Here is a 71,362-nt window from a genome sequence, read left to right as displayed (position 1 = left end):
AAAAAAAGAAAATAAAAAAGAAAAAGAAGTTAATATAAAAATTACCAAGCAAAAATCTTGTAGTCGTGTGATAGAGACGTTGGTGTGTACTATCATGGAAGCCACAAGAGTGATAGTCTTAAAATTGTCTTTAGATCAAAGAATACTAGAATAGTGCTAACAACACTATTTTCTTAATATTTTTTTTAATATTTATTCTCTTATTTGCTTAAATTACGGTAGGTATATAAGTTGGACGTAAAATTCACGTAAAATGGTGAAACATACATTGATATCATTTGATAGAAGAATATGCACTAAAGTAAGTGTTTAAAAGCGAATGTTATTAGCATTTCTTTTGAGTTAAATTGAAATTTGAAAGAAAACAAAAAAAACATTCCATTATTAGGATTTACACGGATTCCATTATTAGGATTTACACGGTTATTTTTGTTGTGCACAATATTAGTTCTCGTTTAATATATAGAGCATTTTTTGTTCGAATATAAGGTTTTTTATTTATAAAATATTTTTTTTTATTGAAGGACCTAAAACAAAGGCTTTAAAGAGCCTTACTTTTGGACCTGTCATGTGCCGGCCGGTTCATGCGTTAATCGTTAATAAGTGTTAATGTTACACCAGACCACTCTATTTCTTAACCTCCAAATCAAAATGATATCCGATTTATTTATTTTTTTTTTGCAAAAGTGATATCCGATTTATTGTTAACTCAAATAAAAAAAAAATCATAAAGTTAATAGTAGATGTATTCTTGTTCAAAAAAATAGTAGATGTATTCAATAAAAGAGACAATGACTTTTTTTTTAGAGAAAGAGACGATGACTTTTGTCAAAAAAATAAAATGAAAGAGACATTGACATTTAGGTCTAAAGAAAAATTAGAATGATGTATCTCAAAAGAAAAATGCTATATTTAGCGAAAAAAAACATCACGAAAATATCAAGAATACACATTTTGTATAAATTGGCCATGTAAGTGATCACTCTTTCTCTTTTTTTAGTACATCAACACAATTGGCATTTGAATAAAACCTACTATAATTCTTAATAAATAATAATATACTCCAAATTATTGAAGAGGCTTTTCTCACTGTAATTGAGCCACGTATAGAGATGTAAAGTTGTATGGGTACATATGGTTGTAGAAACATTGAGTTGAGTGCATGTAAATGTGGTTAATGGTATATGGTATATATAGCTGGTGGGTGTGGTTTATTAGCTTTAACATGTGTTGAATTTGCAGGTCTGTGGAGCATTCGTGATGATGTCGTGAATTTTCTCTCGCAAGAAATAGCACGTCTCATCTCAAAATTCTTTGTGCCACTAAATTAGATTAAAGTTAACCATATGATCTTCACAGATGTCAAACCGCAATGATATGTGGAACAAAACTGGGTCCAACCAAGCTTGAACCGTTGAAGAATGCCAAATGTCATCAAAGAATCCTCTTGGCATACGCTACTAGGCCACGTATTGGAGGTTAATGTGAAGTGGATTGAATGAAATGACGTCTCCTTTTCCATCAAATCAAATCAAATAAACAAAAAGAAAAAAATGATAACGATAATCGCACTGGTAAAATAATAAACTAGAAGGATTTCATCAAAAAAAAAAAGTTAAATATACGTATATTTCTACAGAATGAGAATTTTTAGTTTTTAGTTTAATTTTAATAACTGTCTTCTAATATCCTTAAAAAAAAAAAAAAACCGTCGTCTAATATCCCTCTACAATATGATATTTGCATGTTAATATTTATTCATAATAACACTTTTCATTACTCTATGGTTAAATTGGTGGAATGAGATAAAAATGAATCGAATCAAATAAAGTTATGTTTCATTGTGTTTGGGATGGTAAAAAAATGATGGAGTGAAATGATATCAAGTGGAAAAATCATATCAAAAGAAAAATAATAGACATCTGAAAACTATTGTAATGGAAAATCGTCCCGCATGATATGATTAACATTTTAATATGCGGGGCATGTTTGACAAATATTCACCTTTAAGAGGTGGATTTCTAGCTCAAGAATATCTACATCCACAATCAAAATGGATGGCATATTGTTCATAAATATTCGAGTACGGGACTTGATAGAATAGTCGGAGGAATGATTGATTCAGAAATATAAAATGAGAGGAGATTAAAAATAATCCATCATATAATACCTCTCCAATCTTGCTATAATAGGGAATGGACAAAAGATGTGCATGCCCAATTTTTTCTCTCTTTTTTAGTTAAACTAGGGTTGAAGTTTAACTAAAACCTTTTCACCTATTTGTAGCTTGAAGTCACTCACTTTTTTTTATCTATGTGAGTGAGTTTCTTCTGAATTATATTTCATGTGAATCATTTGGGTTAGGTGTATATTTGAGTAATTTTGGTGGGTTCCTTCCATAGGCAACAACTTTGAATGGAGTCATGCATGCATATGCTTGTTTGAAAGGTCGTGTTATAACTTATACCAATACTTGGTCTAGGTCAAGGCTTTGTACGTAATTGTACCACTCCTTTGGATTATTGAATGTGAGCCTCTAAAATACATCTCTAAGAACTTGTTCAAGGTCTCTGATTGCTCATTATTCTGTGGGTGATAGGTCAATTTCATAGCCAGCGTTGTTCCTTGAAGTTGAAATAAATTCTCCCAAATTTTCCCCAGTAAAAACCATATGTCTCTATCTAAGACTATGATTTTTGGCATGTCTTGTAACCTCACCACATTCTTTATGAATGATTCTGCCACAGATTTACTTGTAAAGCCAGACTTCAACAGCACAAAATGTGCATATTTTTCCAACCTATCAATAATAAACACCTTGGTGGTTGTGAAACCAAAAGAAAGAGGTAGGCCAATTATGAAAATGAAATCCATGGTCACATTTTCCCATATTTGTGAAAGGATTGGCAACGGTTGTAGCAAGCATGTTGGAAGAGTATTATTTGTCTTAGCTTGTTAAATTATTTATGTCTTCTTTCATTGTTGTCCGGTTGAATTGATGATCTACCCTGCGAGTGTTTATGATATACCTGCATGCATGTCCTCCAATGGGAGAGTTATAATGGTACTTTCCAAAAACCACTTTTAACATGGGACAATATATCAATGAGGTATCATGAGTTTATTCTTCCATAATAGTAGTCCATCTTTCACAGTATAACTCGGACAAACAGAAGGGTGACGCTGCATTTGGTTATCAGTTCTTAATATTGTTTGTCTTGTTAGTTGGATTGCTCAAATCTTTTAAAAATCCTGTATGTGATTCAGACCACATTAGCATCTATCCTTTTGACAAAGTGTTTGCAGTTATGTTGTCTTTACCCGGTTTGTAGGCTCCTCAAAATTTTCAAATCAATTTTAACCCTGCATTTATGACCTAGCAAATAACCTAAACTTTGCCAAGGCCTCTATGATGGCAATCAATTTTCTAAAATATAGATACTTTTTCTGCATTATGGGTGCTAATTTCTGTAACAAGTAGGTTATAGGATGCCAATTATATATGGTGTAATACAACCCATACTCTTGTGCTTGATGCATCTGTCTCTTGGTGTAGGACAAGGTTGATGGAAGTTTCATAGGCCAAGATTGGTGCAGAAGTAGTTTGTTAAATCATCCTTTGTGGTGTTAATCCATCATTAATTAGAAGGCCAGTGAGCTATAAGAAAATAACAGCATGTGCCCCAAAAATACATATTTGTGTGCTAAAGATAGAAATTTGATATATGAAATTGTACATTTTACTTCTCTTTTTTTTTGGTTACAGTACATTTTACTTCTCTAAAAAGTTAAATATTTATTCTTTTAAGATATAATTTCTTTTCTAGATTTTCTTATCATAAATAATAACGGAATGCAAGTGCAAACAAGCATGTTGTCTGTTACGATTATTCCACCAAAAGAGGAATATTCAGTTACAAAATGAAACAGAAAATGCCTAATTTGGCGGAATTTTATCTCTTATCATCAAACTAAACGGATTACAAAAATATAGGGAAAGAGAAGTTCTAGTGTTATTATAACTAACCAGTAACAACTATTTAAGGGAATTTAAACTAAGATCGAAAGACCTAGTTATTAATCAAAATTACCATACATAGAATTGTATCAGAATTGAGTAAGATTAATGCGTGAAGAGAAGGTTGAGTAAAGAAGAGAAGGGAAAAGCAGCGACGATGACAGCTACAATGGCGGCTACAGTGCAAGGAAGTAAACGAAAGGGTATTGCAAAGAGTTGGATGGTAGTATTAGAGACAGGTGAATCACGTGTCGAGGATATCGACAAACACTCGATCATGAGACGAACAGGTTTACCTGCACGTGACCTTAGAGTCTTTGATACAAAGCTTTCTCAACCTTCTTCTATCTTAGGACGAGAAAAAGCCATTATTGTTAACTTAGAACACATTAGAGCGATTATCACTTCGAATGAAGTGCTTATGATCAATTCAATAGACACTTTCTTTATTCGCTTTCTTCAAGATCTTCAAAAGCGTGTTCTTCTTTCTAATAATATTCAAACGCCCAAGCGGCGGAGTGATGGCATTGATAGTCATTGTGAAGTCAAACCTTTGTTGGAGGAGCTGTTGCCGTTGGTGCAGAGTCCTACTCATTCTCCAAATAATGAATCCATTGGTGTAGCAGGTGCGACGACTCCTAAGCAGTTACCTTTTGAGTTCAAAGCTCTTGAGTCTTGTATTGAATCTGCTTGTACCTGCCTTGAATATGAGGTACGTAAATCGTGCAACATATAAAAATAATTAGTCAGAAGAATCTAGGTTTTACAATTTGTTGTGTTTAGTTATGGATCAACAACTTTTAATATTAAAACGGAAGATCACATTACTATTAGACATACATCAATGTTGTTGTAGATGAATATTTCATAATTGGAGATTCTGAGTCTTTTCCTATTAACAATTAAACAGTAGTAGAATTAGACATATTTTACATGAAGTTGGAGATTCTGAGGCTTTTCTTGTCTTGTCTTGTGTTGTGTTGTGTTTATATCAGACTCAAAGACTGGAAGAAGAGACTTACCCAGCTTTGGGTGAATTGACCTCTCGAATTAGTACTCTCAATCTTGAACGTGTAAGGCAGATCAAGACTCGTCTGGTTGCACTTTCCGGTCGTGTACAAAAGGTAAATAACACTATAGTCGTCAAACTCAAACATCGTGTAATCAATTCTAACTTATAAGTTAAAACCACTAAAAATGAAAATAAACCTTGCTTCTGATTTTCAAAAAGGTTTTTTTGTTTTGTTGCTAAGCCACCACATGCCAATACAGAGTTGGATTATTCACATCTAATAATTTATGCATGGATTACCTTTTGACATGTTTTTTTAGCAGGTTTCTTTTATGTTAAGTTATTAATCTAGCACACTTGTGCAAAATGTATTTGAGATTAGCAACTTAGCCTAACCGGATTTTGACCGATTTGGTGCCAAAGACCATTTTAGTTCCTACTAATCATTCATGCGTTTATGAGAATTGGAGTGTTGCTATTGCCAGCCATGAATAACAAGTCTACGTTGACATTTAACTTCAATCATAGTAGGCTGGTTTGTGCAAATTTAATTTAGAATAAAAGCTAGGAAGATATATATACATAGTTCCTTTTCTATTTATCACCTAGAATTTCAGATAGGAGCGTCATTTGTAGATTGTGAATCTAAAATGTGAAATCTCAACGAAATGCAAGAAACCTGGGTTTGTGAGTTCCTTTATTTTGAATTGCCTTGTTTTCATAAACAGTTTAATTAAGCGCTTATAGTATAAGCGCTTATCACAGAAGTGTCTATGTATAAAATAAAGTCAATTTCTTAGCTATTTGCTATTTTCATAAGCCACTCTAAAGAACTTATGAATAAGCTGAAAACAGCTTGTAGACATGTATAGGCTTTTACAAGTAGTCTCACTATATATGTATGAATATATCTTTTGCTACATAAAAGTGGAGTATATATGCTCATTACTTTTTGATTGTTTAATAATACTATATTGTTCTTCAAAAAATAAAAAAGGATTAATAATATTCTCGGATTTAACAGGTCGCAGATCAAATCGAAAATTTGTTGGATGATGATAATGACATGGCTGAAATGTACTTGACACAAAAGCTTGATGCTTGCTTATCAGACCAAACATCAGTAAAAGAAGCGTACAATGAAGTATTTGATGAAGATATAAACAAAAGGTGGAAACTGGTAGCTCTAGTCTATTAAATAAAAAGCTCTATTTTGAAACATAAGATTGCATTAAAACTTATGAACATTCTGCACATCAATTATATACTATTCTCACAATCTGTTCCTTTGCAGTGAAAAATCATATTTGGATACAGACAAATCCTATGATCCTAAGCCTGATGTTGAAGAATTGGAGATGCTTTTAGAAGCATATTTTGCACAGATAAATGGAATCTTGCAAAAATTGTCCACCGTACGTATATCATTTAAAATCTTTTATCTTATTTGAAACTAAAATGAATGGTTCCTTTGTTTTTGTATACTTGTTGAACATGTGTTATTTTACCTATTAACTGATACGTGCTTTTGTTACTTTGTTTAGCTGAGTGAGTATGTGGATAATACAGAGGACTACATCAACATAATGTTGGATGATAAGCAAAATCAGCTTCTACAAGCATCAATAATACTCAACACAATAAACTTCATAGTCAATTTGGGTATTGTTGTTGTTGGAGTCTTTGGCATGAATATTCATATTGATCTCTATGACGGACAACCTAGTCGTCAATTTTGGGCCACAACTGGTGGCACAGTCTTAGGTTGCGTGTTATTATTCCTTGTTTCTATTTGGTGGGGAAAAAGATATTTGCTCCCTCAATAGAGGGAATTAAATCACAACATATATATATATATATATATATATATATATATATATATATATATATATATATATATATATATAGAGGGCATATCAAGTGAGAGGACCTTTTAAAATGAGAGATGAGAGGGTGAATTAACAACCCTTAGATCAATCTTTATTGTGTTACTTAATTTTTAAAGCTGCACAGTATAATTTTTTCATTCCCCATATGCCTGCTTCAGTTTCTCTCGCCGTCTATTCATCTCCCTATGATATTTCAGTTTCTTTTTTTTTCTTTCAAATGTTATTTTTCAAGATCCAGTGCAAGGCAATTTTGATGTATCATGGCTGACTTAATCAAAAAAACAATCACACCTTAAGAATCAACACCAAAGAGATGTTGGGAAAATATGAATTGTTCTCATATAGTTCATCTTTTAACAGTAAATTAATTAAGTATGAATCATAGAAGCCGTTAAAAAAACACTGAAACATCAAATCCAAATTTGGGATATGGGTTATCATTAAATCAAACCTTGTAAAAGAGCTGTGATGATGATTCGGTAATCTACCTTCAGTTTATAGAAGAGAAAAAGAAAGAAGAACAAAAACTAATCTTTTTTAAATCTTCATGGATTTCATTTCTGCTGCACTTGCTTCATGTTCCTGACATTAATTAAAGAATGCAGAATTTTATTCATTGAATTTCATAATTTATCCCAAATTCATTTATTATTAGTAGTTTGATGGTTTGATACAAAATAGTTTTCTTCTGGAAATCACTTTCATACTCATAGCTAAAAAAGAAGAGGAATAGAGTTGATGAAACATGATGATTTGGGCTGGAATCGGAGAAGTCGATTTGGAAAAGAAAAAAACATAATTCTGAGAGAAGAAAGGAAGAGGGATGAAAGCGCTTACCCAGTTAACTACAAGAGAAGACAATCACGTGTGTGCAGCAGTGCAAGTATCACAAATAAATATCAGCCATTCGATTTGATCTAAGGGTTGTGATCTAACCCTCTCACTCTCATTTTAAATAGTGCTCTCATTTGATATGCCCTATATATATATATATATATATATATATATATATATATATATATATATATATATACACACACACACGATCATTTAGACTAATACCAATTCATGGTGTAATGATTAGTGGGAGATACTTGTTGCATTATTTGCTTTCTGATTTAACATAAACCTTGTTTAGTTAAGATTTAATACTTAGTTCTGTTGTTTCTTCTATCCACATGTGAATTATATACTATATATAGTTATACATTTCGTTTGGCTAACACAATTTTTCAGATGTGAATGATTTTTAGTTTTGCATGTTGTTTGAAAAATATTGTGTTGCACGTTGAATAAAGAGGATAATCAAAACATACTTTTTTGTGAAAAACTCCAAGGAACAAGATAAGTTTTGTTTCTAACTACCTTATCGTTTTCATCAAGTTTGTTTTAAAAAACCTTTACCGTTACAAGGTCTATCTTGCCTTTAAGTTTTCACTTTGTCGCGACTAGTATTCATATCCTTCTGATGATTTCTCATATGTTTTAAGTTTGTCTTTGGTTGTGCTTGAGTAGTTACCAAAACAGTTTCATATGCATCATCGAATGTTTTATCGTCAGTTTTTTTGAAACAGGAACAATTCGATCCTTACGTACCCAAATATTTTTGGGTCCTGATGGGTTAGTACTAGAAAATTATTTCCTCTCGATTATAATCCTTAGGAAATTAATATTTGACATGACTATTGATTTTGCAACTGGTGCAAAACTAGTATGAGAAGGATGATTAATTCTGGCCCAAGGATCATAATCAGGACCGTAACCAAGAACACATTTCATTTGGATTGTACCGCCATAATAAACTAGCCACCCTAGTTAGTAGTTACTTCCCTTCGATCAGATAATAAAGTAATTATAAAAATCTGATCATTTTTCATCTAAATTAATGAATTCCAAACATTTCTTCAAGAGATGAATTTTAGCTTGCAGTTCTTCATTTGCTTTTATTAATTTCAAATTATCTTCTTTAAGAATTAATGTTGTATTTGTTAGAACCAAAGCAATATTTGAGATTTTAACCTCTAATTAGTTTTGATGATCAAAATATTTTGATTGCCCACCAGTTAATCAAAACACCTTGGATCCGCAGATCGCTGCAAGATTTTATCTTCTAGGTTTGGTTATTTGAGATTGTTTGTAACTAGCATGCTCAAATAAACTCATCAAATAACAAACAATAATTAGTTGTTCTAACCATCTTATTCATGTAAACTGGTAGAGGGACTTGAGTTTGTGTAAAGAAGTAGGTGGGTCGGGGGATTGGTTTAACTCAATTATAATGAGAAAATTAGGAAATAGTAAGAATACTATATAGTTTCTATCATGATGTGTGGTTAGGCGATCGATTTTTTTGGTTGATTTAGAAGGCAAGAAATGATATAGTTTTCTTTTCAAAATCTCCAACGGTAGAGATGGTTGATGGGATAAAACACTTGTTGTGGAATTGGTTTTTGGGGGAAAAAGAAAGCTCTTCTTGATTAATTTTTTAATGACATTCAAACCTAGATTGCATTACTAGATAATTTTTGGAGGCATTAGGGAGTTTTAAGTGAGTAGAGTAGCACTTCTACTTCATATCATTGTGTGAAATATACTCTTGTACTTTTTTTTTTTTGGTACAATTACCTCTACTACTTATATCTTCCTACATTAAATGAAATTTATTTTTGCTGCCAAAAAATAAAAACAAATTGTGCACTCACTCGAATTATCTGGTCTCATACACAAACTTATACGTGTGAAAGTGGTAAAAATAGAGAGATGAATATAACATGTATTATATCAAGAGAACATTTATTTGATTATTTTATTTCTCAACTGAGGAGCAGATGAAAAAATATATTAGTTCCATGTAATACGTTTTTCCCAGGTGTTTTTAAACTCGTTAAAGAAATATACTCCATCTGGGCTAATTTCACGCATACATTTGGATGTACATGTTGTTTCATCCTTTGTGGAATCATAAATTACAAAATTATGTTGCACATTATTCCATTTAATGTCACACGAATAGAGAGTAGTTCCACCAGGGTTGGCTTGGAAAGACCATTCTACAGTTTGTCCACTGTGCAATGTTTTTTCTCCAATATCATTATTTGTTGATCTACAATGTAGAGTGAGAATGGTGTCAACTTTCAAATCATTTTCAACATGCACCGTTGTCGTCTTAACATTCATCTGACCTACTCCTAATCGGCAATGCACATGGCCAGCTGCCGTGATCACCAATATAACAACAATAATCAAGACATTCATCATCATATTTTTTACTTACCACCAACTCTAAACAAATTTAATCAAGTCTAATGCATTATCTTACACTCCAAAATCTCTATTTATAAGCCACAACCAAATGTATTGCAATAAAGATGGTCAAAAAGTTTCATCTCTTTGACGAATAAAGCTTCTTTTGTAGTCAAAGTTTTTTTTTGGGTAAGATAGTCAAAGATTTCATTGTTGAATACATCGTTTTTATTGTTATTAATAATAATATTTACTAAATATATCATATTAATAAGGTCATAAAATCATATTATAACATGCATGTATTAAAGATAAGTAATAGACAAAAGTGAAGTTGACTCGCTGATTAATGTTTTCATTTTTTATGAGTGTGAAAATAGGATGAATTTGTTAATCAACTTTTTTAAACTTGCCATTTTGGTTGGCTTGAGTTGGGGTTTTTAAGTACCACGATTTGCTGCAGTCAGCAAAACAACACAGTCACGTAGTCAAAGATTTCATTGTTGAATACATCGTTTTTATTGTTATTAATAATAATATTTACTAAATATATCATATTAATAAGGTCATAAAATCATATTATAAGCATGCATGTATTAAATATAAGTAATAGACAAAAGTGAAGTTGACTCGCTGATTAATGTTATCATTTTTTTAACCTCATTAACTTGATTATTTTTTTTAGGGGATTTTATTTTTATTTTCAACATCTATATACTATATATAAAGAAAACTACCCCTTTCAGCTCTTTTGGGTTGGATTTTTCTTTTCGAAAATGCCCTCAATTTTCGATTCAACATGTAACAAATATATAAGAATAAATTTAAATATCAAAATAAAAGTGTAACAAACAAAAATGTCTAATTTTTTTTCTTTATCATTTAAATATCTACACTTACTTTTTCATTATCCTAATTATACCCTTAAACAACAACTTTTTCTATAGTAAAGATTAGTGTCGGTGTCATTAAAAAAATAAGAATTTATATTATATTTTTTTTGTTATATTGTTTTTTTTAAAGATTTTTTTTGTTATATTGTTGGTTTCATTGAAATAGATAATCATGAGTAGTTTAATTTGTTATAATTTGAAAGCGAAAATCATTTATATTTTTACTTTTAATCAAAATTAAAATTTGATTAAAAAAAACACCGTTCATAATTTTTAAACGTTAGCATAATAAAAAGAGCGGAAAGATGGGCACGAGTGTCCGTCTTTCCGCTAGTACATATATAAAGAAAACTACCTCTTTCAGCACTTTTGAGTTGGATTTTTCTTTTCAAAAATACCCTCAATTTTCAATACAAATAAAAAATGTAACAAATAAATAAGAATAAATTTAAATATTAAAACAAATGTAACAAACACGATATGAATATCTTGTCAAAAAAAACACGATATGAATATATATTGTTTTGTTTTTTTCTTTTATTATTTAAAAAGTGTAACAAACTAGATGAGTATATTTATACTTACTTATTCATCATTCCAATTATACCCTTAAACAACTTTTTCTATAATAAAATTGTTGTTGGTGTCATTAAAAAAAGAACTTAGATTATATTTTTTTTGTTATATTGTATTATTGTCGGTGTCTTTGAAATAGATAATCATGGTTAGTTTGATTTTTTATAACTTGAAAGCAACAAACATTTATATTTTTTTTAGTTTTAATCAAAATCAAAATTTCATAAAAAAAACATCGTTCATAATTTTCAAACATTAGCGAAATAAAAAGAGCGGAAAGACAGGCACGTGAGTGCCCGTCATTTCGCTAGTTATAGTATAAAAAAATAAAAGATTTTGAACTGACTTTTTCATTATTCCAATTATACCCTCGAACAATTTTATTTATAATAATATTATATTTGTTAATGTCATTAAAAAAGATAAAGATTTATATTATATTTCATATATTATTGATGTCATTGAAAAATATAAAAATAGTTTGTTTGGTATGTTATACTTTGAAATTCTCAAACATCATTCTAATCTATATATTTTTTTAATTAAAATTAAAATTTCATAAAAAACATTATTCATAATTATAATTTACAAAATACAAACACTAGCGCAATAAAAAGAGTGGAAAGATGTGAGTGTCCGTATTTCTGCTAATCAAAATAAAACTTTATTGAATAAAGGTGAGAAAAGTACAAATATAACTTAATATGCATATCATACTTACTTTTTATACCAATATTCATGCATATTTTAATCAATAAAGTTAAATTAATAATTAAATTAACAATACATATATAATAATTTAAGTTATAAAAACTAACATCGAATAAAAATCCGATGAAAAAAATGTAGGAAAAGCAACAACAATGACAACCGCAAGCAACATGCAGTGAAAGCAGGTTGTGACAACAACTTTTTTTTAAGGGACTACAAAAGATTTTTAAACAACATAATTATTTACAAATTACACATGCATGCATGAATATAAAATAACACTAAATCTACAATGAAGCTCATGCTCGTATCTATTTTTTAACACATGCTCAAATTTATACTGACACATTTTTTTTACTAGCTAACACATGTTTTGAATACTAACACATACAAATTATCTAAAATTATTTTTTTTAAGGAAAATCATCTCAAATTAATTAATGAGAAGCACTACCCCATGATGTGAATTGACCAAAATTATTACCAGAATTGGAAAACCTGTAAGGAATTATTAGAGCGAGGGTTAGGTAGTAACATGTGAAGAGTTGAAGAAGGAGTAGAGGAAGAGAAAGATGGTGATGTTGTGGTTTGGCGAAAAGGATTCATGAGAAAAAGTTGCATGGAAGGGAAACTGAATCAGGTGTATTATAACAAATATTTAGCATTATTTTAATTTGTTTTGGTATAAATCATCGATTTTGATTGCGATTTTACGATTATCCATTTTGCTATCCTATATCATTTCTATAATAGTAGTTGAGTAAAATCCTTCAATTTTGATTGCGATTTTACTAGTCCCTTTCGATCTGAAGCAAAATCCCAATTTTGAGAACCATGTTCGTAGGAATGTCAAAGTAAACTTGAGAGCTACTCCCTCATCAACCACTTTACACATACTTATACATAACTTCGAACAATAATATTTTTTGGTATTTTGTAAATATAAAAAATTATAAAATTGATATTTTGTAAATATTCATCGAGACAAATCGAACACTATCTTATATATTAACATTTATATTTATAAAATTAGTTAAAAATATGGTTTAAAACAAGCACGTAAATAATAAATAATGTAAAATTGCAACATTTATTTAGAAACGTGTGAAGTAGCATATATGACCGGCTTAGTTAACCGATGAACAACTACGTTGGCTTGGCTCTTAAAAAACTCAACATGAGAGTTACAAGTAGACTCAATTAGATATTGACATTGGCGGATAATAGCATCATAATTCAGTATTGTCATATGTCAATGAATTAAAGTTGTCTGCTGCATATTTGGCATTTGTTTAGAAGATAACTCAATCAAAAACAAGCTCAATGATCCTTAGAGGAACACAACAAATGCATTTTCAGATACACATTGATAAGGCCGTTTTCTTTCTTTTAACTAAACACATCAAGAGGGTAAGACTTCCTCTCTTCTAATTCAAAATCAAGTTGCAGCTTATCAAAACTCTATACAACAAAGAAGAAAAAGGGATTCAACCACATACCTAAGGAAAAATAAAGCATATGCAAACACAATTAAATAGAGGAGTGTAGTCAAAGCTCCAACAACAAAATTAATTAGCTTGCCAATATAAACAAAATCCCCTGTAGTTGGAATGTTGCATAGAAATAACTGATATACAACTGCTATTATTGGTTCTACGTACAAGGAGCAGACCAAATTAAGAGTTGGTTTGTGATTATGATATTAAATAAGCAGTCGAGTATTTGTATCACTTTTACCCGTGATAGTGATGCTAATAGTTTAATATAGCAAACAATTATTAATTATTTAAGCACTTGTTTTTGATCTATCTCTTAAAGTGACTTTTCGGCAACTTGTTTGAAGTTGTTTTGGAACCACATTCACTAAAAATTTAAATGTTAAGAAAAACGATGTGCAGGGCGAAAACTCTCACTTCATTTTACACCAAACCGTCTCTAAGATTTTGAGTGTTTTGTGCAAACTATGAATGCATTGCGCAATCTTTGAATTTGGTGTCCTATATTTTGTGCCAGTGTGTGCATGTGCAAGTGTGTCTTGATTATTTAATACATAAAGAAACTAATCATTAATTGTTTTAATACAACTTCAACTCATTAATTGTTTTAATACAACTTCAACTGATATTGTGGAAGACAAGTTAAAGATCACTAATATTAAAACGTTGACACCAAATCAAATTTATAACAGAGTTATAACAAAAGTAATTACATATACCTACCAACTTCAAGTAATTGTTTCTACTTTTGATGCAATAAGTCATACTTTTACTATAATTACCTTATTAATTTAACATATCATTTCATATATTTCTCTTTCCGCAATAAATAACAAAGGATAATATTGGTAAAACAACATTTAATGATACATTGAACTTTGAAAGTGACAGTTAAATAAGAACAAAAATTTTCTCCAAAAGAGACACTTAAAAAGGAACGGAGGGAGTATTAGGAGCATCCCACAACCACTAATAATTTGTTCATATACTTTTTTACAGAATTATTTTAATATCGACAATAATTTTTTTATTAAACAGAATTATTTTAATATCGACAATAATTTTTTTATTAAGATAGACATATGTAGGTTATTCTATTAAATTTGATAGGGTTGATTTGCTAATCTAAGTCTAGCCTTTTTTTTTTATCCAATTAGTCTTTCTAAAGAGTATTTATATTAAGGGTTAAATATGTTTTTGTTCCCAATAAATATCTCAACTTTTTGCTTTAGTCCCTTTAAAAAAAAATTCTTCAACTTTTAGTCCCCAAAAATTTTTCATCTTCAGTTTTGATCCCTCCTTTAAAGAAAACTCATATGTAAAATTCTTATTTTTGAATAAAATTTATAATATTATAAGAATCTCTCCCAAAAAAATCAGAATTTTTTAACACAACATGAATTTAATAAGAATTTTTCTATTTTTGACAGTTAAAAATTCATATTTAATTTAAGTTTTGTTAAAAAAATCTATTATTTTTTTGGAAAGATTTTTACAATATTCTACACATTTCTACATAATTTCATTAAATAAATACAAAAATTAACTTCAAAATAGGGACCAAAAGTAGTGATTGAAGATTCTACAGGAACTAAAAGTTGAAGGAAAATTTTAAAGGGACTTAAAGAAAAGTTTGTATATTTATAGAGGTCAAAAACATATTTAACCCTTGTATTAATTATATAACTTTTTTTTTATTTTAAGACGCAAAAACACACATACTAAGGAATAAAAAAATGATGCCTATTTCAATTTGGGGCTCTTTATAGTCACTCCTCCAACAAACCTCATGTATCCCCTGCGTTTACAATTCATTGTTTATATAAAATTTCATTAGACTAATCATCCTATCATGTATTTCCATGTGAAGAGAAGAGTATGAACTCTCACTTGTTGTTATCATAGTCAAACCCTTTTCATGTAGAATTACATGGTGACATGATAACTTGAAATCCTTTTACCTTCATAGTTGATCATAGTATCATACAGGTGTTTTTTGTACCAACCTTTAATTCCTTTACATATGAGAATTATATTACTCAAGTGTGAATCATGTGAGTTAAGTCAATATTACAATTCTTAATTCATGTGAGTTAAGTCATGTGTATGACTGACGTTCATAATTTGACTCCATTGAGGAGGTGATGATGATCACTCACTTTCCATTATGTGAACATGGCTTACCTTTACCTGCTATTTAACGATATTGAATGTAATATTCCAGTCAAACACATAATTATTCAAACATACTAGAATGACATTGTGCCACAACACACAACATGAAACATAAATCATAACTGGGCTACTAAATTGAGTTAATAATGTAGTAGGCTAGTAGCGAACACATACAAAGACACTTTAATAGAGACACATTGTCTCGTTGGTATTGGTTGTTGATTCATAACCGGATGAGGGACCAGATAAAGCCAAACTATATCATGATCCCCATTTCCGACGGCTTGTCCTTGTTGATACTTGAGACTATGTGTGTGCAAGACGGATATCACAATGGATCTATAAATGCAACTATCGCACTTATTTGGAACTGATTATTGCCTAGATACAAGGTTGTCAAAATCGGGATTTTACTTAAAGTCGAAATGAGAGAGAAAAATCAAAATTCGTAAAATCGTAATCAAAATCGAAGGATTTTACTTAACTACTTTTGTAGAATCGACATAAGAAATCGTAAAATCGCAATCAAAATCGATGGATTTTACCAAATCAAAAATAATGTTTTTTTTTGACAAAAAATCAAAAATAATGTTAAATATATGTTATAAATTGTATATAATCATAAATGACTAAAAAAATGGACAAAATCTTTCAAAATCCTTTAAAATCCTGCAATTTTGTATGGGTTTCACTATTTTGTGCGATTTTGATGCGATTTTACTAGGATTTTGCCTAATTTGAAATTCTGGTATGGATTTAAATCGTTTAAAGGTGAAAAAATTTGCAAAATCATGGATTTTAGGATTTAAACCGGGATTTTGACAATAAGTATTGGAGAGTTTCAAGTGAGTAGAGCAGCACTTCTACTTCGTATCATTGTGTGAATTTATTACCTCTACTTCTTCCTATATATAATGAAATTTATTTGGTTGTTGCTAAAAAAAAAAAAAAATGTGTCCTCACTCGAATTATTTGGTCCCATACACAAACCTATACACGCGAAAGTGGTAAAAATAGAGATAAATATAACATGTATCACATCACGAGAAAATTTATTTAATTATTTTATTTCTCACTTGAGGAGCAGATGAAAAAATAGATTAATTCCATGTAATACGTTTTTCCCAGGTGTTTTTAAACTCGTTAAAGAAATATACTCCATCTGGGCTAATACTACGCATACATTTGGATGTACATGTTGCTTCATCCTTTGTGGAATCATAAATTACAAATTTATTTTGCACATTATTCCATTTAATGTCACACGAATAGGTAGTTCCACCAGGGTTGGCTTGGAAAGACCATTCTACAATTTGTCCACTGTGCATTGTTTTTTCCCCAATATCATTATTTGTTGATCGACAATGTAGAGTGAGAACGGTGTCAACTTTCAAATCATTTTCAACATGCACCGTTGTCGTCTTAACATTCATCTGACCTACTCCTAATCGGCAATGCACATGGCCAGTTGCCGTGATCACCAATATAACAACAATAATCAAGACATTCATCATTATATTTTTTTACTTAACACTTAACTCTATTCAAATTTAATCAAGTCTAATGCACTATCCTACATTCTGTATCTCTATTTATAAGCCACCACCAAAAGCATTACAATAAAGATGGTCAAAAAGTTTCATCTCTTTGAAATCTTCTTTTGTAGTCAAAGTTTTTTTTTTGGTAAGCTAGTCAAATCTTTCATTGTTGAATACTTCTTTTTTATTGATTTTATAAAAATATTTACTAAATATAGCATATTAATAAGGTCATAAAATCATATTATAAACATGCAGGTATTAAATATAAGTAATAAAGTTGACTCGCTGATTAATGTTTTCATTTTTTAAGGGTGTGAAAATATGATGAATTTGTTAATCAACCTTTTTAAACTTGCCATTTTTGGTGGCTTGAGTCGGAGTTTTTAAGTACCACGTGATACGTGACCGATAGGACCGTCTTGAAAACAGGCAAGGAACTTGACCCTAACCGCGACCTGCCGGTAGAACCAAAGTTATCAAATAAAAGTGAGACCCTAACCGCGACCTGCCGGCAGAACCAACACTATAAAAGTTCTTGACCCAAGAACAAAGGAAAAGCTCTCACAATGGAGAAAACTCAAATATATTAAAATCCAAATTGTGTTTTGAGAATTACATGAGCTTCTTATTTATAGCCTATGCTTGGAATACTAAAGATAAATTCCCACTACCATGCATTTACCAAATACATTGATAAGTGCATGTTTATTACTTAGAAAATGGCCACTAACATGATTAAAATTCCCACTAGCCATTATAATAACTTAGAGCACTACTTTGAAGCATTTGGAGAGGCTATGAGAATACAAAAGACCATCTAAAAATGCACCCAAAATAAAAAACGAAAATTGCTTATTAAAATGGAGAAAATTGGGCTTCAAGTTAGGCTCAAAGCATCTTGATCCAATTGTAAGAAAGTGACCCAATTTGGTGCAACCTCTGATGCATGTTGAATTTCTTTTTCATTGATCTTTATGATTAAGCCTTGTAATGCTTGATTCATCCTCTTTGACTTGGACTTATTCATAGGACCTCCTATTCCATTCAAAGGATCTCCGGATGGGTTGGTCGCATCTCTATCACCACGATTTGCCGCAGTCAGCAAAACAACGCAGTCATGTAGTCATATTTCGGTGACCGTTGAATCAAGATCGAACACTCTTGATTTGAGTTTGGTATTTTAATAATTAAACACTAAAAATTAAATCTGATTTTTTTAACCGTTCGATTAAGATCGGACGGTTAATAATGTCTTGACTGCGTGAATGTGGACAAAAAACAACTGCAGTAAATCTTATTTCGGTTTTTAACCTCATTAACTTGTTTCAGTTTTTATTTTATTTTTAACATCAAAATAAAACGTTATTGAAAGAAGGTGAGAAAATTACAAATGTAACTTAAGACACAATTTAGATTTAAGTACAAGAGGTAAAGAATGAGATTTGAAAACAATTCTTTTTGTGTGGGGTGGGTTGTTGGGTATTACAACTAGTTTGAGTCAATAGAGGTCCTAGATTTAAATCTAAACAAAGAAGAAATACTAATAATGACTAAGGTTTGTCGTTTCAAAAGAAAACCATTTTTTTTAATTTTATTTAATCCTATATTCTTTAGAGGGACGGCAGTCTAAGGCACATATTTTTAGGGGAATCAAAATGATTATTTTTACTTAGTAGTTAATATATATATATATATATATATATATATATATATATATATATATATATATATATATATATATATATATATATATATATATTCTTTTTAACTCGTTTTGATTTTGCAACAAAAAATACAAGAAGAAAAACTTTCAAATAATTAAAAAGGCATCACTTTATTAATTTATCCAAGACACCAAAAATCTTAAAACCGACCATGTTCGTCATGTATATAAAGTAACAGTAAATCTACGATGAAACTCAGACTTATATCTATTTTTGAACACATGCTCGTATTTATTCTGACACAATTTTTTGACTAACACATGTTTAAATACTAACACATACTACAAATAGTCTAAAATTAATTAATGGGTGGTACCACCCCATGATGTGAATTGGCCAATTTTTTTTTACCAGAATTGGGAAAACCGGTCACGAATTATTAGAGGGAGGGTGTTAGTAACATGTGAAGAGTTGAAGAAGTAGAGGTAGAGGAAGTGGAAGATGATGATGTTGTGGTTTGGTGAAAGGGGTTCGTGAGAAAAAGTTGCATGCATGTAAGGGAAGCTGAATTAGCAGCTGCATTAATGCTTAAAACCTGTTGCTGTTGCATCTTTTGTCTCGGAAGAGTGAAGGGCATGGTAAAAAAAATAAATCGTTGCTGCTTGAAGCCCAAATGAGGAATTTAGAGACCCGTTGATTTTCGCATGGCTAATCGTTGCTGCTTGAAGAAATTTCACTGAGTTTTTTTTACACAGAATCTAATTTATTGCTTGAAGATATTGTTCAATACATTAAGGAATATCGAAGGCATGAGAGCTACTCTCTCAGTCAACCGTTTTACACATGTTTATACGTATTATTAATATTTTTAGTTATTTATAATAAAAAATTATAAAATTTTCATAATTTGAAAATATTGATCGAGAGAAATCGAACAATATCTTGTATATTAACATATGTATTTATATACTAGTTAAAAATCATATTCAATTTTGTCTTTGTCAATGAATTAAAGTTATCTTGCTACGTATTTGGCATCTGTTGAGAAGATAACTCTATAAAAAACAAGCTCAATGATCCAAAGAAATTGCAGCTAACAGCAAGGTCTTTGCTTCTCTCACGAGAACTATATATTATGTATATCATGACTTTAAGGGAACACAACAAATGCATTTTCTTCCCTAAAAAAAAAAACAAATGCATTTTCAGATACACATTGATAAATGATAAGGCAGTATTCTTTCTTTTAACTAAACACATCAAGAGGAAAAACTTTCTCTCTTCTAATTCAAAATCAAGTTGCAGCTTATGAGGCGAATTGATGATTTATTCAAAATATCACATATGACCAAGTGAATAAAAAATTAATTTATTGGTATAAAAATAGATAGATAAATATTAGGCTAGAATGAATGAGTATAATTAATTAATATTTTATTTATTTTTCACTTGAGTTACATATAGAAAACAGCTTAAAGCTTTTACCATGCATATCTTTTGTCCCACGAGTTTTTATTCTGATTATAAAAATAGGCTCCATCAGTTCTAAGAATTCTCCAACATTTGGAAATACACAAATCTTCATCTTTCTTAGCATCATAAATTACTATGTTTTTTGTCACATTGTCCCATTGGAGGACGCACGAATACAAAGTGGTGCCACGAATGTTTGCATGAAAAGACCATTCTGTAATTGCACCTTGATAAAGATAACGGTCGCCAAGATCATCGTCACTTGATTTACAATGCACATGAACAATCTTGTACATATCATCTGTAATACGTACTGTTGTCTTTGTGGGACTCCAATCTACATGTTGGCCCTGTGTAGGGACTGTAATTGTTGCAATAATCACCAACATGATAGTGATTAAGGCTAAGGGTTTCAACATGTTTTTGTGAAAATGAATCAATCCTTCTATGTATTTTTCACTCTCTACCATATATTTATGCAAATGAGTCTAAGTTTGCTACAATTTAAACACTTGATTTTGTGACATCACTTTTCCTACAAATATTGGTATTGAAATTGAAGTTTGTAAAAAGATCTGATCAAAAGTTTCATGACTTCATCTCATCTAAAGTTGTCCTTGTTCAAATAATATTTTTGTTGTCTTACCTACTAATATTATAGTGTGACATATATTAATTATCTTATGTAATTATTGTCATTACCTTTCTTATTTGTATGTTATTTTTGTCTGTTCCTATTTATATGATTACGTTTTGCTAAGTCAAAAAAGACAACGTTTTGCTTCTTTTTTATTTTAATTTTTTGTATATTTTATTCTTTTTATTTTGTTTTGATTTATTTAATTGATATTTTTGTGCAGCCATGACAGCCATAGAGATTGCAGATGAGAAAGGTTGGACAAATTTTTGGTTAGAAACAGATTCCAAAGTGGTTATGCTTGCTTTCTCCTCTTCTTTTGTAGTTCCTTGGTGCATAAGTAACAGATGGGCTAACTGTTTGTATAAAACCAGGTTAATGAATTTCATAGTTAGTCACGTATATAGGGAGGGAAACACTTGTGCTGACTTTCTAACTAACATTGGCTTAACAATCACTGACACAATGTGGTGGGATAGTGTTCCTCTTGGGATTGGGCATGAATTGATTAGAAACAAGTTAGGTCTTAGATTTGTAAACTTTTAAGGATTGGCTTTGGTTTGGTCCTCCAATCTATTTCTATTTTTTACTCTTTTTCTCTTGATATAATATTTTAGTGATGCTTTGCATCACTTGTTTAAAAAAAAAATGTTTCACGCTTGATATATTGTTTGGTGTTATTTATGATTATGTATTATGTGCTATTACGGATTATAATTATGAAGTGAAAACATTTTATCATGAGATTCTTGTAAAATTATAAGGACACAAATACACATTAACTATAAAAAGCAGTCGAGTATTTGTATCACTTTTATTTGTGATAGTGATGCTAATAGTTTGATATAGCAAACAATTATTAATTATTTAAGTTCTTCTTTTTTATCTATGGAACTTGTCTTACTACGTTTATGCTTTGATGTAGGATCTACCTACTGCAGGGAAAGGAATAAAAAGTAGTCTCATTACTTACTATACTCGTTACTGACTTTACTCTCAAATGTGAGTTCCATAAGATAATTGGTAGTTTGAGCTCATCTTATGACTTTTATGATGAGTTAAAAATTAAAAGGGTCATGTTAACCGGTGCCCCCGGGGCACTGGTTAAGGAAGCTAAAAGAAGAAATTGTTAGTCAAAAAAGAGATTTTTTAAGCTTTTAATGTATTGATTACACAACTTTCAATGTAAAAATTACTATATTTGCTTCCTTAACCAGTGTCCGGGCACTGGTTAACATTTCCCAAATTAAAAAGAAGTCTTATGGAACGGCAATAGAGACCAAAAAATAAAATTAAAAAAGGACAGCAAAAATTTTTACACAGTCTAATACTAACCGAATGGCCAAGTTGTTCATATTTTTCATATTTTTAAGGGATCCAAGATGTTCGATGTCATTAGAAATCAGAGTATTTATTTTACCTATTTTCAAATTTTAAAAAGATGATTGTTCGACCTTTACAATTTCATGAGGCGAATTGATGATTTATTCAAAATATCGCATATATGACCCAATGAATAAAAAATCTAATTCATCAGTATAAAAATAGATGGTAGCTTCTGCACCCTTGACACCATTGTTAAAGCTTGATGGTGGAATACGCCCTATTGCAGTAGGTACTATTAGGAGGCGCCTGATATCCAAAGCTGCTATGAAAGGAGTTGGTAAAGATATGGTTAAATATCTCAATGACTTTCAGTTTGGTGTTGGGGTTTCAGGTGAGGCGGAGGCCATTTTGCACAGTGTCAACAGAGTGTTGAACCTACGTCATGGAGATGGTTCCTTGACTATGCTTACAGTAGATTTCTCAAATGCCTTCAACTTGGTAGATAGGTCAACACTGCTACTTGAGGTGAGATTGAGATGCCCATCTATTTCTTTATGGGTTGAGTTTCTATATGGCCAGGCAGCGAGGTTATACGTTGGCGATGGGCATATTATGTCTGCTACTGGAGTGCAACAAGGTGACCCATTAGGGCCGCTCCTTTTTGCTCTTGTGTTACACCCTCTTATTCATCAGATCAGAGATAGTTGCAAGCTTCTTCTTCATGCTTGGTATCTTGATGATGGGACTCTTGTAGGGGATTCAGGGGAGGTGGCTAAAGCATTGGACATCATTCGTGTTTTTGGACCAGAATTGGGCCTGGTATTGAATATCCGTAAGACTGAGATCGTTTAGCCTTCATGTGATGGTAATCAGCATCGTGAGGGGTTGTTCCCTGTGGATATTGGGAGGTCGACTTTGGGTGTGAAATTGCTTGGAGGGGCTGTTAGCCGAGATAAAGGTTTTATCGAGGGGTTGGCCATGAAGAAAGCTTCCAGGGCTGTTGAGTTAATGCACCTTCTTCTACTTCATTCATGCATGGGTATCGTCAAGCTTTTCTTTGGCCTAAGAACATGCCAACCGATTCACATGGAGGAGGCGGCTATGTTGTTTGATAAAGAGCTTCGTGGAGCGGTTGAGGATATTGTGGTTTGCGGAGGTCCTTTCTTTGGGGACCTTCAATGGAGGTTGGCATCTTTACCTATTAGGTCTGGGGGGCTGGGTTTATACTCAGCAGTAGAGGCTTCCTCGTACGTTTTTGTGGCTTCTAGGGCGCAGTCTTTGGTGCTACAAGATCATGTTTTGAGAGACAGTGGGATATGTGGTATGGACTCGGATTTTGATAATGCTTTGGATGGTCTTCGCGGTACAATTCCAGATTTTGACGTTAGCAGTTTACTTGCAATGACACTGTCCCTCCTAAGCACAACATGTTTTGGCTAGTGCTCTTTTTAATAAAATTGTTCAAGATATGGAAGTTAAGTTTGACATGACCACTAGACAGAAGGCAGTTTTTGGATATTTGCAAGCTGCACATGCTCGAGATTTTCTTCTAGATATCCCAATTGATGGGTTAGGTCAACATATGTCACCAGTGGAGTACCGTAATATCCTTCGATATCGTCTTATGATTCCACTATTTCCTATTGATGAGGTGTGCCATGTTTGTCGTAAGGTGTGTCTAGATACTTTTGGGGAGCATGACAAGGAGCTTCCCGGCTTTAAGTACAGGCATGACTTTGTTAGGGATGTACTTTTTGATATATTCAGGCGAGTGGGAGTATCAGTGAAGAAGGAGGCGCCTGTGAACTTTCTGACTGACCCACTAGATAGGAGATCGACACTTAGGCCTGCGGGCTGAGGATGTTATGGTCTACGGATGGGTTGGAGGAAAACATGCATGTGTGGACTTGACTGGGGTTTCACCACTTGTGGGTTTAGGGATCGGGGCTTTTACGGTAGGACAGACAGCCCTAAAAGCTGCGTCAAGCAAAGTGGCCAAACATGAGAAAGGGTGTTCTGACAATCAACATGCTTTTATACCATTTGATTTTGACACTTTCAGCTTCCTAGCATCAGAGGTTGTTAACCTTCTACATAGAGTACAAAGGGTTATGCATAACAATGTTTACGAGGATTGGTTTTGCCATCCAAAAAGGTCTAGCCGCGCAGCTTATTGCCCGTTTGCCTCCTATTCGTGTGTAAGTAATATTGATAGTACAACATGTGATTTTTGAATTTTTTAAAGAAAAAAAATAGATAGATAAATATTACGCTAGAATGGGTATAATTAATTAATATTTTACTTATTTTCACTTGAGTTACATATAGAAAACAGCTTAAAGCTTTTACCATTCATATCTTTTGTCCCACGAGTTTCTATTCTGATTATAAAAATAGGCTCCATCAGTTCTAAGAACTCTCCAACATTTGCTAATACACAAATCTTCATCCTTCTTAGCATCATAAATTACCACGTTTTTTGTTACACTGTCCCATTTAAGGACGCACGAATACAAAGTGGTGCCACGAATGTTGGCACGAAAAGACCATTCTGTAATTTCACCTTGATAAAGATCATGGCTTCCAAGATCATCGTCTTTTCATTTACAATGCACATCAACAACAGTGCCCATATCATTTGAAATACGTACTGTTGTCTTTGTGGGACTCCAATCTACATGTTGGCAATGTGTAGGGACTGTAATTTTTGCAATAATCACCAACATGATAGTGATTAAGGCTAAGGATTTCGACATGTTCTCCAGAAAATGAATCAATCCTTCTATGTATTTTTCACTCTCTACCATATACTTATGCAAATGAGTCTAAGTTACTACTATTTAAATACTTAATTTTGTGACATCACTTTTCCTAGAATTATTGGTATTGAAATTGAAGTTTGTAAAAATATCTAATCAAAAGTTTCATGACTTCATCTCATTTAAAGATGTCCTTGTTCAAATAATATTTTTGTTGTCTTACCTACTAATATTTTAGTGTGACATATATTAATTATCTTATGTAATTATTGTCATTACCTTTCTTATTTGTATGTTATTTTTGTCTGTTCCTATTTATATGATTACGTTTTGCTGAGTCAAAAAAGACAACGTTCTGCTTCTTTTTTATTTCAATTTTTTTGTGTATTTTATTCTCTTTTATTTTGTTTTAAATTTATTTAATTGATATTTTTATCAATTACCTTGTATTATTTGTTAGAAAATAGAAATTACTAGTAAGAGCACCTCAGTCACATATCTAGACATTAAAATAAGGCTTAATAGCAGTTTTAGCCTCCTAACTTTTCCAAAGTTGCGATTTTGGCCCCCTATGAAAAAAAAACTTCAAAACCGCCCCCTAAGTTTTGTAACTGTAGCAGTTTTGGCCCCCCAAGGCAAAAAAAATAAAAAAATAACACGTGGCACCTCATATAGGGTGCCACATCAGCGTAGACCAAGTCAAAATTGGCCTTGGGGGCCAAAACTGCCACAAATGCAAAACTTAGGGGGCAGTTTTGTAGTTTTTTTTTTTAGGAGGCCAAAATCGCAACTTTGAAAAAGTTAAGGGGCTAAAACTGCTATTAAGCTTTAAAATAACTTTTTCCTCCAAAGAGAAACGTGTCTAGAGTTGGAACCACCAATTCAGAAATGCGAAAGTGTAAACAACATGAGATAACAACAAACCAAAAACCAGTGGCCACAATGCTCGCACTCTGTAGCCTATGCCAACATGCCATGAAACATCATCAACAACAACAACTAAACTCCTTCTTCACACACTCACACTCACTTCAATGATCACTACTTGCAGACCTTCTTCTTCTTCTTCTTCAAGAGCTAACCCACTTTCTCTACGCTCTTCCTTATATTCCAAACCATCATTTTTATCTTTGAGTCTCTTTTTCCCTCGCAATTTGCACAAGGGCATTGCTCTCTCCTCAACAACAGTGTGTAAACCCAGAAGCCATTTAGGTGGAAATTTGAATAATGGGCTAGAAGAAGAAGAAGAAGAAGAAGGTGACCGTGAGGTTAACTGTGAGCTTCAAGTGGTTTCTTGGAGGGAACGGAGAGTTAAGGCTGAGATTTCTATCAATGCTGATATTAACTCCGTTTGGAATGCTTTAACTGATTATGAACACCTAGCTGATTTCATACCAAATCTTGTTTGGAGGTAATCCATAATTGATTAACCATAGCTTCATTATAAGGGCATGTTTGGATTGGATTAACTCATTTCAGTTATCTACTAGCATAAACTCTTTAGGATAGCTTGCCAAAACAACTTATGAAAATGGTTTGACTTTATTTTATTTGTTGTTATAGAAATAACCACTTATATGATAAACACTTGATTAAGTTGCTTATACAAACATGGCCAAGTTCTATACGAAATCAAAGTCATTGGTGTAATGATATGACCAAAGAGTCATATGATAAGATTTATGTGAAAAGTGAGTATTTTTATATGCAATATGAGAGTTGTTTTTGTTTTTAGTGGGCGTATTCCTTGCCCATTTCCTGGAAGGATATGGTTAGAGCAAAGAGGATTTCAAAGGGCAATGTATTGGCACATTGAAGCTCGTGTTGTTTTGGATCTTCAAGAATTCCTCAATTCTGTAAGCACATTCTTAAAACATTTGCTGTTGTTTGATTTTGTTACTGCATACTAGAAAAGTAGCAATTAGTTCTATGTGTGACTGAGAAGTGGATAACATTGAAGAGTGGATAGAATTTATGACGTAGAGTACAGAGAATATTAAAATAAATTTTAAAAACTGTATGAACAGAGGGAACTCAGATAACAGAATTAATGATCTACAAGAGAGAACTTCCAACTTTCTAATACTACAAAATTCTTTTTTAATGCTTCAGGAATGGGATCGAGAACTTCATTTTTCAATGGTTGATGGAGACTTTAAGAAGTTTGAGGGAAAATGGTCTGTAAAATCTGGAACAAGGTAGAACCTATGTTTCTTAAAGTTAATACTTACTAAGCAACCATGAATGATATAAATAATCTATGTTTTGATTTTATATCCTTCAATTCTGCTTTTTGCAGGTCATCATCAACTAATTTATCTTATGAGGTTAATGTGATACCAAGATTCAATTTCCCAGCTATTTTCTTGGAAAGGATTGTCAGATCGGATCTTCCTGTGAATCTACGAGCCTTAGCATATAGAGTTGAAAGGAATCTTTTGGGGAATCAGAAACTTCCCCAGCCAGAAGACGACTTGCATAAAACTTCTTTGGTTGTTAATGGATCTTCTGTCAAAAAGATAAATGGTTCTTTATGTGAAACCGACAAATTGGCACCTGGTCAGGATAAAGAAGGTTTGGACACTTCAATTTCCGGTTCATTGCCTGCGTCTTCCAGTGAGTTAAACAGCAATTGGGGTATATTTGGAAAAGTTTGTAGCCTTGACAAGCCTTGTGTTGTAGATGAAGTTCATCTCCGCAGATTTGATGGACTTTTGGTAACTTATCTATACTAGATTGTTTATTAGGTTGCCTTAATTCTTAAAATGGGATGTTGTCAAAGTTACCAATAAAAAATATTTTCATGTGAAGGAAAATGGAGGTGTTCATCGTTGTGTCGTTGCAAGCATAACAGTTAAAGCTCCTGTTCGTGATGTATGGAATGTTATGTCTTCGTATGAGACTCTTCCTGAGTAAGTAATGCGTGTTTCCTTTTTACACTAGAGATATTGAAGAGCATGCTGTAAAAGATTTCTAGGTCATATTTTTCATTTTTCTGACTCAACTTCAATTGACAAAAAAACATTTGTTGCAGGATAGTTCCAAATTTAGCAATCAGTAAGATTTTATCACGAGATAACAATAAAGTCCGCATTCTTCAGGTACGGACCAATCTGAAAATGAACCAGAGTTAGAACAAGAGAATCTTAACTCTTAACTGTATATTTTCCTGCCACTGTATTATGCTTGCTAGCAATTGTTTTACCATCAAAATCCACTGTTAGTAAAATACATATTTGTATCTCCTAAGCACAATTGCCGATAAAAGTTTGAACTTGTATATGATTGATGTAATTTCTTGATTAAATCAATATGCAGGAAGGGTGTAAAGGCCTGCTTTATATGGTGCTTCATGCTCGTGTGGTGTTAGATTTGTGTGAACAGCTAGAACAAGAGATCAGTTTTGAACAGGCTGAAGGTGACTTCGACTCATTCCATGGAAAATGGACTTTTGAGCAACTAGGAAATCATCACACACTGCTAAAGTACTCTGTGGACTCGAAAATGCGCAGAGATACGTTCCTTTCTGAAGCTATCATGGAAGAGGTTTGTCTATAAATATGATTTGGTTGATCTATATCATCAACTTTAGTATTTCATATTGTTTTCACTCGAAATGTTTGGCCCATATAAGTTGAAGCAAGACACATTTATCCATATCTCCTTTTTTTTTTTTTGAAAAAGCTATCCATATCTCCTTTTATGAAAAGAAAGTAAATAACTGTTTTTGTTGGTATTGGATACAATCTTTTGAGGGTAAATCGATCCACATTTAAATGGCTGAAATGTTATAAGTTCTTTGTTTCAGGTCATTTACGAAGATCTGCCATCAAACTTGTGTGCAATAAGAGACTACGTTGAGAACCGGAAAGCATCACAATTTCCTGAAGTTTGTGAGCAGAATACGAATTCAGAACAACAAATTATATCATCTGGCTCTGGAGATGATAGCAACTCTAGTTCAGCTGATGATTTTTCTGATTGTAATGTTCAAAGCTCATCTAATCAAAGGTCAAGAGTTCCGGGACTACAGAGGGATATTGAAGTCCTAAAATCTGAACTCCTGAAATTTGTTGCTGAATATGGTCAGGAAGGGTTTATGCCTATGAGGAAGCAGCTTCGGCTGCATGGAAGAGTGGATATTGAGAAGGCTATAACTCGCATGGGTGGATTCAGAAAGATTGCAACCATAATGGACCTCTCTCTAGCTTACAAATACCGCAAACCAAAGGGTTACTGGGACAATCTTGAAAATTTGCAGGACGAGGTAGACTTCTGCACAAGTTCCATTTTTAGTTGCTACTTGCCAGAATAACAAGCTAAAGTTAATTGACGATGACATGATGAAGGATGGATGTTATGCATCAATGAAATATTAATTCATGATAAAGAACATGTGTAACATCGTTTACAGGTTCAATCATAACATAATTAATTTCGTCATGCAGATAAGTAGATTTCAGAGATGCTGGGGGATGGACCCATCATTTATGCCCAGTAGAAAGTCATTTGAACGAGTTGGTAGGTTGAAATATTCCCTTTCTCAACTTCAATATTTTGTTTGCGTTGCTTACTTTCAAGGATATCGATGTAACATGCCACATGGCATATGTATCTTATTACCGTTTTAATTTTGGGCTTAGCAGTAGATAATGGAATTAACTTGCAGGCCGCTTTGATATTGCACGGGCGCTGGAAAAGTGGGGTGGACTTCATGAGGTTTCTCGCCTTCTATCTCTCAAGGCAAGGAGAAAAAGAACCAGACAGGACAACAACCTTGGCAAGGATAAGAAAAATGATCACCGAGAATCAGCAGATGTAGATAGTGAGATCAATGCAGCATCTAGACCTTATATTTCTCAAGACACACACAAGTGGCATACAGAACTAAAAGAGTTGGACATAAATTGGGTTGAGTAAAGAGAGTATAAATATAAATATATTTATACATTGGCTTAAGTACAACTATGTGTTGATGGTAACATGATTCTCCTTCCTTGTACATTCTTGCTTAGCACAACTTGTTTACGTACCTTTTTTTTCAATCTTGATTTGGCAGTATACGTGTAAATTTGCTATTGTCTATAATTTTGCGTTGAACACCCTTCAATAGCAAAATATGGCTGCTGGTGGGTATAATTTTTAATATATACTGATGCCATGTACTTATTGGTAAATTTTCTTCCTTTCACTTGGCGCATTTTGGATAGAGACAGACTATTTAATCCTAGGACTTCAGTTCAAATTAAGGGGAAACGAAAGATTATTTCATAAATGAGCAAAAAAAAAAGGGAAGGTGAATGAAAGATCATTATTGCTATGACAGTTTGCGTGGACTTGCATGTTCCTATAATCCCACAGCTGAAATTGTATGACTCGCTTGTAAAACATAAAACATTGCTTCAGGAATGTGTATGAGGAAAATTGTTAAATATAAACTTCCTTTTAGTTAGTTACTGAGTTTGTTATACAGTTTTAACAATTTTACACTTAGGCTTTGTTTGCGAGTTGGGTTTTGGAGGGGAAGGGAAGGGAATGAAAGGCTTATGGAGAGGTAAACCCTTGTTTGGGAGTTTTAAAAAAATAGGGAAAGGTTTTGAGGGGTTTTGAAGGGTTTCATCTGTCCAATTTTAAAGTTACCCCAAATTGGGGGGTTTTGGGGGGTTAAACATACAAATTGACAATTTTGTCCTCATAATAATTCAAAATTTCAATTATAATTTAAAAGATAAATTACAAAGTATAACACAATGTATTGATTTTAAGAAAAAAAATGGTAAAATAGTAAAATTATCACATATTCTCCCTTTCCTTCCTTCCTTTCCCTTCCCCTCCTAAGCCTTTCCTTCCCCTCCCCTCAAAACTCGCAAACAAAGCCTTAGCGTATTAATTTTAATTGTGTTAGCCATAGTCTATAAGAAAAACTCCATTTGTAATATAGTTCAGTTGGTGGTTGCTCTAAGTTTTCTCTCTGTAATCAATGAAGGGGTTTAAGCAATTTCTCGATCCACCAAACAACGGAGCCCTCCGATTACAGTTTTGACAAGTATCACAGATATTACTTATTACAAGTTGTTAAAAAGGTCTTGGATTTGACTATCTAAAGATAGCTCATAAGATGAGGGTACATCCAAAATCATAACCTACCTACCTTGAGAGTGTGCGACTTCAATACCTACTGTTACAACTTTAATATCCATCATCACGTCTAGTGTGAGCGAGTCCATGATCAAATTCTAACATTGTCACACTTAACCTAGTTCTACATGGCTTGGATCTTACTCCTTAAAATTAGCTCAAAGGATGTGGATACCCCAACCATATTATTTATACATTCAATAGCCTTGAAACCTTGGTAATGTGAGACTCAAATATTTACCTGCCTCTTTTTGGCTCATAAGATGAGGGTATATCCAACAACTTCAAAACCTTGAGAGTGTGGGACTTCAATACCCCCTCATACAACTTTAACATCCATCATCACGTCAAGCGTGAGCCCTGGATCAAATTCTAACTTTGTCACACGTAACCTAACTTTAGATGGCTTGGGTCTCACTCTTCAAAATTAGCTCATAGGACGAGGGGAATGTGAGACTCAAACATTGAAATATTCATTGGCGTAACACATTGTCAAAGTTCTTGGACGCCTTATCGTTTCAGCTAACTTTTGAAAGTGAGATTTAAAGAAAAACAAAATATGATAAACAAGTAAAACGTAGAACACAATAGTGGATGAAACAGAATCAAATATGGCAATTTCATGGTGATCAAAAGATATAGAACTACATTGATATCAACAACGACGACAAAAAAGATATAGAATTACATTGATACAACTGTATTTATAAAGATTAGAAACAGGAAAATTTAACGAACTATAACCGAATTATGTAAAAAAAAAAAAAAAACTAACTCTAACTGAATAACAAGTACAGTAACTAACATTTACTCCTCCTCCACTACGTAATACTAATTGAGATTCGTACAAATATGAAATTAAAGAAGAACAGAAGTTATGAGGAAGGTTGAATGGCATTGAGTTTGATGTAGAAGATTCTAGAATCAGAGATACCGTCCCATGGATTAGAATGAGAAGGGAAAGTGCGAGCATAACCTAGATGATTCCTACAGTTACGGCAGAGGAGTTTGGTTGATGTTGTTCGTTTGAAGTTGAAATAAGAAATCCTCCATGAGAATGAGAGTTGTTGGATGTGAGTGAATCTGGTTTCGTCGACGGAGAAGAAGGAAATCAGACATCTCTTCCTCTTTTTAATTGATTTTCCGTAATTTGAATCAGTTAGAGACGATGATGTTGTGTTGCGGTTGCTTGAATTCAAGTTCAGCTCATAACCACACGAACCACAGCTGCATGCATCATCAATATCACAATTTAAATTAAACATTACATATATAGAGATAGAGACAGAGAAAGAGAAAGAGAGATAACCTGTAGTTTACATCTCTGATAAAGGAATTAGAATTAGAGATATGAAGTTGTTGTTGAGATTCGTATGATGATAACTTAGGCATGTCGATCATCATTTCTATAATCTTCAATTCAAGTGGAGAAGAAAACGAAGATTGATGGACCCTACTATTACTAGCTAGTAACGGTAACCTAGAGATAATTATTATATTTATATTATATTAATTTCGATATGATGCACGCATGCACGTGCCAATAAATTAGTTTATTTGAAGAAAAAAAAATTCCGCAGCCGGATATTATATTAATTTCGATATGATGCACGCATGCACGTGCCAATAAATTAGTTTATTTGAAGAAAAAAAAATTCCGCAGCCGGGAATCGAACCCGGGATGTATAGGAATCGTATCCAGATTTCGAAATTTCAGTCTTTAACAAACCAAGGCTTCGAACCCAGAATCCAACACCTGCCAAAGCTACTGCGGATTTGATGTCTACATAATGCATAACATGGTTTAAATACATTACTGATATTTGTGCACACCTCTTTCTAAACAACTTTCATGACAACTTTGTTTTTCTTTATTTTGATTGGACAAAATCAATAGAGAGAAAAAGGTAGAGAGAGAATAAGAATATAATGTGAGTATGAGAGAGAAGGTTGTTAAAAAATTGTTAGAAATTGGTTGTACAAATATCATTTCTCTACTATAAAAGTTTAATGGGGTGGATTAATAGTGCAACCAATCAAAACATTTAGAATTGTCACGTCAATTAATATCTATCAACTAAAATATGATTTGATACGTCTGTAAAAGTAGTTTACACTACATATATACAAACAAAATTACACACAGACAAATTAAATATCTTACATGAAAAAAATATAATATCTAAATTACAAATATTTTTTGAAGGGAGAAATTGTAAATATTATTAAATACAGATTTTCTAGTTTCAAATTTACACATATATATTTTCTTGCTTTTTTTTATGATGTATATGTTCTTACTAATGTAATTACATTAATTTACTTTTAAATCTATATATTACAAATCCAATTATATTTCATTCTCTTTTTTTATAGGCATATTCTGTTCTTAAATTTGAAAGAATGTTTTTTACTTACATGTGTGATGCCCAACTTGATACACTACACTACCATTACATTCAAATGAATTGCATCAATCAACACACTAGTATAGATACATAATAAAATTAAAATTAGAATTAAAAGAAAAGTTTCAGGTGATTTTATTTAGTAAATATAATTAGAATTGTTGTCCATGTAACCGACCCCACTTAGTGGAATAAGGCTTGGTTGTTGTTGTTGTTGTATAATTAGAATTGGAAAGTATATGTTTCTAATAATTTTTGTTGTTTGAAATTGGTGTCTTACAAATGAATAAATTCTTCTAACTTAGACCGTCATGGTTGAGATCTCAATTAAATAGTGCCAATCTTCTGATAATGAGATTTAAGATATAATCTTGTGCAAATCACACCTAAATCCACCACTACTAACAAACAATATTTCAATCTTTCATGTTTGTGTTTAAGTTTAACTTTTGTCATATTTTAATTACTAGAGCACACTTCAATAAAAGAGTAAATATTATTTTTTTGGAGGGACAAAAGAGAATATTAGAGAGTGCTCCCAACACTCTTCGGTGTAAACAAACATTAAAGGACTAATGAAATTGTCCCGTGGCAACAAGACACTTGGAGTAAATCGCCATGAAAAATCAGCGTTTTATATTTCAGAAAATGCAAGTTCATTTATTGCAAGACATCATTGCAATTTGCAAGTAAGCTAGACATCAATAAAAAATGCAGAACCCCAACGTTTCTCATTGTTGTGTAATAACAAGACAATATCTATACATACTCTCGTTTAGAAGGATTAAGGAGAAAGGATTACCGGCGGCGATTACGCCAGAGACCAAAAAAATATAAGTTACCATTTTAACTAATAACTTTGGCTCATCTCATGTGAATAAATATTAAACCCCCAAACAAAAAAAGACTCAATATTAGAGAAGCTCTCCTATTTCAGTATATATCCTTTCCTTTAATGTAATGAGCGTTTAAAAGGCAAAGGAGCTTAGGGATTCATGCAGAGTGACTATTACTTTTTCCCCGCTTAAACCGCAAAACACATCATTTGGACCGTTTTAGGTAGACTACTACACCAATGCTTGTTACAACAACAGCACCTGCAAGAATACTGGAGCGGAGAGACAAAACACTAGATTTCTGTATACTGGTTGTACTAGATTGCGGTGTTGTTGGTTTTGCTGAATTGCCGAAATCCAAATACAACTTTAATGCCTGAAATACAAAGATTACAACAGAGTGAGTGAATTGATTAAATCCAAATGAAATTATTCCATAGAAGCCAATATCATCAGATGAAAAAGCTAGTACAAGCAAATATCTTCACCTTCACTCCTGCAGTTCTAGCATAGCTGACAGCAGAAACAAGATCATTGTCGGTTCCAAGAACAATTCTATCGCCTTCATCGTCCTCATACTATAAAAATGAGGAAAAAGTTAGTATGATAATAAAGACATGTAGTTCTCATAAGGCAGAAGAATTTAGACTAGCATAAAACAAACCACAATCGCAGGGCGTTCTCTGTCATTGATATCTACTCTCTGCATGACTGCAGATACTAGCTCATCTAGATGTTCAGTACCTACGAAAAACAGCAACATAAATAACTGTAAGTTCTTATAAGAATCAAACAAACAAGACAGAAAAAATTAGACCCAGTCCTCCCAATTTTCCCCCGGGATAGTTACCACAGTTGAATCGGTGCACGCGACCATTGAGATCCTCAAATTTGAAAGGAAATGAATTTCCAAAACCCATAGAGTGATATGCAGACTTTGTTGTATCTGCTCCATCCGAGGTCATGAGCGCTGAAACTTCACTGCAATAAAACATTGTAGAGGCTGATTCGCAGATCAGAAAGAAAAAAAAATTCATGTTTAAACATTTGTACAACCAGCGTACCTATGAGTATCAGAATCTTCTGGTGGCTCTAGAGCAAAAGCTGAGTCCCAAAATTTTTGCATAGTTGTATTTGCCACATCATTAACAGCTCCAGAGCTACTCTCAACCTAAGGTACATCTTAGTAATCAGAAATTGGAATCTTATCAACTTTTACTAGAAAGAGGTACATAACTCTTTCTACGCAAGATAGTATAAGCTTCAATTTTATAAAAAGTGGACACCACAACGATTGCAAATAATGAAGATGCAAAGAGGAATGTAGTGAGGACAGCTGAACTGATCCGTTGAACATTTTCAAATGCACCATACATAATACATAACACTGTTTTGTTTTATCCCATTCTAACCAGTCTACAAAATGCATCTATAATTTATGTGTATCTCAAGCATGAAGTTTACCAGGGAAATTGCCGCATGAGTTATCTGCAAAACATCGACGCAAGCAGCAACATATCCATCTGCAGACACAATAATAGTCAGTGCAAAGTATGAATTTAGAATCTGCCAACAAATTTAGGAAAGTAAGCTCACGTCTGTCTACCACAGGAAGATGTAAGAATTTCCCATCGTGCATCATATGTAGTGCATCAAGTATTGTTGTATCTAGTGTTGCACAATCTGGGTTTTGAGTCATTACCTAAGTGAGAAAGGGAAGAATCAAGAAGAAAATCAAACCAGTTCTCAATATCAAGCAAAAACAAGAAGGCAACAAAACAGAAGAAATAGCGTCACACAATAAAATAACCTTCTTTCCACTTATGTTACTTCAAAAAAAAAAAATATTAACCTTTTCCACTAGAGTCAACTCGGGGGAGAGATTTTGAGCTACAACACGCATAAGTATGTCCTTTGAACTGCATGAAAGATGTATAGAACGTTAGGCATCATACAACGACAAAAGAGAAAATTAGGAAGGAAGAGATAGAGTGCCAGCATTGAGTTGGATCACGTGGAAAATTAAGGGAAAAGATAAGAACATCGGCGTTGAACGGCAATGTAACCTCCAATCCACTTGGCGAGATGCGAGGAAAATCAGGAAGGGGATTTATTGTAAAGGTAAGGAAGGAAAATGAGGGGATAAAGAAAGAGAGAAGGGCTAGGATTAAGTAGGTATTAGAGACCTGCAGGCCCTTGAAATTCAGCAGTGCTCTATTCTCCAATATATTGTAGAAACAAAAGGGGTTCAAAGCCCAATTTCAATATCATTAAAGGGAAATATGATCTAAGGAAACATACAATCATTTATGTTATTCCATATAATGGGAATTCTAATAGAAATCAGTGAAGCCTCTGAAAAGAATCTTACGTGAGTATGCCCTGAATCTTGGTTCCTGACAATGACACAATAACAGCTGAATTAACACGCAACTCCTGCATCTTTTTTGCAGCTACATATACGGGATCTGCTGCTGATGCAATAGCAACCCTAGAAACATAAAGCTACAGAACTTTGTAAAACAATTATATCTGACAGTATAAGCATCATGTGGCAATACGTGCATACATACTTCCTCCGAAATGAAATATAAGCAAAAGTGCTAGTTGAAAGGTCAATGTATGTGGTTAAAAATTTAGTCCACATACATCAACTTTTCAACTGTTATTTTTGCTTATATTTCATTCCGGAGGGAGTACACAACAAAATACAATGCGGAAATTACTTCGTATTTTCGCTGATTAGGGTTGACAAGGAAGGCCTGAATATTCTCTCTCTCAATGTGTCTAACAAAGCATTTGGAGCTGACAAAGATGGGGACAATTTAAACAAAATATTAGCATCATTACAATATGAAGGAGACATATGAATGAGACAAAATATTAGCATCATTATAAACCATTCAAATCAGTTTTAAAAATAAGAAACAAAAAGTATAATTGCATACGTTAAAAGTTTAATCTTAATTCCTAAGCTGGCAGAGTTTAAATGCAATTATCTTAATATTGTTTGATTCTCCATTCACATATCTACTCGGCTTACTAATATTGTTTGATTCTCCATTCACATATCTACTCGGCTTACTATTTGCAGATAAAACCTTTCAAGTTAAGCACTAAAGTATGTATTCAAAGCATAATATACTGAGAACCCGTTGCCCAGTCCATTTTAGATATAAAAAAAAATCATGTCCTCAGAGCAACAATATAAATTAAGAACTTTTTATAAGAAAATCACAGATAACATTTGAGGAATGCCGAGAAAACATAATACCAAGTTTAAGGAATAATTAACCTCAAGTGATTGATTGGCCAAATAGAGGGTTCTTACAGTATCTACTCTCCATACGCTTTTTGATTAAAATTTTGATTGTAGAAACAGTCAAGTCAACTTAAGAGTATACTAAATGATAGGATTTAGATATTAAAAACCAAACTGCAGCAGAATCCAACAGTGATATATAATATAATATAATATATATATATATATATATATATATATATATATATATATATATATTGTATAATAAACATTAAAAAGATATGTATGTATGTGGATGCAATTTACAAATTCAAATACAATCGGTGGTTTAAAACTGTAATACTTGTATGAAAATATAATTGTTAACTGACCAGATGCATTGCTACCCCGCTGGCGTTCTGCGCCTTCAACTGCAGCTGCAATTGCACTCCCCTGCTCAGCAGCCTTCTCCATCCTTGATATGGCATCATAAAGACATTTGGTAATATCCAGTATGGCAATGACTTCACCATTTTCCACAACAGGCAGGTGCCTGAATTTACCTAGAGGAGAAAAAAAAAACAGATTATAACTCGCTTAATGGAATACTTTATAAGTTAAGACATCTTTACAAGATGCAAACACGGAATCTAGTAGAAACACTTCCCAATTCTTGCCCCATCAGGCATCATTATTTAAAGAAACAGACATAGTAAGAAACAGGTCAAAGGTGCAAGGAATAATGTGACAGAGAAGAAACAGAATAAGGTATCACTATCACACACATATTGTCAAATAAATACTCCCTCCGTCTTAGAATGACACATTTCTTCATTTCACAAGTTTTAAGAAGAAGAAGAAAAAAAACTATAAATGAAAGAAAGGAACAAATTAACTGTATCAAGTAATGGTGTATTCACCATTGCCATAAACGTAAGGTGGAAGATATTGAATTGAGAGTGATGCATGTAGTATTAATTAGAGGGTACAGTCGGAAAAAAAATAATTAATGTTACGCTGAAAATTGAGAGTCACATTCAATTCGTTACTTTTTTTTGCAAATGTGTCACTCGTTGAAGGTGGAGGGAGTAAGCAGGCACGGATCTGTGTACAATGCATTGGGGGCTTGTGCCCCCACTTACTTAATTATTTTGTTGTATGGTGTTGAATAGTTTTATTTTATGTATATTAAAAATTAGGTATTGTTCCCACATAAAAACTATTGAAAACTTTATCTGTGAGAAATCAAATACACAATGGTATGGGAGATAAATGATTGAATGATTATTTGGTCATATACTTACAAAAATGTATTTGATAGTGTTGAAAATGAAAAAGTATAGTATAATTTTAAAATATAAAGACACGTAGAGGATATTAAATCATAAATATATAGATGTCTTCAATTTCTGAGATATCAAATAGCATAATTGTAGTAGTCTCTAAATGTTTGCTTTGTAATAATTATGTTATGATTTTTATCACTCATACATTGATTTTTAAAAATAAAAAACATAAAAATACAGTACATAATCTTTCCCCCACCATTTGAAATTTTTGGATCCTTCACTTGGAGTAAGCCATAGCTTTAGCCTTTAAATACCAGAAAGGTACAAGTTTTGTTTCAAATCAGAATCAGATGCCATTTTTTTATTTTGAGGGCAATAACATGGAATGGGAAACAAGCAAGAATAGCTAAAAATGAACATAATATTTTTCCCAGACAGCACATCTCATAAAGTCCCATGTAACAAAGAGCGAAGACAAACAACAGCCACATTGCACACAAACAAAATCAATAAAACCATGGATATAGAACCAAGAAAAACCAAAGAATAGACAATAAGACAATGAACAACTAATTGCTTTTCTTTCATCAAATTGAACACTACAAATAGCTACTAGTTCAAGCCATGAGGTGACGAAACGACACTGTTAATTATCACCCTATCTATTCGGCTATTCTTTCTTTCTTTTTTGGTGAAAAAAGAGGGCAAAGTCCAATCACCCTACCTATTATTGTGTTAGCAGCCAACACTCGGAGGATTTAATCCCACATCAGATAGATAGGTTTCTTGAGAAGAGTTTATAAAGAGGAGGCACTCCACACCTTATAAGTCGGTTTTGTAAGGATGAGTTAGGTCCCATAATTCGTGACATGGTATCGGAGCCTATGCTAGATCTATCGTGGATTTAGTCCCACATCAGATAGATAGGATTCTTGAGAAGAGTTTATAAAGAGGATGCACTCCTCACCTTATAAGCCGGTTATGCCTTTCAAATGGAGGTAAGTGAACAAAACACACACACACACCCTGAGATAGGACACTGAAAGAATATGATTAAAGAAGTGTTTGTTATGAACAACTTTTTGGTTGTTCATAAATGAGAGAGATAATATTCTAAAAGAGACTAAAAGCTATAATAACTAATCTAAACATTAACTTGATTCATTTTTCTTTATAATGATTACAATGATCATTCCCTTATTTATAGCCTTGGCATTCTAACAACTTAACTTTTTTACAATGATTACAATGATCGTTCCCTTATTTATAGCTTTGGCATTCTAACAACTTAACCAATGACTCGCCATAATGGATCTCTCTAGATCCTTCTAGAACATGATGACTCACCTCACCTCTAATGTAACTTGGGCCTATTCTATTGGATCTATCTTAATTCATTACAGTGTTCCTGAGATCATTGGATCAAGCTCAAATCACCAATGTTTCAATAACATAAGTGACAACAGGCCTGCCTGAGAAACTCATTGAAAATAATTTTTTTGACTATGATATGCCAAATGATTACAATATTTTTCTACATTTAGTTATTATAATTTATAATAGTTTTCTACCGACAAGATCAACTTGGAACACACTAGAGATGGCTGGCTCCTACAAGATATCGCAGAAAAACAAATATGCTCTCACTGTAATAGTGAGTCTCCTTCCTAGAGTCTATTCTTATTAAAGAAGATAGGTCCAGAAACCCAATCCACACAGAGATCTTGTCACCCCCAGCATACTTTCTAAAGGCATCTAAAATAAATTACCAAACTATTATCGTTATTCGATGCAACAGTTCAAATAACTCTATTGCTAGATCGCAGGCTGTGTGGAAACCATGATATATGATTATAATGGTCAGTGATTATTTCTGCAAACAAATTATTTAACAGAAAAAGAAAAACAAAATCTAATTTAATCCACATCCTATATGTCCTGTCATATCAGAAATATCATAATCATAACGAAGCATGAGCATCAACCCAAGAACACATACAGGAAAGTCAGAATAAAATGTTAACAAAATGTATTAAATTAATTACGATTGGCAAAAAATGTTTAACATAGCATCATCCAAGCAAAAAACTACTTAGAACTCTGACAAGATGATTATAATATATGACATCCTAGTTCCCAATAATAACAATGATATTAAGTATTAGCAGTAGAAATGAAGCTAACCTTGTACCATCTTTTGAAGAGCATCAATAGCCAACGTATCCGATGTCACAAATAAAGGATTCCGAGTCATTACTTTTGACACCATTGTCTGATCCGGTCGCAAACCCTCGGCAATAACTCTAGTAGCAATATCCTAAACACAAGATACACATCCTTGCATTACACATTACATCTCAAATACAATATCCACACACTCAATGAACACACATACATTCTTCATACAGAAAATTGACAAACCTTGTCAGTCATAATTCCAGATAACAAAGCATTGGCATCAGTCAGCAAAACAGCATCGACACGCCGCGCCGCCATTCGGCGACATGCATCTGAAACTGGTGTCCCCTCAGATATAGTTAGGGCTTTGGATAACCGTAGCTTCTTAACCGTCCTTTCACCTCCATCAGACCTAATTCATTTCATTAATAACAAACATAATTATAATAAATCAACAATATTACAATCATAATAAAAAAAAATAAAAAAAAACTCTAGATTCAATTAACTAAATAACTAACAAAAAGAAAAAAGAATTACTCGAGGGAAGGAGGAGAAGAAGGTTTGCTGGAAGGTTCGCTGTGGATTCCATTTTCGAACTTTTTGGACATAGAAGGAGGTTTTTTGTGGGTCCCACTGTTCCTCCTCGTTAGACCGTTCATGTTTTGTTTTTCAAACAGACAGAGAAAGAGACAGAGGTTAGTGTTCTTCTTCTTTTTCTGTTTCTGTCTTTCTTCCTCCTCCACCAGCCACCACCATCAAACTCTTTCTCCTCTCTCTTTTCTTTTCTTCTTCCTTTTTAGTTTTTTAATTACGACATTTTATATCTTTTTAAATTATTATTATTATTATTATATTATATTATCTTTTTTATCATATCTCAGTCAGATCAGAGAATCATATTTTGCACCAATTTTCAATTTTTTTTTTTTGTTGAGAAATTAAAAAGAAAAAAGTGAAGCTAAATTTTTAAACAAAATGAGTATATTGGACATGATTTGGATTTTGTTTTGCTTGTAAAAATAGAAATATTTTTTGAGTTGTGGTTTGTATGTGTCCAATTGTCCGGACATGGACCCCCAACTTTGTGGATGGATTTCTTATTAAAAGGAAAAATTGTAAAGAAAAAAAAGTACTATAGGTTTATAATTGGAAAAAATAGTTATAAATGAAATATATCAATTATTCAATGTATTTGAAATTATAATATTTGTTTATAACAAATGAAGGAAGTAGTTTATTTTTCCTAAGAAAAATGAATATAATTTTTTTTCGTATATCGCTTTGATAAAAAATCAAAATATACAATTTTTCAAATAAAACGTTAAATTAATCATTTTCGGGTTAAACGAACCAGACCCTTGTGGATTTTTGAATCACACAGCATACCCTTTCGGGATTACGAAACAATTCACTTGCAATAAGGCCAAATTTGATCCCACCCAGTCTATGGACAACAACAAAACACAACAACATAAACAAAACAACAACACAAAACAAAACATATTTGAAGGAAACAAGAGATCGAAGACCGTACAAGGTGAAGAAGAGAGGAGTCAAACTAGAACTGCATAAAGCAGCACACTGATTCAATGATCAACCCACCACCGAGAAATTCGCCAGCCACCACCAGGAAACATGAACCAGAACCAACCCATCATATCACCATCAAAGACACCGACGACGCTCCGTTAAAGGCGCAGCGGCAACGACGACGACGGAGAAACATTGAACGGGAGATTGTTAGTGAATACAGAGTAAAACAACTCAGGGGGAGGAAGTGGCACGATGGAGGAGCCTCGTCGCACCACCACATGTTGACCCTACAATGGAAAGCGAAAGGGTTTGGATTTGGTGAGAGAGAGTTGCGACGATGATGGAGATTTAGTGAGAGGTTTTTCTTCGAGAGATAAAGACAAAACCAAACGATATTAAAAAATATTTGAGGAAGTAAAAAAAATTTCGCACTTTAACCAACTTTGAATTTAGCCTTAAAAATATAGTGATGTTAAATATTTAAAGAGAGAACTTTTTATTGATTACGATCTTATTGATTTTTTGTTTTTGACAACGATCTTATTGACTTGATGATTTAGTCTTTGCAGTTGCGCGCAAAAGAAATTTGATTCATACCAACAAAATGATTTCTCACCTTCAAAGATTTTTTGAGTGGTGAAGTGAGGTTGTTTATTATCAAAAAAATATTAAAATAAAAAACTAATTAATAACGATAAATAAATGGTATTTTTTAAAAGAATAAAGAAATGGTATTTTTAAAAATAAAATACTCCCTCCGGTCCTATTTATAAGAAAAAATTGACTTTTTAGATTCATTGAGTAATTGATGTATCTTGTCTAGCATATAGACCAAATACATCATTTATACAATGAACCAAAAAAGTCAAATGTTTCTTATAAATAGGACCGGAGGGAGTACATAAACAAGAATCAAAAAGGTCGATTAGAGATTCAATAGCAACATTCAACCTTCATTATGACTTGATATTTTAATAAGTCTTCATTTTCTAGACGCTCGATCTCCAACATTCATTTCAGGTTTATAGATATACTATGCGACCGAACTTTTAAGTTTTTAGATTTTAGGAGTGTGACATCATATCCCCTTTATACTACATTTTAGGATTGTGACTCCATTTAGAGAAAAAAAAAAAGTATTTTAATGGTGTAGATCATAAAACACGAGGGAAAGAATTGAGAGAATCCATTTTTTAATTGCATGGAGTAGTAGCATGACCACAAAAGTTATTATAATTCATGTTTTTCAACTAAATTATAAATCAACTCAAGCATGGGGATATAAAAGCGTGTCTGTTCTAACTAACATAAATAAATTGTGTTAAAGAATCTAGAGATTCTTCTTATCAATTTACAAAACAAAAAAAAAACCTAAAACTATTTAGGTTTGTTTACTATTTATAAACATCACTTTTTTTGTAAGATAATTTTTTTTATTTGTTCATGTGTTACCTTAACATTGACATTTCAATGCATTGTGTTCAAAAATCATCACGAGGATAAAATTTGGTGCAAGTTTTGATAAATTTGTTTTGTTATGATTATCCAGTACAAATTTTGATGAGTTAGTTTTGCTTCTAAAATATTAAAAAATCTCCTTCACTAATTTTATTTTTTAAACAAAGAAAATTAAAACATAACAGCCTAACAGGGCTACAAATGAAAGATTGTAATGAAAGTAACTACACATATGGTCATCATTTACGTGCAGTCATTCATCATGTTCATTGATACAACTCTTACAAAATAGATTTTGTACAAGTCGACATCTTCCTTTTTTTTTAAGAAATAAATTTAGGTTAATTATATATTTTATTACTCCATCCGTCCCAAATTATAAGTAAAAAAATCTCATTTTCTTTGTCCCAATATATAAGCAAAATAGACCAACTTTTATGTTATTTCAAAAAATCATCTTTTCCAAAGTAAAATTAAATGTAAATTGCATTCAATATGTTCTCATTTCTATTCTCTCCATAAACATTAACCAATAAGAATTGTTTTTACATATTTCCATGAAATTTATTCTAAGAAGAACACAAAAAATTATACCTTAAACTACTATGTTTTTGTTTTCTTAATAAGTGTGAATTTGTGTTTTTTGCTTATAAATTGGGACGGAGGGAGTATTTTTGAAGGAATTATATATTTTATTAGGGGAATTAGCCACTTTAGTCTCTGAATGTAGAGAAATTGCAAAACAGTCTCTGAATGTAAACTCTGTTGGTCAATTTCAGGGACTAAAGTGACTAAGAGAGTCTACATTCAGGGACTAAATTGACTAACGAAGTCTACATTTAAGGACTAAATTGACTAACAGAGTCTACATTCAGGGACTATTTTGCAATTTATCTGCATTTAGGGACTAAAGTGACGACTTCATTCCTATTCAGGGACTAAAGCGACTAATCTTCCATTTTATTATTAGTCATCTAGTTCTCTAAGACTCTAATCAAATTTTTTTCGCATATCTATCCCATGTATCCGCTCCTTTTTCTTTCTTTTTTGTACAGAAAGACAAATAGCACTTGTTGAAGAAAAGCATAGAGCGATCCATTTTCTACTGCCACACGTACAGGGCTATCCCTGTGAAACTGGAGGCTCGACTCTCATAGTAGAAATAAGCCCTTAATAAAAAAAAGGGTTAAATATGTTTTTGGTCCCTATAAATATACCAACTTTTCGTTTTAGTCCCTATAAAATTTTCCTTCAATTTTTAGTCCCTATAAAATTTTCAATCACTACTTTTGGTCCCTATTTTAAATTTAATTTTTGTATTTTTTAATGAAATTGTGCAGAAATGTGTAAAATATTGCAAAAAAAATTCACCAAAAAAATTAGAATTTTTTAACAAAACATAAATTAAATATGAATTTTTAACCGTCAAGAATATAAAAATTCATATTAAATTCATGTTTTGTTAAAAAATTCTAATTTTTTTTAGGAGAGATTCTTATAATATTATAAATTTTTCTGCAAAATTTTATTCAAAAATATGAATTCTACATATGAGTTTACTTTAAAATAGAGACCAAAGGTAGTGATTGAAAATTTTATAGGGACTAAAAGTTGAAGGAAAATTTTAGAGGGACTAAAACGAAAAGTTGGTATATTTATAGGGACCAAAAACATATTTAACCCTAAAAAAAAACACACAATTTTTTAAAAGATCAATCTTCTATTTAAATTGAAAATAACACTCGTATAATGATTATTAGTCACCAAAATCAAAATTATCAATTATTTTTACTAAGGATGTGTTTTTTACTTATAAATAAAAATATGCAACATGATTTTTTACTTAGAAATTGAAACATGAAACATGTTTATTTTTCTTTCTTTGAGTGGGGGGTGTGGATATTGAGCAATAATTTTTTCTTGAGGTACATCACTTTGGGAGGCCCAGCTCGGTTGAGCTATTTGCACTCCCCAAAGAACGGCCCTGCACACACCATATATAGAACAACCAGTATACTTTATCACATTTCTTTGCTGTGAATCATCATTAATCGCATTGAACTTGTGAGATTGTGAAACAACTTCCTTTGTATTGATCTTTGCAATAGAGTTGGTTGGTTAAATCCGTCCCATGTGATGCGACAACGTGAGTTACGTAACTCTCCATTAGTTTTTTTTAATGATAGTAGTTAATTGTTATGTTAGTTTTTTTATTGTTGACACTTGAACTTTGAACATCCAACTTTTTATCCCTAAAGTAAGGTGGCATTTAACAGGGAAATACTTCAGTGACTTAGCTTAGGTGTCATTGGTGCCATTGGAGAAATCCTGGTCGTTGATGTGTGTGAATGTGTGTGGGAATGTGTGTGTGATGTGTGTGTGTGGTGGAGATGTAATGGTATGGTGACATTGGTGCCATTAATGGCACCAAAGTGGTTCCCCATTTAACATGGGTAACACTAAAGCTTTCCCACCATGGGAAAGTTGTGTTTTGACCCGCAGGTGGCAGCTTATCAGGTTATTTTTTTGGTCTGTTGGAAGGGACAAACAACTTATAATCCAATATTAAACTGAAGTTTGTATCACACCCCCCTTTTAATAAATTTTACTTTATACACCAGAAAAATAAAAATCAATTCCTCACTTAAATGAAAGAAAGAGAGTCGCGTGGGGGTCATTGGTGTGAAACATAATCTGAAGAACAACACCAATGCTTAATGAAACTTTGTTTTAACATCCATGCTTTCTACGGTTTATCTCAACGAAACTTTTTAATTGTATCAAAAATCATATATTTTCTAAAACCAGCCAATGTAAGATTTAAGGAAACACAAGAGAAACCTCTCAATGTAAGATTTAAGGAACCTTAATGCTTAATTAAACTTTTGTTTAACATTTGTGATTTCTACATTTGATCTTAATGAACATTTTTCATTGTACCACATCATATATTTTCTAATAAACTAGTTCAGTTTATTTTATTTTTACATATTTTTATTCAATTAAGATGTTGCTACCACCACATTCTATATTTTTTCAACATAATTATCTCCTATTAATATATGCATCAACAACTAACAAATTATTTTGCCACATTTGAATTAATGTTTTTGATATGTACAATAAGGCAAAACTTTTAGAGGGTGTTAATATAACGTTTTCATTCAGGCTTCATAAATTTTGGTTTAGATGATACAGACCCGTAACTATTGACCCATAAAAAGCTGATGGCCCATTAAATAAATTAACATTAAACCAAAAGTAGATGGGGTCCGAATTTTTGAAGTATTTGTATAACCAAAAAGTGAACAAAAGGTTACAAGTAACAAATCTGAACCATTGAATATTTATATTAATAAATCTATGGCTAAAACACTACTTTCCCATCATGGGAAAGCTTTTCACTTTCCCATCACAAACGCCACCATTTAAATTAGTTAAGCTATCAAACTCCGTAACTTTTCATCAGTAGTACATTATAAGTTTCAAAATTTCTTGTTGAAATTTGTCAATTCAACAGACAACACAGTACACATATATTATTGTACTATTTTGAATTATTTTTTTGACTAAATTATTTTATACTTTTAGATTAGTTTTGAGATACTATGATAACATGGATAGATCATAGAGTATGGACCCTTAATTAATCATTATTCCTTAAAATTTCAATAAAAAATAAATTAAAATGCAAGTCATGTACATCAAACTGATAATAAAATAATTTGATTAGGTAAATAAAATAACTAAAATTAAATATTTATATCATTAGATGTTTTGTTGAGGTAATAATTTAGATGTATTTTATTAATGAAGTCGGTATTTTTTTTTTGAAAGAATTAATGAAGTTGGTATTTGTTTATTCCATTATTGTTAGGAGTACACATAATTCCACTAAAGTATTATTGACAGCTCGGTGATAGAATAACACAACTCTGAAGTCAAACAAATTATTGTGTATTTATCATGACCGTCAATTTTTATAGGCAAAATTACACTCAAGGTCCTTTATCTTATTTATTTGTAACACATTGGTCCTTTATCTTTTTTTGTCCCATTTAGGTCCTTTATCCATTAAAATGTGCACAAGTTAATCCTTTTGTTCATTTTTCTATTAAAAAAACATGAAAATATTAATTTTATTAATAACTTAATTTTATAAAATATTTTTTTATAAAAATAAATAAATTCGTAAGCCATATGAACATCTTCATCCTCATCTTCATCTTCTTCCTTAAATAAAAAAAAAAAATTCCATTCAAATACAACTTTGAATTCCTTAAATATTTTCACTTCCATCTTCTTCTAAACACAATTCAAAATACCCAAATTTCATAAACCTAACTTTACCAAACCCATAAATTTGGATTTTAAGAAAGAAATCCAGAATTTCCTAATCAATGTGTATTACAATTTAGCTGCTGCAGTTTCCATGGTTAACTTCTCCCTGTAACAAAAAAAAAAATCTGAAAATGATGAAAACATTAAAATTAAAACTTTATTTGAAAAAACTCACTACAGATGAAGGCATGAAGCTTACAAATTCCAAATAAACCTAACTTCAAATCCTTCATTTTCCATTCAATTGTATATTAAATCAAAAGAAGCCCACCAAAAAAAAATCTTAATTTGCTCAAATTTCTTTCTTTAAATCCAAAATCTTTTTGGGTTTGGTAAACTTAGGGTTTATGAAATTTGAGAATTTTGTGTTTAGAAGAAGATGGAAGTGAAAAAATTTAAGGAATTTGAAGGTGTATTTGGGTGGGCAATTTTTTGATTTAAGGAAGAAGATGAAGATGAGGATGAAGATGTTCGTATGATTTATGAATTTATTTATTTTTATTAAAAAATATTTTATAAAATTAAGTTATTTATAAAATTAATATTTTCATGTTTTTTTAATAGAAAAATGAACAAAAGGATTAGCTTGTGCACATTTTAATAGATAAAGGACCTAAATGGGACCAAAAAAAAATAAAGGACCAATGTGTTACAAATAAAAAAGATAAAGGACCTTTAGTGTAATTTTGCCATTTTTATATTTATTCATGAACAAGGTGTCGTCGTTGTCTAATTAAAACAATTATTGGCTGTTAGCTTAGACAACTATGCATAATATATGCGAGGTCTGGGTTCAAACCCCGACCACCACAAAAAAAAAAACAATCATTGACTGATCCATATCTGAATAGGATTGGAAAACGAGTCAATTTCGTCGGGTAACCTATAATTTTAAATGCAACGAATAAATTTTTTGAGCTCGATCATTAAAGTTGACATATCCTATTTAACGTGTTAAAAAAATAGGGTGACCGATGGACCTATTTAAAAAAAAAATCTAGCTATTTTTTTCTGTTTTAATTTTTTTTACAATTTTAGTTTATTTGTTGGTGGCTTTGTTTTGTTTGTTCGAGAAGCATGGACTATTTTTTTATATTATTCTAGACTTAATTAAACCTATACTGTTGTTTTCTTTTAAGTTTAGTATCCCGATTAATTCAGATGATCAATCTCACAATCGTGGTTTATTGGTGGGGAGGTCAATTGAACACATGACAAAGCTTGATATGGACTGATTCAACAAATAAATTGTTGGCACAAGAATATTCGAACCTGACATCTCAAAATGACATGTGGATCAGTCCATATTGATATGATTGGTGTTGATATACTTATGACATGTGGATTAGAAATAATAAGTTCTTTTACCTGCCAACCTGCCAACCTGTTAAAGGATGAGGTTAGGGTTTGAACTCGACCATTCAAGTTGACAAGTATACTCTGCTTCGGATAAATTAATCGTGAAATAGATCAAAATGAAATGGATTGACCAGTTTTATCATTCTTATATCTAAATGAAGACTTCATTCAAAAAACATAAATTTAAGGACAACAAAATGAAAACAATTAAAATTTTGTGATGACTGGGGTCTAGTCATCATGTATATAATAAAAAAAACTTAAATAAAAAATGATAGAAATATTAAATATATACTCTTTTTGTACCAAAAAATAATATACTTTTTAAAATAAAGCCTGCATAAATGACACACATAGTAATGTAATACTTAACCCGTCATATAATTTAGGGTTAATAGGACTTTACCCCATGTAATATAGGTTATTTCCGGTTTTACACCCTATAATTTTTTTTATTTACCCCCTGTAAAATTTTTTTTATTTACCCCTTTATAGGTCATAAAAAACGAAAATTTCTAAGAAAAAAATTGGTTTTTTAATGACCTATAAATGGGTAAATAAATAAAAAATTACAGGGGGTAAATCAATTTTTTATTATTTTTTTACGTAAAACCAGAAATTGCTTTGTGGAACCTTTACGAGGATGTAGAAGAGGTTGCCACACTAATCTATTATCGTGCAACTATATTTCTTCAACAATGGCAATGCACGTAATTAAACAGTGCAACGATAGGAGCCCCTTCGCCGGAGCCAGATTTGGCAAAATGGGTAAGACCTCCTCTTGGAAAATTATAGTTAAAACTACAAGTTATGCTCTTGTGTTATTTGTAAAAGGAGGTAAGCACATGGATTATTGCAAGGCTCAAGTGGCCGTCTGGGTTGGGATTGGATATTATCTTTGATTTAGATTTTAAAGCAGTGGTAGTTCTTCTTAATAAGCCTTACATTGAAATCTAAGAAAAATCTTTAACTTTAAACTTAAACCATGATCATTTAAGAGTTTACCAATGTCAAAAGGTGAACCTGATAGAGGTTCTTGATTGTTGAAAACCACATGGTAACTATCAGTGGCGGATCTTGACTAAAAATGTAAGGGGTGCCAAATATTTGTAACATACATATATAAGTTGGTTCACAAAATAGACACAAATTGATATGTGTTTTCAAAGCTTAAATGTTGCCGAATAAACAATGGTTCGATTCCTACTTCCTACCAAGAAAATTTTTGTGAATAAAAATTAAAAAGCGTTGCAATATGCAGAAAAAGCAAACTCTAGGGATCAAACTCACGAACTCTTGATGAGGAACACCTTCAGTTCCCAAGAAGATCCGCCATTGGCAGTTACATTTCGAAAAAAGTATAATTTATCTCCAACTCACCTAAAATATTTTGAAAACCACTTAATACTATGTCAAAATTTATTAATCAATATCCTTTTAGCTAAAAAAAAAGGAAAAGAATAATTAATTAAAGTAGAGGTTATACTATACTCCCTCCGTCTCGTTTTATCTGAGCCAGTTTGGTTTTTCACACAGATTAAGAAAAATGTATAAATAAAGGGGAAAATGGAATATATTGTATTGGAAATGATGAAAGTAGTATTAATTAGAGTTATATTGTATTGGGAATGATGAAAGTTGTATTGAAAATTAAAATGACTCAGTTATTTTGGGACACTTTTTTTAGAAAATGAGTCAAATATTCCGGGACGGAGGGAGTACAAGAATACAACCAAAATGTGTAGTACATCAATATCTTTCATTCATTGATTCACTCATGTCATTTTGTGGGTGGAGAGGACAAAGCAACAATATATTTCGAAATAGAAGAATAAAGATATTATTACTGTTTTTGTGTAGTGAAATGACAAGACCAATAGGCGGGAATAACGCGCTCTTCATTTGAAAACACAAAAACAAACAACAACCTAAGTCTCATTCAATATAATTATCACACACCAAATCTCTTCAAAGTATAACAAACAAACAAAAAGATAATAAAAACTCACCATTGCACTTTTTCGTTGTCTTTGTTTCTTCTTTCTCTCCCTTGCACATGGTCCACGCATGCTATCCTCTTCTCACACACACATTATTTCTTTCTTTATTCTTTTTTAATATATATTTTCTATCACCAAGAAACGTGTAAAATAATAGGAGTATTTCTCAAAAAATCAATTATTATTATTATTATTATTGTTATTATGAATATGAATGTTCGTTCATTAAACTCTGCAAAATTCTTCTGACATAGTAACATTCTTCTCCGATCTTCGTTTTCTGCAATGTGTAGTAGAAGGTAAAGTACAATTATATCCCTCATTCATGTCTCTTTCAACTTCACATTTTTTATTTATTTTTTGAATCCTTGGGATGGTAGGTGTGTAATTGTCAGATAAGTTGTTACAATTTTGTGTGTGTGAAGTAAAAGACATTCAATCTTTCAATTTTTATATTAATTTTTTTTTGTCTAATTTTGACGTATGGTGATATTAATAACAATAAAGTGTAGCGGTGATGTTAATTCAAAGCAGTATCCTTATTTGGGAAGCTTCAAAATGGAGGTAGATAGATAGATATATTAATCTTCAATTGAATTGAATTCTAAGCAAAGTTCATAACTAACTCCACCTTCTCTTTTTTATTATCTGATTACTGTTTTTACCTTATATTTTGTTTTGTTTTCATTTTATTGGCATTTGAGATTTGATACTTGATTGATTACAGTGTAGATTTTACGCAGATCCAGTGGTTATGAGTTTCTGTATTGATTTGATGATTTTGTAGGTGAAATCATTTGAGGGAGTGAGTTAGGTGATTGTGCTGCTGCTGCTGCTGCTGCTGCTGCTGGTGGTGGTTTTTGGCTGTGTTTTAAATGGACAGGAGGAGTTGGTTATGGCGGAGAAAGTCATCGGAGAAAAGTCCAGGCGAGACGGAGAGTTCAGGATCAGTATCGTCTCTCTCAGAAAGATTTTCTGATGAACAGGTGGTGTATAAGTAATTTAATTGACTTTGTTTTCTCCATTTTTGACTGCATGTATGTTAAATTTTTTTAAGTTCAATTTTACTCACTGTCACATGGTTTGGGAGCATTTCTCTCTATCTTTTCTTTCACAATTCAGTCTTGTGGGAATGTGTACTAGATAATATGGGTTATGTTATGACCATTTTCTCAAGTGAAAATCTCGGTGTTTGTTGAAGGAGATGAAAAAAAAAATTGAGGGCGTGAATGTGGAAACTAGAAAAAGTTGTTATTTATCATGTTGCAGACATTGTGAAACAGGTGTTAAGAAAGTGTCTTTACTTTAAGGGGATACATTATAGAGAACAAGAGAGTAATTAACAACTAATAAACTACTTGCTAATTGCTAACTATAACTATTTTCATCTATAATAACAGGATACCGGAATAATTGCTCTCGTTGTCCCTACTGTAACTTGAGATAGTTTGTAAATGTCTAGGCTACATGAAAACAATGGTTATTGCTCGGTCTGCAAATTTCTCATGGTCTAGTTCGCTTTTTAAGCATTCAGGATTTTGTTGCAATGAATCTGCTCGGTCTGCACATTCTTCATGGTCTTGTTTTTTTTTTCTTCTAAGCATTCAGGATTATGTTGTAATGAATCTGCTCGGTCTTCATGCCAATAATGTGATGAATCTGATTTTCTTTTTCTTCCCATGCTGTAACTGTGAAGGTATATCCAATCCAAGCTACTCTATCACCAGAGGTCACATCTAAGCCTGCACCAATTGAAGAAGTTAGTACACCCAAAAAATATAAAGAAGAAGGTATTGACGTGAAGACTCTTACAAACGAATTAGCTGCAGCTCTGTTGGAAATTAGTGCCAAAGAAGACATGGTAAAGCAGCATTCTAAAGTTGCTGAAGAAGCTGTCTCAGGTATTTACTGTTTGGACCAGATATTTAATTCGTAGATTATTCATGTTTTACACTTCATACATTTCTTTCTCAAAGATTTCATTTGTCAATATGTATCATGTATATCAATAAATTTGCCCTGGTTTGGTAGATAAGTTTTTCAAATGAGAAAGCTAATCCTTTGCAGCTGTAATTAATTTTTTTGTTTTACAGTTCTTCTAGTACTGAATTAGTTGCAGCTATTGACGAACGAAAATTGAAACTAAAGCTGAATTTATCTTCACAACCATCATGATCCCGGTTCACGTTAGGAGTTAGGACAGTCTAGTAAAATGTGCTTCTTTTTGCTTGTCCATGGTTCATTTTTCTTACCTTGGGAAGCCATGACTATCATCATAATCTTCTAACTTAATGGGTTTCACAGAAGTTTAAACCAAGGTATATATGAAAAGATATACTGTTTTTCATTTTATTTAGGCTGGGAGAAGGCTGAAAACGAGGTGTCGTCTTTAAAACAACAACTTGATGCTGCAAGACAGAAGAACTCAGGCCTTGAAGACCGAGTTAGTCACCTTGATGGGGCCCTCAAAGAGTGTATGAGGCAGCTTCGCCAAGCCAGAGAAGTGCAAGAGCAAAAGATCCATGAAGCTGTGGCAAATAACTCACATGACTCGGGATCCAGAAGATTCGAACTTGAGAGAAAAGTTGCTGAGCTTGAGGTTCAACTTCAAACATCAAAAGCAGAAGCTGCTGCATCTATTCGCTCCGATCTTCAGAGGAGACTTGATGCTGTGGAGAAGGAGAATTCAAGTCTTCAGCTTGAGCTGCAATCTCGACTTGAGGAACTAGAATTCAGGATTGCAGAGAGGGATTTGAGTATCCAAGCTGCTGAAACAGCTAGTAAGCAAAATTTGGAGAGCACCAAGAAGGTTGCTAAGCTTGAAGCTGAGTGCCGTAGACTGAAATCCATGACTCGTAAAACATTTAATGTGAATGATAATAGGTCATTGACCGCATCTTCAATTTATATTGAGTCCTTTACAGATAACATTTCAGATGGTGGAGAGCTGAATGAATATGAACCAAGCTGTTCTGACTCATGTTCATCTGCTTTAATTACCGAATTTGATCAATTCAAGAATAAAAAGACTACTGGAAAAAATCATATTGCGACTTCAACTGAGATCAATCTCATGGATGATTTCCTTGAGATGGAAAGGCTTGCTGCTTTGCCAGATACAGAAAGTGGAAGCCGTTATGTTAATGGAGGACGAGTATTGGATCAATCTATTGTTGGTCAAGGTACAATGGAAGCTGAAATGGAAGCTATGATTGAAAAGAATGCCGAATTGGAAAAGAAGCTGGAGAAAATGGAGGCAGATAAACTTGATGTAGAGATGGGTTTAACTGAGTGCCAAATGCAGCTCGAGAAATCAGAGAATCGGATAAGAGCAGCAGAATTGAAGGTAGAAGAGCTTCAAACTCAGTTAGCTCTTGCAAACAAATCGAATCAAGAAGCATATGAAGAACTGAAAGAAACCAAAACAAAGAAGGAGATAGTTGAGTCGAAACTGAAATTTGCTCAAACTGAGGTAGAAGAACTGATTTCAAAAATCCATTCATTGGAGGAAGAGATTCAAAAGGAACGAGCTTTGTCTGCTGAGAATTCAATCAAGAGCAGGAAGTTGGAGGGCGAGCTTTCAAGAATGAAGCATGAAGCTCAAGTTCAGCAAGATGCCAGGACTTTGCACAAGGAAAATATTAATCGCGATTTGAAGTCAAAACAGGTCAGTTTGCTAATACTTATTTGGAGCTCAAATTTTTATGCCGTGTTTAATGTATTTTGCAATGTAGTAGCTAACCTTCTAGCATTACTTTTTATGATAAAAATTGTCAAGTGCAAACACATTCTTCAATCCTTTTTTGTTGGTTGAAACAATTTCTGTGTCTTTACACTTACAAAGAAATCTTACAATCATAGTCCGTCGACTACCGACAAGCTGCTGTTGACTAGCTAGTCAAACAGCTTCTCTGCTTCCATAGTCCAAACTACAATTAAATTGCATTTGTAGTTTGGACTCTGGAAGCAGGAAACTTGCGCTGCCCCCAATTCCTTTGTGTTGCTGTTTATATGATCAACATAAATTTAATTATATATGTTTTAGTGAGCATTTGAAGCTAATTATTGTTAAATAAAAACCTAAATACCAGTAATAGCAGTTAAGTAATCATATTGCATTGGTCATTTTTTCCATATAAAAAACTTAGTATCTGCTATTTCAGGACAAAGAACTTGCATTGGCTACTAGCAAGTTTGCTGAGTGCCAAAAAACCATTGCATCTCTTGGAAAGCAGTTGAAGTCTCTTGCAACATTGGAAGACTTCCTACTTGATTCAGACAACAGCCCTATGGAGTTAACTTGTGAAGTTACACAACAAAGTCCCCAAAAAGGAGGTGAAAAATTGAAATTAAATCATAGTGATTTGAGTATGCCCAAAAGAGATTCAATAAACTCATCTATTACTCATGAGAAAAGCCGTAATGGATTTGGTAAGTTCATACCAAGAAGCAAGAGTGTGAGCAGGGCTCGTTGAAAATCATGTGAAAAGGAGACAAGATGATAAGGCTGAGTTGTAAATAAATGGTTTTGTTCATTCATATCATATACTCTTTGGATTCAACTTGTATGAGTCCAAAGTTATGTATCTATCTATAAATAGCAATGTTTGAACTTTGAAAAATTGAAATGGTTACAAAACAAAAATATACATAAAAAGTTCAAATTATAGAATGTCTTTATCTAGCGTTTGCTTGTGTCTCTTGCTATTTTAATTTCAATAATTTGACAACTAGTAGGTAGGCTCATCCCTATATTCTAAGGGAAATTATTTTTACCTTTTAACGCTAGTACAGTTAAACAATTTTAGTCATGGCAATTGATCGTTAATGGTATAATTGTTTACAAAGATACGGTTTAAGCATGTGTTCTCGTCTACTTCGTTTGGGTTAACTTAGGTTTGAGTTATGAAAAATATGTTATGCAAATAAATATTTTTTTATGTTAATCAATAAGTTCTCATTAAAGAAAATTGTATCCTTATAAACAGTTTTCATTCTCATAAACTATCTTAAAAAACTTATGAATAATACATAAAAACTTAATTATTTGCATAAACTAAAAAATAAGCCAATCCAAAATGGTCGTAAATCTTTGTCAAAAAAATTTTAAAAATAATATCTGTAAAAAAAAAACTGTCAGAAAAATATTTGTAAAAGAATTTTAATTGTTGAAAAAAAAGGTTTTATTTGTCAAAAGAAAATTGTTTTAGAAAAGAAAAAAGGTTGTTGGGGTGAGAGAGGCTCGAACTCTCGACCTCAGGATAACTCTTAGCTATGAGACCTACGCGCTAGCCAACTGCGCCACCACCCCTTGATGTTAAATCGGCAAACCATATTCTATTTAACTTTTACAAATTACAAACCACTTCAATTTGTTAAACTTTTGTTTCAGTTTCAACCCTTGTTATGGCCCAGTCCAGCCTCAACATCTAAAAGTTCGAAAGCCTCCATGTGTGTGTGATGCATGGGAGAACATGTGTAACGTGTGCAATATCGTATCATGTCAAAAGTCTTAACCATAATAGCATGCACACTTGGATGATTTGACACTGACACAACAAGTTTTTCTTTCTTTTTCTTTTTTTTGTTTAAAAAATAGAAAAATTAATGAATTTGAAATTGAAAGAAGTTGCATTTCGGAACATAAAAAAAACGGAAATTTTGGTATTACAAAGAGAGAAAGTTTTGCTTGTACAACATGCAAGCATAAATAAATAAATATTGAAAAGAGCATTAAATATGAAATCAGAAACACATGCCCACGCATGCATGGTGATGGTGCTAATACTATAGCTCCTCGTACCCCACACACGTGAGTGAGCGTATGAGTGAACTCTGTTGGAAAGGGGGACCACTCTCTAGAAGCTCAGCAAACAATGGACATTCTTATTGAGGAATTTAAGTGTGACTGAAGAAATTGATCTGGTGGCGCTGTTTTTTTTTTTGGAATTTAAGTGTGACCACTCTCTAGAAGCTCAGCTAATTTTCTTTTTCATTTTTGATCTGGTGGCGCTGTTTTTTTTGGAATTTTTTACTTAAGAATTTGAATTTTATATCTTTTCAATCTCAACACTAGTTCTTGTGTTGTTTACATGTTTAATATGTTATTTTTTTGCCGATCACATAATAATACTGAGATAGAAGTTCCAACTTCGGATTCTCTACTTCCTAAAAGTGAAATTTTAGCCATTAAATTACTTGACAAAAAACAAATTACTAAAATTTTGTTTGGAAGTTTGGGGGGAGGGAACAGGAGAATTTTGGAAAAAAGGAAAGAACAAATGTAACGAATAGAAGACATTAGAAGGGCTTTAGGTATCAAAATTTTAACATCAAATAGTATGGTGTATCATTAATTTTGTGTGTAGTATTAAAATGTATGTAAGTTGTAAAATATATTGAGCAAGAAAAATAGTTGCATACAATATTTCTATTTTTAATGTTTAAACAACATAACTGTTTACTAAACCAATACCAGTCCTTCAAAAAAAAAAAAAAAACTAAACCAGTACTAGATAATATAAAATATAAAATAAATTTTATAATGAAAGACTTACAACTTTGGGGAGAAAGTCTTTTTTTTAGACAAAGAGGGTCTTGAGCATTTTTTTTCTTCTTCATGTTATTGTCATAGTATATAATACATGTATACTGTATAGTGGTAAAGAAAAGGTACAAGATCCTATTAGAGATATTATTTGGAGGATTATATATATATTGAGTATTATTTCCTCAATAATTTAGAGATGTATCGTTGTCAAGTGTGTGGTTGGAGTAGCACATATGTATAATTCAAATTAGATCTTTGCTCAGATGTAAGATATTATACTTACAGTGAGTGGTGAAAAATATCAACACGGGTTCTATGGTGTAGTGGTTAGCACTCTGGACTTTGAATCCAGCGACCTGGGTTCGACTCCCGGTAGGACCTTCTTTTTGGCTAACGTGGATAGTAAAAAAAATTGGATTTTTTGTGAATAAAAAAATTGTGAATAAAAAAAAAGAAAAAGAACACTAACGTTTTTCAGAGAAAAGTAAATATTTGGTAGAAAAAGTATGGACAATCTTAAATTTCGACTACTATGAGCAAAAAGTAAACACCAATCAAGTTTGTTTTTTACTCTAAAGTCGAACTTCGATATCACTTCATATATGTATAGTCATATAGGTGTAAAATAAGTTTGACTTACCGATTTTTTTTTTTTTTGAGGGAGACTTACCGATCTCTTTTTTAGCATTGATCTGAGTATAGAAAAGTATGAAAAAAATAATCTGTCTTTTTGACCCAACCCATCGTACTTGTATTTTAGCAAGGGTCGGACTAGGCTGGACATTTTGCTTCAGCATGACTTATTTTAAATAAATGACTCATTTTAAAAATTTATAATTCCTTCTTTTATTGATAATATAGATATTCTTCAATATTTGAAGTAAAATAATGTTCAGTTTCCTCAACTTGCAATAACGCCTATGTTATTTTAAGGATCCCAACCACAGCAATGGCATATGAATCTTCATTTGGCACCGGATGTTGTATCTTCCATAAATATAGGGCTTATTCCCTAAAAACCGTGCAAACGTTCATTTGCACATGTAATTGATCGCATGTTTTTTTTTTATCTGGTAGCTTAGTGGCTAGAGCTCACATAATTAAATATGGAGAAGTGGGATGTCTGGGGTTCGAACCCCGACCCTGCATAAATTATGCAATGTCTCTACCAACTGAGTTAAGCTCACGGTGACTGATCACATGGTTTTAATAGTATACTTCTGTTTTATTTGCAATTTCCATTCACATTTTAGTCACTAACTTTTAATACATTATGAATGGGAGATGTGCTAGAAGTAGATGGAATACACGCCTATGTAAAATCAAGTGTCCGAAGGACTTAGGCCAAGAAGCTATTTAGGTAGTGTTTGGCCTGACTGACCTGACTTATTTTCAACTTTTCTACTCTTAAAAAGGAGAAGCTCGGCCAAACATAATTTTTGAGAAGCTCTTGGTATAAAAAGTTACTTATTTTTCTTGTGTAAAATATTCAATTTAAGCACTTTTGACAAAGTTGTTGAGATCAACTTTTAAAAAACCTCGGCTCCTTTTTTCAGATTTTAGTCCTTCGATTCTCGGCTCCAACGTTTAAATTGCAACTTTTTATTTAAGAATTTTACTTCCTGTCAATCGGTGATCATTGTTTTTTTATTTTATACCTTTATAAAAGTGCCAATTCTCATCAAAATTGTCTCACTGCAATTAAATGAAAATAGTATGCGATAATGTTTCATATTTTATTTTTATTTTTTGTCAAGAAAATGTTTCATATTTTTTTTTTTTGAAGATACAATGTTTCATATTGATCAGTAATTTTTTTTAATATAATATAGACCTTTTTTAACTAAGCTATAGTATAAAACTTTCAAGCATTGATCATATCATTATAACAAGTATAGTAGAAACTCCATTAAAATAAAATTCATTTTTTAGAAAATAATAAAATAAACTTTAGCAAAAAGAAATACACTATGTCATCTTTTTTAAAGAAAATACACTGTCATTGTTGTTACATCCTAGTACTTCGGTTGTGATCATATTTTATGAAAAAATCTTGTGGTAGAAGTTAAGTCACCACATTTTCCACGTATATTTATTTGAGTATATGTTGGTCACTTGATCAGTACCAAAATAAAAAATGATCAAAATATTTCTTAAAAAAAAAGATCAAAATATATTCTTGAATATAATGTATTTGAATTTTTATTGTACATTTAAAATTTAATCAAAATTTATAGTTAATTATAGCATTAAAAAAACATAGTTTTGTAAAAATGTTCTATCAAATAAATTTTAACTTCAGAACAGTCTTAAGCTAAAAACTTTGAAATATACCAAACGGCTTAAACTTTATTTTAAAAGTTCTTTTTTTCTACTTTGATTCAAAAGTAACTTTTAGGCCTAAAATAAGCTGGGCCAAACGCAACCATAATTCATTTTGGGAAATTTTACCTTATACCCCAACATTTATACCCTCACCCCAACATTTTACTAAAACTACCAATTTTACCCTTTATTTTTTCATTGTTCCACACATTTGCTTTCAAGCTTTCCGGTTCATAATAAGAGGTAGAAGTTGGGTGTGGTTCATAATAAGATTGCACTTTGTGAGTTTTTAGTTGCGATAAATAATCCTCACTTTTGCTTGGATATTTATGCGGTATATATTTTGCACGGATGTTGATTTAACGAATATTTTGAATATCATTTTACTAAGTTTATGAATGCATGCAACATATTTGGCAGATTTTGTTTTATGAGGTACATTTGCATTGATTTGCATATGAATTGATTTACGAATGGGTATAATTTTCATGCATTCTTTGTCAATCAAAATTTTACATTGACACCATTTTTATACTAAATATAGTCTTGTAAAGAAATGTTCTCACGAACTTAGTTCAAATAGGGACATTGCATTATATATTTAGGGGCCGAAATTCGAATCTTATATTTCCTACTTATTCATCTTTAGAGATGAATTTCTAACTACTAAGGTATTTGACAAAAAAAATAGTCTTGTAAAAAAATAATATGTCATTTATCCTTTTTGAAGTATGTTAAAAAGAGTAGCTTTTTTGTGAATTGCATTTTTTTTTAATAAAAACGGTAATATTAAAATACGGCCAATTTGAATAATTCATTAGTGTTTGAGCTTAATTTTGAAGGTCCATATAACAAGCATATTAATCCAATGCAACTCATTTATGCATGTTAGCGGTTAGCCTATGAGTCGAGGCCAACCTATTTAACATATCTAGATGTTATTCTCAATTTAAAAAGAATCAATTAAACATATATTTTATGTTTTTTTATATTAAATAGTTAACTTAATTAAAACCTTCAAATTCAATCTAGTAGTAGCATATCTTTTATAAGGTATAAACTCATAGACTATTTGCTAACCTGCTACTTTTATCAAATGTAGCCTACAACTACAAGTACTATTATTAACTCTTGGTTTCCCATGCTAATTTTAATATTAATCCCAACATATATCACATCTTAATATCCCTCCTAATTTTTTTTCTTCAAGTTGCTTAGTTTAGATATTAAAGAAAAGGAATCCAAACAGACAAACTAAAACTCAAATTCTTTAAAGTTTGTTAACCGCAAATTGGTTTTAGTGATTGGAAGTCCTTCCTTCTCATACCAGATTGCACAAGATTTTGAAAATTAAATTCAACTGTACTGATGTATATGATTTTCTTTTTGTTGTTTTCTTGGATATCCCCTTCCTAAAGCTATATAATAAAGTAATTACTTGAGGTCTGCATATTTGTTTAAAAGATTGACCTATTCCAATAGGTGTTATTTATTTCATGCACATTATTTATGAATTGAATCTCTAACCACATTATTTCTGGACTCAATTATTTGCCATCAGTGTCAAGCTATGTTGATATTGACATAGGATAATTATTATTAATGAACATATTAGCAATCACAAGAGTCGGTGAGTCTCCGTCTCATGTTTCCCATGGCTCAAACAAAAGCAAAAATAGTTAAAGACACACAAATAAAGGATGTTAATTCGCTTAATTTATGCATGGGCATTGCATAATTTATTCGGTGAGTCTCCGTCTCATGTCCCGTGAGCTTAGCTCAGTTGGTAGGGACATTACATAATTTATGCAGGAGCTGAGGTTCGAACCCCGGACACCCCACTACTCCACATTTTTTAATTGTGTGAGCTCTAGCCACTAGGCCACTAGACAAAAAAGAAGAAGTTTAAAGTGAAAAATAATATAAGACGGAAAACCATTTTAAAAGTGACACTTGTAATGAGCTAGATGAAATATGAATGAATGGATCCATTTTTTTTTTTTGACATAAGGATCTGTTTTAAACTATTACTAGTTAATGTTTCTTAAAAAAAAAAAAAAACTATTACTAGTTAATGGTTTAAAAAGGTATCATATGAATGATCATTGACCATTATTCACTTGATTTGAATCAAATCAAACTGAGAACTTCTTTTTTACAACTAAAGCAACAACTACGTTCGAGATTTGTGTTGTGTCCAATATGATTGGACGCAATCAACCACATAAAAATATTGAACCTTTTGTCAAAAAAAAAAAAATATTGAACCTAAAATCTAGGTTAATCGATCTTGATCAAACAATTAAGATATGATGGACTACGTGTAGTCACAGAGTTGTGACTGCGCACAATCCATATCCATACTTTTGTGGTAATTTTGTACATAATTTGAATCTAGCAACCTATCGAACTCCACTTCTATTAATGATTTACAAATTAAATATTAAATAAAATAAATATTTTTATGTTTGTACCAAAAGCAATCATGTTATAAAAGATTATCATAAAGTCAAAGACTTTTAATGGACATGTTATGTTCTATTTTTATCTGCTATTATTTTATTTGTTCAAATAAATTGTCTAACGACCAACATTGGATTGATCAAAGTGGTAAGAGACTTGTATTCGTCAAGCAAGTGTTTAGTTGTTCGATCTCTAACTCTTACGTATGAAGAAAATTCTATTGGGAGGAGAGCATTCATATCATGTTTCCTGCATATTACTTAGCGGAGATTAGCCGTCGCTAAATGTGGTGGAAATTTCGTACCAGTAACAATGATAACCCATTAAAGAAATATTCTAACAGAGTTCATTCTAATGCATTGCTTGGGTTTAATTCTAGTGAAATTGAATAGATGGGACATAAAATTTCTCCAATAGATCAAATAAGACAACATAACGCTTCTTTTGGCTTTGATTGAATAGACCTGTCACTGCTTGTGTCCCCTTCCTTCTGAATATATCCCAATGATTTAAGAATCTATTTAATTTGTTCTGAGCAGATCATAAAAAATTGCTGGCTTTCTGTATTCTGACAAGCATATGGTCTGAGAGCATAACAACACCATAATGTTAGTACTCACTCAAATTAGGTACAAACAGATTCATAAAAAAACTGCATTTTATTGAGTGTGGATCACCACCACTCAATAAAAAATTTACTAGTCACATATACTATATTTTTATTATCTTACAAAGCAAGTTATTCACTATTCATTTACCTGCATTGCAAATGCCAAGTGGATCAATGTTGCCTCAGCCCAAGGCCTTCCTATAAACTGAAGACCAATCGGTAAACCCAATTTATCATAGCCAACCTGTGTGATAAAGGATGATAGAGCCGAGTTCTCTAAAAAAATGATTACAATTAAGGTGTAATGTGACAAATATAACTGTCAAAGAAGAATATACCGGAACAGTGACAGCAGGAAGTCCCAGGAAGTTTCCTGCTATGGAATACCGAATAAGTGCAGCTGAATTAATGGCGACAAACAAATCAGATTTTATGTTACCAGTATCTTTATAAGCAGCTTAGGCTTAGGGTACTCTCACTATAAATATGGCATTAATACCAGTTAAACTGAATCTATATACCTCCATTGACATAGTCAAGTTCACCAGTCTTCAGTGCATCATCTTGAATTGGGTATGCAGTCACACTGTAATATGTATTAGGCATATGTTACCCATGAAAAAGATTGCTACATCTTAAAATATAGGTATCATGTTAAGTTTGAGAAAATGGGACAAACCCTGTTGTTGGTGACACAATGACATCAGCCTCGGAAAATATTTTCTTGTGAAACTGCAATTGGCGATTCCTGTGTTCATAAAACATATAACCATGAGTGGATTATTAAGGTTTAATAATAAGAGAATAGCCTAAAGTCACATGATTAATTAAAAACCAATTTATGTTTTTTAATCTCTATCTTTCATACAAGATGTGATAGTTAATATTAAGTATTAACTCATCTGAACTAGTCCTTTCACTTTATACATTTTGTATGTGTGTGTTTAGGTATAGAATAGAGTAAAGGGAAGAGTGCAGGTTTAAAATTGTCTAGTAGGTGAGAAAACTTTATCACTGTTTTCTTTTACTCTTGATTCATGTTATTGAATTTAACATAAATTTTCTGAATTCCTTGGTCTAATTTTTCACATCATTTAATAAGAAAACATTGTCATGTATTACCTAATTTTCTGAGCTTTAATATACTCCATGCTGCTGAATGCACCATAGATTTTAAGGGCTACCCTTGCATCCCATCCAAAGTCTGCTAAATTTCTTCAGTGGTAATTTTAGTAATGTCAGTAATTATAACTCCCCAAGAGGAAAATAATGAATAAACTCAAGGGTTTAAAATGTCTTACTTATCTTGAAAATAATCAAGTGAAGTGTTACACTCTGATCCAATTGTTGAATAATGTGCTAGGCGCATCACTTCTATTTCTGGTAAAGTGACATCTACAATCTTGTGTATTTAAACCAAAATTGGCAGGTTAGTAAGTAATCACTTCACTCAATGAATGGTTCATTTGTTTTATTAGAAGCTTTTTTGTGAAATTTTTCTAAATTCACATCAATTAGTCTAGTAGTCTTACCTGTTTGGTTAAACAGTTGAATTAAGTGCTTATTATATAAGCTATTTCTATAACAAAATATAAAATCAATTCGATTTGTTTTTATCTAAACTATAAGTTGTTTTCATAAGCTATCATGAAGAACTTATGGAAATAAGCTGAAAACAGCTTACGGACATGTCGTAAGCTATTTCCATAGGTTCTTCCGAACAGTCTCACATGTGATTATGCCAGTAGATAAGCTCAAATAAGTCAATACAAACAAGCATGATAGTTAAGACAGCATTCTGAAAATGTTTTTGAGTTATATTTTTCAGTACCTTCCAACCATAATGACCCTGGAGCTTGTTCAGAGCACTGGAACAGCATATTCTGACATCATCACTGCAATCATCAAACCACTAATTGATGAAATTAGTGGTTAAATGACATAACTGAAGTTAGGACAACTTACTTTTTCCAATATATATATGAATAAACAACCAATCAATATATTCAATGCATAAAAATGTATTTCTGACCTTGCCATACTTTGCCAACTTGATTTTTGATATTGACTTTGTTAAGGGCAGCAGTGGAAGATTAATCTTGGCCTAAGGTATTGCTCAAAACATTTTCATTAGTTTAAAGAGATAAGGAGGAGGTTAAATTCAGAACAGTTTGTTGAACTTTACAAGCAATATGATATTTGAAATAAAGAAGTCATTTATGAAATTGAATCAGTTGTCAAAATCACTTGGAATTTGAAAAGAACAAGATCTTACAGGTATACTAGAAGGCTGATGCGATGGAATTTCGCCGCTGATTGCTGCATAACTGTAAATATTGAAATATTAAAATCTGTAAAGCCAATGTTAAAGTTTACTTGAAGAAAAAATAGCACAGAAAGGATAACTACTAACGTGATGAGTGAATCCTCAACAGTGCCTGCTAGTATTCCCACCATACCAACTGTCCAGTTTAGAGGAATAACTCTGAATGTAACAAAATACCATTATTCTAAAATCATTACAAATTACAAATTTCCAAAAGTATATATCAGCATGACAAAATGTGATTGAATCTCACCCAGAATGAGGTATACGACTGAAAGTCGGTTTCAGACCAACTACACCACAAAGTGCTGCAGGCATCCTCACAGAGCCTGGATAGGCATATGCAAAGAAAATATTGGTTCACTAACTTTTGTTGTTGATATGTATATTGTAGACTTAAATTTCAGGCACCTATGATATGAACATATTTGGTAATTTTGTATCACTCTGCTTAGAAAATAAAAGGTCAAATTCATATAAACTGTCACAGTAAATATTTTTTAAACTATCAGTCAATCGTAATCCGCCATATCATTAAAAATGTTTGACTTTAATCATAACTGTTTATAAAGTCATACATATGGTTGGTTGTGATTTATTGACAGCATAATTTTTCTATACTGACAGTGTATCAAAATTAAACTCAAAAGTGTATATGTGAAATGTTATAAAATATAATGAATGGCGAGTAATTAGCTTATCCTTTTCATCTACAAATATAAATGAAGTACCTCCCCCATCAACACCAAGTGCAACAGGACACAACCCTGCCGACACCACAGCGGCAGATCCACTAGAAGAACCTCCTGCAATCCTACTGGCATTATGTGGATTTCTTGTAGCCCTGTGGAGTGTAAATAAACAGCCAAACTCTTGTCATCAGCTGATTCAATACAATTTCATTAATATATAGCTGAGCAGGCACAAATAATGTAACAAAATGTGAATACTAGTATAACACATGATTTCTTACCCATAATGTGGATTTATACCGCTAGTTCCAGCTCCAAGTTCATGCATATTAGTCTTCCCGACAAGTACAGCACCACATAATCTTAAACGTTTAATGCAACAAGCATCATCTGTACAAGGCCTTTGCTTGTGCAGCCACTTTGTACCACCTAGAGGATACCATTTAAAGACGTGCAAGTCAATAATGAAATCAGAAGCTAAAACATTTCAAATTTCAAATACATAACTGGCTAGTAACACCTTGCACTACCTGTAGTAGGATATGGCAAACAATCTATTTCATCCTTGATAGCAACAGGAACTCCATCCAGCACAGATATAGGTTCTCCTACAAAAACAACATGCACCAAATTAGTATCAGAACTCAAGAGAGGGTTGAATGCACAATCACCACACATCAACATATGAAATATATGTTAGAACATTAAGTAAGTTGAATACAACATCTTCTGGATTTCAATAGCATACGAAAACAATTCACATATACGAGTTTCAATAATATTGTTAGATAACATTAATTATCAACTGAAAGATCTATGGTTTTGCAAGAGAGGTCTTTTCATTTTGAATTGTCATTTGAATTGATACTATAAAGTACCTTTCTGATACCGAAGAGTTGATTCATTTGCTTGTCTAAGTATATCTTCAACATTGTAGTTAATGAAGAATCCCATTTGAAGTGTAGGTTTTGAGGATTCATCAACAGCAGCTATGAATCTTTCTGCAACCTGTTCAAACGAAGAAGAATTCTGATGAATAAATAATTACCGAAGATAAAATGAATTTACGAAAGCATAGTTATTCAATGTAAAACTTCGAACAATAAAACATCATGGCTTTGCAAACTTGTGCTAATGACCAAGTTTTTTTTGAAAAAGTTAATGGCTAAGAATTAACACAAAAATGATAGGATTAGGACTTGAAGAAAGAATATCTAGGAGGTGAAATAGTAATACCATGTGTGGTGTTATATCTCCTGAGCTGTAAGCTCTGAAATAGTCCATTATGGTCCACCGATTAAATGAAGGCTTTGTTCCATTAATTGGTCTTTGTAAAGTTGTAGGTAAGCAATCTATGGCAAGTTGAACTTTGTCTGGTGGAGTCAAAGCCAAATCCAGGGATTTAACTTCTTTTTCATTGTGGTCTGCTAGATTAATTTTAAATCAGTAATCCACTAAATTATTCAAATATCATAGACACATTCAACACAAAATGAAATCTATGATTATTGCAAGTATCCTGCAAGAAAAATAATATCCATATTCACAATATTTTGCAGTGAATTTCCTACTAGTTGAAAATAACAAACCTTCAAAATGATGTAAGGGAACATAAAGAGGTGGCTCTTCTATATCTGCATTTGTAATATACTGCAGATAAGAAAAAACATTTGCTCAGAATTTGGAAAAGGAAAATGCTATTTAAGTTGTATCCATATGATTAGTCTCTTAAAGTCCACAAAGTTGTTGTAAAAATATATGAAAAGTTTGATTGCAAGGTGAAGATGAGTTCTTGAATCAGAACACAATTTCAAGAAAATAGAATGCAAGTGACTATAGAACAAGAGCATACCTTATGAATAAGATTATTTCCCTTCAATATATACAATAGAAAAGCTCCAATTATTCGACACTCCAAGAGCCAAGCGACAATCTTGACCAAGATTCCAGTCATGCGTGGAGCTATATAAATCAAATGAATCATATCATGATCATGGTTGTAAGTAAAACATTAAAATTTACTTACAATCAATGGTTTTGAAATAAAAATTAAATTCGAAACTTGTAATTGAAAACTGGAGAATATTTATATCTCATTCTAAGCTAACTAACTAACTAACCAACATATTCAATACTGAAACTCCTCTGCATCTGGCGGATACAGAGTTGTAAAGTATCATAATTAAGTGAAAAAATGATAACATACTTTCTATAAAAGAAACCATACCATGCTTTCATGTCATACTCAAATCAATATTTTTAAACTGTAAGAAATGGTAATAAATAATAAAAACAATGGATTATGAACCTTTAACATTGGCTTGGAGATAGAATTCAGTACTATCAGGGCCTAAATTGACATCCTTCACAGGCTCGTAAACCACACGTTTGCTTTTGAACAAACCCATCAGTCTGAAGAAGTTGTTACTCTTTAGAAGATGGAGAGAAAAATGGAAATGTCAACAAAAATATTTCATATTATAGGAAGAAGGGTAGGCGGTGATGGCAAGAGGATCAAAACATTAATTTAACGTACATATATATTCTTAGTTTTGATATTTATGATTTGGATTTGGCATGATAACTACTAGAAAACATGTCATTTTCACTATAACAGTGAGAAATTTGCATGCAAAAAAAAAAAACTAAGAACTGAACATTATTATATTCCTCCACCTATTCTTATTCCTGCTTATATATATATATATATATATATATATATATATATATATATAGATTCCAAAATGTTTTTTAAGTTCTTTTGGAGCACTGTAGTTTTTGTCTGAAAGCTGAAAATTTAGCCAGCTCATTTTTATAGTACTTTCTGAAACTACAGTCCCCACAACCACGAGGTTCGTTTGTTTCTTTTTTTTTTTGACAGAAGGTTCGTTTGTTTCTAAACATGTATATGTATGTACTTCTAAGATTTGCTTGATTTGAAGTAATAACAAATTGTTTTTATTTTAGATTTTACTAGAAAGATATTACTTAATTTTCATTTTATCGCTTGATTTTAATATTTTGTATAGAAAATACCGAAAACTTTTTTTTTTATCGCTTAATTTCTTTTTTTTAACTAAAAGTGACATTTTTATTAAGACAGAAATATTTTTCCAAACCAGGTCATTGCATAAAGATCAATTACCTAGAGTTTAATCTGCAGCATTAAATTTTTAGTGGTCCATTGCAAAAAAGTTGTTACTGTGCATGATGTTTCTGGGGTTCACTATAATAAACCAGATCTACAGTAGTATTAAATTATAAATTATTATTGTACCAAAAAAAATTTCTATAAATTATTAATGTTGTGCAGTCCTAAAAATTCCGGCCATTTAATGCTCTGCCATAGCTCTTTCTAAGAGTTTTAAATTACTGAAAAGCTTTGTTGGAACCATCTCCAAGTCGTGCAAATGAAGCAAACGAAAATGTTAGTAACTTTTTTTGTTTGTTTGAGGGGAAAAATGTTAGTAGGGCAGCAGGGCCTATGGATAATTAATTTGTGAAATTGGTATCTTAATATTGAAAAATGACCTTTAGTTTGTACTTAATGGTTGAATATAATATGATGGTGATGGACAAAGTCAATGTATGGCTAAGAAATTGTAGAAACTAAAGTTTTTGAATGTTATATCAAGATAATGATTTTGGTAAGATTATTTACATAAAGCATGCAAGCGTTGTGGTTAGGAGAGAAATTTTACCAGGTCAATAGGTATTTCTTTGCTATAATGATCATCACAAGCTGCCACTTAGTCTGCAGTAGTTATACCAAACCAGTCAAGTAGAATGGACTAAATCATCTTATTAGGTAATATAGGTTCAGACTTCAAGCTCGTGACAAGATCCCTTAGGTTCAGATCAATGCATGCATGTGTGTATTTTTATTATTAAGAAAAAGCCTATTTTAATTACAAAATTATTACAGCATATTACTTCTGCTCAGTTTTGCTTGTGTCTGCCAAATGTCAGGTTATTCATCACTTTAAAAGTAATTAAAATGATCTAAAATAAGTTTATGATATTATGCTTTGCTTTGATTGGTATCTCTCGCAAGCAAGTACGACGCCTGTAGAGTATTAATATACTGATGTAATGTATAACGAACGTTAAGGAAAAGATAAGATATGACAGTTGGGAATATAATGATGATAATAACAATCTGATAAGGAAAATGAAAAGCGTGGTAGAAGCCATCAGGA

General features: G+C 32.0%; 6 protein-coding genes and 2 non-coding genes across 10 annotated transcripts; 4 read left to right on the top strand and 4 right to left on the bottom strand.

Moving 5' to 3' along the window:
• Positions 1–4,049: 4,049 nt before the first annotated feature.
• On the top strand, positions 4,050–6,879 carry LOC146933965 (magnesium transporter MRS2-F-like). The gene is made up of 5 exons (XM_085708420.1): positions 4,050–4,730; positions 5,014–5,142; positions 6,055–6,200; positions 6,325–6,445; positions 6,575–6,879. The coding sequence occupies exons 1-5, from the start codon at positions 4,176–4,178 to the stop codon at positions 6,854–6,856; spliced, it is 1,233 nt and encodes a 410-aa protein (XP_085564546.1). The 5' UTR covers positions 4,050–4,175; the 3' UTR covers positions 6,857–6,879.
• Positions 6,880–26,345: 19,466 nt separating this feature from the next.
• Positions 26,346–30,590, top strand: LOC146933964 (polyketide cyclase/dehydrase/lipid transporter). The gene is made up of 10 exons (XM_085705787.1): positions 26,346–26,824; positions 27,149–27,269; positions 27,526–27,611; positions 27,713–28,130; positions 28,225–28,325; positions 28,448–28,514; positions 28,732–28,959; positions 29,222–29,680; positions 29,862–29,934; positions 30,083–30,590. The coding sequence occupies exons 1-10, from the start codon at positions 26,376–26,378 to the stop codon at positions 30,331–30,333; spliced, it is 2,253 nt and encodes a 750-aa protein (XP_085561913.1). The 5' UTR covers positions 26,346–26,375; the 3' UTR covers positions 30,334–30,590.
• A 1,556-nt stretch (positions 30,591–32,146) lies between these two features.
• LOC146933963 (uncharacterized protein At4g08330, chloroplastic-like) lies at positions 32,147–32,994 on the bottom strand. Its single transcript, XM_085705786.1, has 2 exons — positions 32,861–32,994; positions 32,147–32,778 (listed from the first exon to the last, which is right to left on the bottom strand). Exons 1-2 carry the CDS (start codon positions 32,953–32,955, stop codon positions 32,427–32,429), a joined length of 447 nt encoding a protein of 148 aa, XP_085561912.1. The 5' UTR covers positions 32,956–32,994; the 3' UTR covers positions 32,147–32,426.
• A 1,677-nt stretch (positions 32,995–34,671) lies between these two features.
• Positions 34,672–42,297, bottom strand: LOC146933962 (CBS domain-containing protein CBSCBSPB3-like). The gene is made up of 14 exons (XM_085705785.1): positions 42,044–42,297; positions 41,747–41,915; positions 41,510–41,642; positions 38,429–38,599; positions 37,522–37,600; positions 37,167–37,286; positions 36,648–36,714; positions 36,392–36,497; positions 36,260–36,318; positions 35,860–35,966; positions 35,646–35,776; positions 35,460–35,539; positions 35,284–35,373; positions 34,672–35,171 (listed from the first exon to the last, which is right to left on the bottom strand). Exons 1-14 carry the CDS (start codon positions 42,163–42,165, stop codon positions 35,001–35,003), a joined length of 1,605 nt encoding a protein of 534 aa, XP_085561911.1. The 5' UTR covers positions 42,166–42,297; the 3' UTR covers positions 34,672–35,000.
• A 10,127-nt stretch (positions 42,298–52,424) lies between these two features.
• Positions 52,425–56,869, top strand: LOC146933961 (filament-like plant protein). Of its 2 annotated transcripts, none has more exons than XM_085705782.1 (5): positions 52,425–52,496; positions 52,985–53,183; positions 53,894–54,098; positions 54,555–55,864; positions 56,361–56,869. In XM_085705782.1, exons 2-5 carry the CDS (start codon positions 53,073–53,075, stop codon positions 56,670–56,672), a joined length of 1,938 nt encoding a protein of 645 aa, XP_085561908.1. In that variant the 5' UTR covers positions 52,425–52,496; positions 52,985–53,072; the 3' UTR covers positions 56,673–56,869. The 2 variants fall into 2 exon arrangements, with proteins under 2 accessions (XP_085561908.1, XP_085561909.1); XM_085705783.1 differs by lacking the exon at positions 52,425–52,496 and adding an exon at positions 52,720–52,761.
• A 555-nt stretch (positions 56,870–57,424) lies between these two features.
• Positions 57,425–57,508, bottom strand: TRNAM-CAU (transfer RNA methionine (anticodon CAU)). Its single transcript is given in 2 exon segments — positions 57,425–57,460; positions 57,471–57,508. It is a non-coding gene; the product is annotated as a tRNA-Met (tRNA).
• A 1,548-nt stretch (positions 57,509–59,056) lies between these two features.
• Positions 59,057–59,128, top strand: TRNAQ-UUG (transfer RNA glutamine (anticodon UUG)). Its single transcript has one exon. It is a non-coding gene; the product is annotated as a tRNA-Gln (tRNA).
• Positions 59,129–63,831: 4,703 nt separating this feature from the next.
• On the bottom strand, positions 63,832–69,826 carry LOC146933958 (fatty acid amide hydrolase-like). 2 transcript variants are annotated; one of them, XM_085705765.1, is made up of 20 exons: positions 69,472–69,826; positions 69,016–69,125; positions 68,753–68,813; positions 68,400–68,587; positions 68,042–68,171; positions 67,694–67,771; positions 67,445–67,592; positions 67,203–67,315; positions 66,725–66,800; positions 66,559–66,630; positions 66,421–66,472; positions 66,178–66,249; positions 65,977–66,057; positions 65,447–65,547; positions 65,268–65,360; positions 64,825–64,893; positions 64,667–64,731; positions 64,484–64,545; positions 64,294–64,389; positions 63,832–64,119 (listed from the first exon to the last, which is right to left on the bottom strand). In XM_085705765.1, the coding sequence occupies exons 1-20, from the start codon at positions 69,569–69,571 to the stop codon at positions 64,057–64,059; spliced, it is 1,830 nt and encodes a 609-aa protein (XP_085561891.1). In that variant the 5' UTR covers positions 69,572–69,826; the 3' UTR covers positions 63,832–64,056. The 2 variants fall into 2 exon arrangements, with proteins under 2 accessions (XP_085561891.1, XP_085561892.1); XM_085705766.1 differs by having other exon boundaries at positions 64,484–64,518.
• Positions 69,827–71,362: the final 1,536 nt, after the last annotated feature.

This window comes from Medicago sativa, chromosome 4 (genome assembly GCF_051527215.1).
Source record: "Medicago sativa cultivar Bolivia chromosome 4, Bolivia_mono, whole genome shotgun sequence".
NCBI lineage: Eukaryota > Viridiplantae > Streptophyta > Magnoliopsida > Fabales > Fabaceae > Medicago > Medicago sativa.
The sequence above is the reverse complement of the archived record's forward strand: the minus strand, read 5'-3'. Positions and strand labels throughout refer to the sequence as shown.

Excerpts from the sequence above, each read along its gene's own strand:
- LOC146933965 (XM_085708420.1), top strand. The coding sequence starts at position 4,176 with ATGACAGCTACAATGGCGGCTACAGTGCAAGGAAGTAAACGAAAGGGT. Across the intron at positions 4,731-5,013 it reads GTACCTGCCTTGAATATGAG|ACTCAAAGACTGGAAGAAGA; the intron begins GTACGTAAATCG and ends TGTTTATATCAG. Across the intron at positions 6,446-6,574 it reads TCTTGCAAAAATTGTCCACC|CTGAGTGAGTATGTGGATAA; the intron begins GTACGTATATCA and ends TACTTTGTTTAG.
- LOC146933963 (XM_085705786.1), bottom strand. The coding sequence starts at position 32,955 with ATGATGATCGACATGCCTAAGTTATCATCATACGAATCTCAACAACAA. Across the intron at positions 32,779-32,860 it reads ATCAGAGATGTAAACTACAG|CTGTGGTTCGTGTGGTTATG; the intron begins GTTATCTCTCTT and ends TGATGCATGCAG.
- LOC146933958 (XM_085705765.1), bottom strand. The coding sequence starts at position 69,571 with ATGGGTTTGTTCAAAAGCAAACGTGTGGTTTACGAGCCTGTGAAGGAT. Across the intron at positions 69,126-69,471 it reads TCTCCAAGCCAATGTTAAAG|CTCCACGCATGACTGGAATC; the intron begins GTTCATAATCCA and ends TGATTTATATAG. Across the intron at positions 65,361-65,446 it reads CTTGATTATTTTCAAGATAA|AAATTTAGCAGACTTTGGAT; the intron begins GTAAGACATTTT and ends TTACCACTGAAG.
- LOC146933962 (XM_085705785.1), bottom strand. The coding sequence starts at position 42,165 with ATGAACGGTCTAACGAGGAGGAACAGTGGGACCCACAAAAAACCTCCT. Across the intron at positions 36,319-36,391 it reads TCTTCCTGTGGTAGACAGAC|ATGGATATGTTGCTGCTTGC; the intron begins GTGAGCTTACTT and ends TTGTGTCTGCAG. Across the intron at positions 35,540-35,645 it reads CGTGCACCGATTCAACTGTG|GTACTGAACATCTAGATGAG; the intron begins GTAACTATCCCG and ends TGTTTTTCGTAG.
- LOC146933964 (XM_085705787.1), top strand. The coding sequence starts at position 26,376 with ATGCCAACATGCCATGAAACATCATCAACAACAACAACTAAACTCCTT. Across the intron at positions 27,612-27,712 it reads TCTGTAAAATCTGGAACAAG|GTCATCATCAACTAATTTAT; the intron begins GTAGAACCTATG and ends TGCTTTTTGCAG. Across the intron at positions 28,515-28,731 it reads ATAAAGTCCGCATTCTTCAG|GAAGGGTGTAAAGGCCTGCT; the intron begins GTACGGACCAAT and ends ATCAATATGCAG.
- LOC146933961 (XM_085705782.1), top strand. The coding sequence starts at position 53,073 with ATGGACAGGAGGAGTTGGTTATGGCGGAGAAAGTCATCGGAGAAAAGT. Across the intron at positions 53,184-53,893 it reads AAAGATTTTCTGATGAACAG|GTATATCCAATCCAAGCTAC; the intron begins GTGGTGTATAAG and ends GTAACTGTGAAG. Across the intron at positions 55,865-56,360 it reads GCGATTTGAAGTCAAAACAG|GACAAAGAACTTGCATTGGC; the intron begins GTCAGTTTGCTA and ends CTGCTATTTCAG.